This window comes from Xyrauchen texanus, chromosome 45, assembly GCF_025860055.1.
Source record: "Xyrauchen texanus isolate HMW12.3.18 chromosome 45, RBS_HiC_50CHRs, whole genome shotgun sequence".
Classification (NCBI taxonomy): Eukaryota; Metazoa; Chordata; class Actinopteri; order Cypriniformes; family Catostomidae; genus Xyrauchen; species Xyrauchen texanus.
In genome coordinates, this window is record NC_068320.1 from 16,436,756 (window position 1) to 16,508,844 (window position 72,089).

General features: G+C 37.3%; 3 protein-coding genes across 5 annotated transcripts in view; all 3 read left to right on the plus strand.

The window, feature by feature from the left end:
* LOC127637167 (protein kinase C-binding protein NELL2-like) overlaps window positions 1-2,625 on the plus strand; it is a 57,986-nt gene extending 55,361 nt beyond the window's left edge. For all 3 annotated transcript variants that reach the window (XM_052118095.1, XM_052118097.1, XM_052118096.1), the window contains one exon: window positions 1,008-2,625. In XM_052118095.1, the coding sequence (XP_051974055.1) occupies window positions 1,008-1,049 (42 nt within the window). In that variant the 3' untranslated portion in view covers window positions 1,050-2,625. The remainder of the gene's footprint in view (window positions 1-1,007) is intronic.
* Window positions 2,626-28,979: 26,354 nt separating this feature from the next.
* Window positions 28,980-40,802, plus strand: twf1b (twinfilin actin-binding protein 1b). Its single transcript, XM_052118618.1, has 9 exons — window positions 28,980-29,080; window positions 29,798-29,875; window positions 32,173-32,351; window positions 33,161-33,256; window positions 33,329-33,433; window positions 36,701-36,826; window positions 37,069-37,219; window positions 37,413-37,534; window positions 39,156-40,802. The coding sequence occupies exons 1-9, from the start codon at window positions 29,056-29,058 to the stop codon at window positions 39,321-39,323; spliced, it is 1,050 nt and encodes a 349-aa protein (XP_051974578.1). The 5' UTR covers window positions 28,980-29,055; the 3' UTR covers window positions 39,324-40,802.
* A 3,726-nt stretch (window positions 40,803-44,528) lies between these two features.
* On the plus strand, window positions 44,529-49,223 carry pus7l (pseudouridine synthase 7 like). Its single transcript, XM_052118846.1, has 9 exons — window positions 44,529-44,548; window positions 44,827-45,610; window positions 45,692-45,851; window positions 46,575-46,770; window positions 46,864-46,962; window positions 47,048-47,129; window positions 47,394-47,686; window positions 48,261-48,314; window positions 48,468-49,223. The coding sequence occupies exons 2-9, from the start codon at window positions 44,836-44,838 to the stop codon at window positions 48,789-48,791; spliced, it is 1,983 nt and encodes a 660-aa protein (XP_051974806.1). The 5' UTR covers window positions 44,529-44,548; window positions 44,827-44,835; the 3' UTR covers window positions 48,792-49,223.
* Window positions 49,224-72,089: the final 22,866 nt, after the last annotated feature.

The window sequence follows — 72,089 nt, forward strand, 5'->3', positions numbered from 1 at the left end:
TCTGACACATTACAATTCACAGAGACAGAGTACATTGAGTATTTATTATTGCATATTTGAGTATTTATTATTGTATATTTGAGTATTTACTTTAATGACATAGTCAGGACTGGGGGACAAAATGTAACCATAATAATAATTTATTTAATAATCAACCATTATAATAAAAAAAAATATAGATTCACAAAATATTTTAATAAATATTAGCAGATTTCAGGTTTCATGGACATCTGGGGAATATATATTTTAATATACATACTAAAAATACCAAAACCATACCAAACCAGTCAAGGACAATGGCTTTGTTTATGTGCCCAGAAGCAGCTTTGATTTATTGAATTGGTGCATATAAAAGGTATTCATGAAAAAAAAAAGAAATGTCGAAAACAAAATAAAGTGTGTCATTTTTCAATGTCAAAATACTTTCTCCTATCCTAGCCATTGGTAAGTTAATTATCCCGAAAAGTGTGGCTTTTTCTAAATATTGCTCTGTTTGTATGAGCATCCTGACCAGACCAGCACAGCAACATTGCCTCTACCAATGGTGTAATTTGGAGGCAGGATTATCCATTTGACCAATGGAAGACCGTTTGTTGATAGTGGCAAAGAAATTACTAATTTCAGCTTTAACAAAAACATTTATAGATAGTTAAGAAACATGGGCAGCTTGCTGAGTATTGGCAAAGCCAATTGTCCTGGATGCAGTGAGATTGGTGATTCTGAAGCTTCAATAAGCAATGAACAGAGATGAAAGCTGTAGAAGAGAATCTTCAGATAATTCATCTACTTATTAAAGCACACACTCTATGGCTAGCCAAGGTCATCTACACTATGTGAGAGGGTGTATTGATGTGTATTCAATGCTTGACACAAACATTCACACTGTACAGAAATAGCTTGAATACAGGATGTGAGTGTATGAGTAGCTACTGTACCTTTCTTTTTTGGCTAATGTCTGAATTTATCTATTCCTTCTCTATTTTCCTCTCTTTTTTATCTGCTTACAGAATGGTCACATCTGTTGCTCTGTGGATCCTCTGTGCCTCTAGTTCTATTCAAATCCAAAAATGGCTGATCTGCTCTCTCTACACCGCAAAACCAAAACATATTCTTAATGAGTATATTTGTCTTGTTTTCCAGTAAAATATCTAAGAGGTAAAATTGCATAAGATACTTAGACTTGTTTTCAGATATTTTAACATGAATATTAGTACATTTTCCTATAATAATGTTCACATCAAAATCTTAAATTCAAAATATGTCAGTGCTACAAGACAAAATGATAGTTCACCCAAAAATGAAAAATCTCTCATCATTTACTCACTTTCATGCCATCCCAGATGTGTATGACTTTCTTTATGCTGCTGAACACAAACAAAGATTTTTAGAAAATATTTCAGCTCTGTTGGTCCATACAGTGCAAGTAAAATGTGCCCAGATCTTTGAAGGTCCAAAATGCACATACAGGCTGCATGAAGGTAATCCATAATACTCCAGTGTTTAAATCTTTATCTTCAGAAGCGATATGATAGGTGTGAGTGAAAAAAAGGTAAATATTTAAGTATTTTTTACTATAAATCTCTACTTTCACTTTTACATTCTTCGTCTTTTGTTTTTGGTGATTCACATTCTTTGTGCATATCACCACCTACTGGGCAGGGAGGATAATTTATTGTAAAAAAGGACTTAAATATTGATCTGTTTCTCATCCACACCTATCTTATCGCTTCTGAAGATTTGGATTTAAACACTGGAGTCATATGGATTACTTTTATGCTGCCTTTATGTGCTTTTTGGACCATAAAAGTTCTGGCCACCATTCACTTGAATTGTTTTGACCTACAGTGCTGACGTATTCTTCTAAAACTCTTGGAAATAAATATTCCCTGAAAAAGTTTTACATATCAGGCAAATAAATAAAATACAAAGATACTCATGAAAGATATGATTTTTTGCAAAACATTTCTTTCTCTTTCTTTCATCTCCCAAGTCTACTCATTCTTTCTCTTTCTCTGCTCCCTGTACAGTTTCATCCCCTCAGAAGAACATTTTATACTAAATCTTCATGTGTTCTATAACATAAACAATATACAGATGACTTAGTCCCTAAAGCACTCTTTTCAGCCACATAACAAAAGATAAAGAAGCAACCACCTGATGACAGCATCATTTCAGCTTTGAGCAATGTTGCAAATTCGCTTGGCGTATTTGATGATTTGTGTTTAATTGTCAATTATCAACAAATTTATTGGAAATCATGATGCATTATTAGGTCAAATTTAGCAAATCTCATTCAGTTATGACAGTGATTTTGCTTAATGGGTTCAGAAGACTGCAGACTTGGTAAGAACCCTTAAACTTCATTTGTAAATGACCAAAAGGCAGACGGGCATTACCAGAGGCAGTGTTTAATTCTTTCTGTATTTATGGTTGTTTAAGCTCCCTTACAGTGAAATGAATATCTTGATGTTGTGAATTGTTTATTTAATGTGTTTGTTTCTCATGTTGTTTAAAATATTTCTTTACTTTAATGTTTTAAGTTGCACCTTATGTAAAAATGATGTATTGTTTTCTTCGATGGCTTGGTACACTATTGTGTCATGGTGAAATAAAAGGTTTCCACTGAAAAACAACAAGATGTATTGGTGTCTTTTGTATTATTTTAACACTCTGAAGAAAGTTTGAATGTTAATAACTTTTTAAGCTACTGTAAGTTTGGAAGTTTTGCATTAACCATGTTCTGTTGAATTTGCTGTCCCATATAGAGCCATCCCATAGAGCCCAATGATATATGTGGGGGAAAAATAATTATAATCATAGTCAATTCTAAATCAATATTTTATTTTCTGTGCATATTCTTTTATTTCTGAAAACATGAAGGATATCTGATGCAGATTTAATACATCAACCTGATAAGTCATTGTAAAGGGTGATGTGTGTCATTTTTCAATGCTGAAATGTATTTGCCTCTGCCAGCTTAATGTAAAAAGATAACTTGGGTAAATACAGGTAAAGAAAGTACACATTTAACCTTTAAGTTTATTTGAGATTTTTGTATCCTTGCTGGTCATTTACATCCTTCTTTCCTCTTTAATGCCACTGGGCCTGTCTTTCAACCATTCTAGTGGCTGGTGACATGCAGGCTGAGCTTGTGTTGATTTCATTTCCTGTAATCCTGTGCAATTATACTTGGTTTAAATGGTTGGTCGATGTTCTGTGTACTTGCCTCTATAGCCTCTCCCATTAAACACACACACACACACACACACACACACACACACACACTTTTCTCATTGCAGAAGATTACTGCAGTGTGATGTCTCCCATTTCCATGATTTTACTGATCCGACAGATTACTGAACATACAGCAGATTTGATGACACAGTGTCAACCGCCGGCCCTGTGAGGGCTTTGCCACATGCCAACCTTTCTCTGACCTATAGTGTAAGTGTCTTTATAGATGATAAATGATAATATGTGTGTGTCTCTATGTGTTGTTACATGATGAAATGCTTTACAAATTTAAAAACACACCAAAATGTTTAATTGCTGCCTTACATTTTTAAGTAAAATCTAAATGTTGCTAAATTTACAGCCTACATTGAAGTCCTGTTAAAGCTCTAAAAATTCACAAAACGTTTTGAAGTGGCAGAAAATATTGTGAAAAGTTAAATGGATGGGAACAAAGATGTTACTATAATATAATGAAAACATTAACTACAATATAATTCGAGTAGTTATTTATGGAATTAGCATTAATTATTGATTCTGTGTTCATTTTTCTCGTTCTCCCCACTCTCCCTGTCTCACCAAGTGCTTGTTTTTTAATCTCTAGCCCATTTCAGCACAGTGTGTAATATTGCTGAAGTGGTGAATGTGTATCCTGCCAAAACTCTCTGGCAATGTCTCTTTCCACGTGCTGTTGGTCACTTTTGGCTCTATATGTGTCTGCTTGTTCTGGTTAACACAGAGCCTAGAGTCTGAGTATTGCTTCCTCATGCCTGTGAAGAGGAGGGGCGTTGAAGTGACCCGGCATGTTGCCTGGTTATCCAGCTGGCTCTGAAAAGCCCATAGCAAAGAGCAGCACTACGTTTCAGCGGAAATATCAGCACCACGGAGAGCTCCTTTGGGGCTCTCTCTTACGTCAGCACCTTCGTGCAGAAATACTGCCAGGAAATCTGACTCTAGAAAGAGGAGATAGCTTCTATATAATGTTGCAATGGCAGCTATGCCTCTGACACAGTTTTATTTCATGCATTGACATATTTCCTATTTGCATAGGAAGTTTGGGCGTGACATATAGATGGGCTCGTCCCTTTTTACATCGCAGTCATGAACAATGATTTGCTATAATAGTCGATTGCAGGAGATATTATGAGGAGGGTCATTCTCATTCTAGGAAGCATCTGATTGGACAAAAATGTGTAGAGTGCGAGATGAGTCATAAATAGATTTTGGTCCATTTTACCACAAGAGAAAGACTGTCAGTTTTATATTTGAATATCTGCTAATAAGTTACTAGCGTATAGATTACCTCAAAACCTTTTAAAGAACTTGGTAAAAGATGTTATGGCATTTGATATTGAGTGCTGTTTTGCATTTTATAATATAGTAATTGTTTTTGACAGGGGAGATGTTCAATACTGTCACAGAAGGATGTTATATTTTGACCAGCCACATTCATTTCAGCACGACAGCACTTTAGAGAGCAGCAGACACATTAAAAATCTCTGATCCTGGAGAAGAAAAGGAATCATGTTACCTTTGATCTTTTCTGAATGAAGGAAGGCACTGTGTGAAATCTCTGTCTCTTTCACTCACTCTTCTTTGCTTTCTCCCCCTCCTTTTTTTCAGTCCTACCTTTTCAGCTCACTTCAAAGCCAAATGAAATAATGCGCATTAGCGATAGAGACCCATAGCGACATTATCTCTGCCATATTACTATTATACCCCTATAGAAGGAACTACAAGGATGCATTGTCATTGTACAAAGGGAAACATATACTTTTTTATATCACTTATGAAGGGGCGGCTGTGGCTCAGATGGTAGAGCGGGTCGTCCACTAATCGCAGGGTTGGCTATTCCCGGCCTACATGACTCCACATGCCGAAGTGTCCTTGGGCAAGACACTGAACCCCAAGTTGCTCCCAATGGCAGGCTAGTGCCTTGCATGGCAGCTCTGCCGCCATTGGTGTGTGAATGTGAATGTGTGTGTGAATGGGTGTAAAGCACTTTGGTAACCTCTAAGGTTAAAAAGAGCACTATATAAGTGCAGACCATTTAAAGAGATAGTTCAGCCAAAATGGAAAAAACTGTCATCATTTACCCTCTTCCAAATCCATATGACTTTATTTATTTTTTAATCTTTATTGTTTTTCATACAATAAAAGTGAAAAGTGACAAAGTCTGTCGATTCTGCCTTGCATCTCTTTTTGTGCTTCACAGAAGAAAGTAAGTCAAACAGGTGAGTAAATGATGACAGAGTTTATCTCAAACTACATCATCAGCATTCCACTAGTAGATGAAAGTCATTTTGAACCAGCCAGAAGACAGAGAAGTCATTATGAAGGCTGAGAACTTTGAATTTGATAGGATTTTACTCACATAAAACCACCTAAGCACTCTAAGTGCGAAATTCATGACTACAGGAGTATTGCTGAAGGAGGTTTCATTATACTGTGTTAAAATTCTGCGACCAGAGCTTCCCTTTGATGTCTACCCCATGAAGCCTGTTGGTGCTGTAATAAACACTCTTGAATTGCATGAACATTTTCAGCTGGCCCTTATTTATTTTTTTCCTTAACAACGCTTTGCAATACACTCAAAGGACTTAATACAGATGTTAACCGCAGCGCTTGTTGCTATGAAATGAAATTCTTTCATTCCTGTTGTACACTACTTTTCACATGTCAGTTAAAAACAGATTTATTTTCAATTTATGGCTGGAATAATTTAGGCCTATTCATTCATAGTTTTGTATTTATTGGAAAAGGATGGTTTCAAATGATAGGATAATAATGGGTGATGGTGCAGGGGTGAGATTCTAACAAACCCCTAATGGATGTGCCTCTGCATATTTTGACTCCCAATTGTGATTATTAAGAATAATTTTTGCCTCGGGCCTGAGTGTCGCCATGAGGATGTAATGGGGTAGTGGAGTAGTCAGCTGCTTGGATGTCCCATGGTTTATCTCTTCATACTGATTACTAAGCTGAGTTAAGTGCTGAACTACACACTGATATACTTCCCTCTAATGAACAGACACATATACAGAGGGGCTATGTAGACCAGACTGATCTATTGCTATAATGCTGTGATTGTCCTAGATTATTTTGGGAAATAATGGAAAATATAAACAGGGTCAGGGAGCACAAACAAGGATGATTGTTAATATTTTTATGATTACAGAAAACATTGCACTGAGCTCATTCATAAAAATATGCCATCTTCAATCTAATGATAGATCTGCGATGTTTCTGAAATAAGACTTTGTATGTTCTCATTCATCATCATTTTCAGCAATAACGTATCACTTATTGAGTGCTACCGAAATATTTCGTTTTTCTATTACAAGCTTGATGCAGCTATCAACTTTGAAACTTTATTGAAGATTTTTTGCATTGATTCATTTAGCAGATGCTTTTATCCAAAGTGACTCACTAATGAGGAATACATACCAATGAAAAAAAAAAAATTAGGGTGAAGTAAATAATAGCAAAAAAGTACAAAAAAAAGGCAGGTCAAAAAAATATTTTAACCAGGGGACTTTTGTGAGACCATGTGATTTATTTAAGAAGGCAACTTTGTAATTGTGTTTCAAGTCTGAAGAAAAGCAATATATTTGAAACATCACTGTTTGTCTATTAAAGATCCGGTTTCTGGGAGCAGTTCAGGTGTGCATTTCCTTTTTTTCGAATTGTTTTTTTTTTAGTAAATGTAGCAGAAAAGATCAAGTAGTTCATACATTGAATAAGTTAAAGTGTGAACTTGAAAATATTAAGTAAATTCTACTCTTTGTTCTCATTTCAAACATTTAAAAATTAATGCTCTAGCTTAAGTACAAATTATTTATGATTGTTTGTTAGCTTTACAAAGCGTAATCATGTATCAGTCTGTGGCAGGGCGGAGGGCGGGGCCGGGTCGTGATCATGCACCCGGTCCCTTATCAGGCTAATCAAGCCTCCGAGAGGGATAAAGGCCGACTACGGAGGATTGTGCGGGAGAGAGATATAGTTTACAGGCATGTCCGTCATGTGTGTTTGTGTTTGTTTCAGTTTTATTATTAAAATATTATTTATATTGACAAGCCGGTTCTCGCCTCCTCCTTTCCATTGACTGCTTTACACAGTCCTAAAGTAAAAAAACTTGTTATATTTACAGTATTGTCACAGAAACCCAGACTCGATGATGGTGTTGAACCAAAAGACAGGTGTTTATTGACACACAACACAAACGGTGAAAACAGGTGAGTGGTAAATAAGCAGATCTGTGCAGATGTGATGAACAGAAACCTTATGATGGTTCGTGTTGATGCAGGTAGTGATAATACTTTGAGTGACAAACACACAGGAGAAGGTAGACGTAGGAGAGGAGGCTTAGAGAGATCATTGGATTTATGGTGGAGAGGAAACGAGGAGAGATCGCAGGTACGTGAGTCTGTATTCTGAGTTGAGACCCAACAACGAGTAAATGGAGAATTGGAGGCAGGTGCAGGTGATCAGTATTCAGGAGAGAGGGAGGGTTGTGTGTATGTGGCATGGGGGTCAGGTGGATCCGTGACAAGTGTTTGCTCATTTGAGTAAATTTCACAGGTAAATTAAATAAATACATTTGATGTAACTTTTTGAAGCTTGCCTTCCCAGCATGCACCGGGCTTGGATAATAAATTAATTGCATGGTTTCTGTTTGCAAGTTTATTTACACCGTCCTTATAGTTGATTTTTTTGTTACATTTAGGAACTTCTTATTTTGTAAAGTCTGAAGTTAATTTCTTACAAAAAATGACACGTTTATGATTAAAAAATGTTTTTGTCGATTGTTGCCTTCATCATGTTTTGTACACCAAGTGCACTATAGGCTTTTCAGAGCCAGCTGGATAAGTACATTAAGAAAAGTACATTTAAAAGTATGGCTTAATTCAGTGCTACATTGCTTAAGTAAAATGTACTTGAGTATTACCAAGTAAACTTTACTTGAGAATTTATAATTAAAGCCACCTAGAATTGTGTCTAGTCTTTACTTGAAAATATGGTTTGTTAAATTTACTATCAGTTTGTGCATTTAGGACAACTGAAAGTTATTCTTGACTTTCAAACAAAATATCAATATCTTTAAAGAATAGGATTTTTTGCAGACAAAAGTCCAGCAAAGAAAAAAAATAATTTGAAGTGTAAAAAATTGCTTCATCTTAATAACTGAGACCTTAGCTGGAACATGTATGGTGGAACAGCGTGTCAGGTTTTGTTGAGATTTGGCAAGATCACCTAATGTGGAATAATTCATGACAAAAATGTTATATTGTCCAGGTAATGGAAACTCAGACTGGTAAATCTCAGTCTGCTGACATGCAAAGACTGCAAAATTGGTAGCATTGATTGCTTTGCTCGGTTTAAAACGTCAGTCATTTTAGTGAAATCTTAACACTTTATTAATATACCGAAACTACAACATAAGTGTTTTAAGAGGAAAATTGTCATTTTACAATTTTCCTCTTAAATGTGTAGATACAGAAGTTGGGTTAATATGTGTATGATTTGCACATTTTCTTGATCATTTTAGTTAAACTAGTCTCTGTTTAGTTTGAGTGCGGTGTCCTGTTGGAAGACGGATGTAATATGGAAGTATTCCATGCAAAATCTGTCCAATCATTATTGAAAGTAAAATACACTAATTATTACTGACAGTTTAGAGAAGGAGACTGTCAAACTACAGACATAAATGACTGTAGAGGCTGTCTAATATGATAAAAAAATGTATGTCTGTCTGCCATAGTACAGTTCAGGACTCCCGGGACAAGAGTCCAATCAAGAAAAGATGGATTTCCAGTAATAACATTGTAAAAATCTTTCAAATAAAACTCTCATATGGGATTAAATGGTTTTATTTGATTAGTTGGAAGGCTAATACATCAGTGTATAGTTTGCAGTCTTTAAACTAAATCTTTAGAGTCAAGAAAGTAACACAAATTCGTAGCATTACATTAGAATGCTAGTACTTGCTGGAGTCATGCTTTTTTTTTTCAGCAAAAGTGAGGTATTGTGCTCTAAGCCTTCTAATTTACCTGTAAATCTGTATTATCTCATTTTAATATAAATAAACTGTCCCTCAAAACATGTTCTAAACAGCAATGAAAACCATAAGCTTAAGCATGCCATTAACTCTGCCCAGCATTTTTCATCTGTTAAAATGCCAATAAACTCTGAGAACAAAGGCTATCCAGCAGCAAATGTTTATTTTCCCCCCAAGGACAAAATGGAGTCGGAGAGTGTGTGAAAGAGAAGCAAGTGAATTTTCTCACAAAAGGACCACTTTTGAATAATTTGTGCTTAAAAAGCCTTCTTGTAATATCAGCAGGATTCAGCACTCTGTCCTGCCCTTACATGCATTCTGTCTCTGCCCAGTGAATGCTAATGCAGGTTTTTACACAGAGCTGTCAGCTCTCTCTCTCTCTCTCTCTCTCTCTCTCTCTCTCTCTCTCTCTCTCTCTCTCTCTCTCTCTCTCTCTCTCTCTCTCTCTCTCTCTCTCTCTCTCTCTCTCTCTCTCCTGCCTGCTATCAGCTGTAAGTCTGCAGTGTAAGGTCTTGACAGATGGCTGATCTCTCTTTCTCCTTTTCTGTTGAAGGAAGCAGAAAGGGTGTTTTAAAAGGACACTCTCAGAACGCTTTCAAACTCAACACATCTCAGGCTTATTATTATCTTCCCAGCCCATCTCCCCCTTCTTTATCTCACACCCATTTTCCCTCCTCTCCTTCCACTTCCCCTCAGCTTCTTCTCCCTGACCTTAAAGCCTCTCATTCACTTCATTCTTTCTCCATCTTCTATTTACTTTGATCTGATATCTCTGATTGGCATTTTGCTTTCCTTTGTGGGACTGCAACACTCTGACATCAATTGTCCATTCAATCACTTCAAGGGCTATTAATAAAGCTACTTTATGTACAGTATGTTACTGATCACATGACCAGCCAAATATTAGTCGCTTTATCTATTTATTCTGTTTAATGCAATTAGTGCATTTTTATAAAGGCATCTATATCTTAGAGCTTCTGTTCATGTGTGATGCTGCATCTGTGGCACTTGGTGTCATCGTAACATAACCATGAATATTACTGAGTGAATGTTTAAGCTGGGATAGGAGAAAGTATTTCAAGAGCTACAGGAAAATGTGTTGCCTAATGTTCCAGGATTGTGACCTACAGTTTTTACTGACAGATGGCTGCTTAGAAAGAACTGATCCAGCCGCAATCCTTTGTGTTCCAAAACAGTCCCATTTAACCTAAATTGTTTTGTGAACACAAGGGTTGGTCTTTTTTTCTGCAGTCTTTACATGACTGACAGTAGAAGCAGCTTTTTGAGGGGAAAGAAGGATGCTTATCAAGAGAAAAAAAAAAGCAAATGAGTGGGAGAAAGTGTCGGAGAGTGGACGTGTGATTGAGTGAGAGCCAATCAACATGGCTAAGTGTGAACACAGAACAAGAAATTCACCCCACTCATGCAGTCATGTTGGACATTATTCATGTCTATTATGTAATGACTGTTTGTCCAAACACAAAGTGGTCCATCATCTTAGTGATTTTAATCATAACTAGTCCTCTGACAAAATATGCTTCCATAATACATTGTTTGTGTGTGTGTGTGTGTGTGTGTGTGTGTGTGTGTGTGTGTGTGTGTGTGTGTGTGTGTGTATATATATATATCAAGCAAAAAAAGAAAGGTCCTCTCACTTTCAACTGCTTTTATTTTCAGCAAACTTAACATGTGTAAATAATTCTATGAACATAAAAAGATTCAACAACTAAGAGAAATTGAATAATGTGTCCCTGAATGGGGTGGGGGGGGGGGGGTGTTCAAAATCAAAAGTAACAGTCAGTATCTGATGTGGCCACCAGCTGTATAAAGTACAGCAGTGCATCTCCCTCATGGACTGCACCAGATTTGCCCGTTCTTGCAGTGAGATGTTACCCCACTCTTCCACCAATTACTTGCAAGTTCCCAGACATTTCTGGGGGGAATGGCCCTAGCCCTCACCCTCTGATCAAACAGCTCCCAGACGTGTTCAATGGGATTGAGATCCGGGCTCCTCGCTGGCCATGGCAGAACACTGACATTCCTGTCTTGCAGGAAATCATGCACAGGACGAGCAGTATGTGCTGGTGGCATTGTCATACTGGAGGGTCATTTTAGAATGATCCTGCAGGAAGGGTACCACATGAGGGAGGTGGATGTATTCCCTGTAACACACAGTGTTGAGATTGCTTGCAATGACAACAAGCTCAGTCCGATGATACTGTGACACAACGCCCCAGACCATGGCAGACTCTCCACCTTCAAATCGATCTCACTCCAGAGTACAGGCCTCGGTGTAATGCTCATTCCTTCGACGATAAACATGAGTACGACCACCCTGATTCACCCCTGGTGAGACAAAACCGCGACTCGTCAGTGAAGAGCACTTTTTGCCAGTCCTGTCTTATACCATGGAGGTGGGTTTTATACCGCGGAGGAGGGGTTTTATAGATATAAATGGTGATGACACTGCAAAAATGTAACACCCACAAAGCAGAAATAAGACGGCATTTAACGCAGCTCAGAAATGGTCAAAGCACAAAATCGAGTAGAGCATACATTTGAGGGCTCGACAATAAGCATTGTCATGTGCTTGACTTGTCTGGAGATATAAATGGACATTTAAGTTACATTCTCAAGTAACATATTTTTGTAAAATTATGACAGATGCCCAACCTACTAGTGTACCTATGCAGTCAACACAATTCTCTGCAACAGAAATGTAAACTGCACTGGAAAGGGGAGGAGGCTTTTGTCATATAATAATTATTTTGTTACATATGGTAGTCAAATAAAGGAAAGTCTCCATCGCCATCATTAACAGCAGGGATGCTCACACTTCTATGGAATGAGATCTACTTTTTCATCATGTTATTGCAGCAAGATCTACCATGCACAATAAAGTCTATACATTATCACAATACCAACATTTCAGTAATCGTTAGTGACATTTAATGATATGTTAATTCTGGAAGAACATTTTCAAGTTATTAAGTAATTATTCAAGACTAGTAAACAGTCATTAATAAAATAACAGTAAAAAAATAGCAATGAATGGATCAGCAGGGAAGAACAGGACCAAAACGCAGAGTAGAAAAATAAGGGGATTTATTTTAAATAAAACAAAGGCAAAATCCAGCATGAACTCCCACAAGGGGGAAAAAACAAACATAAACTACTCCGTAGGGAAAAAGACAATCCAGGCTGGGGGACATAGGGGAACAAACAAGATGAACTGGCACTGGACAGCACACGTGAGGAGGCTAAAATAGGGAGAGAAATCAAATGGGTCAACAGGGGACAGTTGAGGCAAATAAACCCGGGCGTGAAACGAGAGCGTAGTGCGAGGCACACCCATGTTTGTGAGAGACAGACATAACTATTGACACGAGTGCATGCTGCCAAGATGACATAAGCGTGATGCACCCATGTCAATAATAGACAGAACATGAAGCATGAGTGTCAGGATCCTGACACAGACCGTAACCGAACCAGACAGGAAGTCAGGATCCAGACACCATGCTCCGGACATGTAACAAGACAGACCGAAGAGTGCATGACAGGGAATACAGCCGAAACCTTGCGCTCACACAAAGACAGACAGCGAAACACAAGATAGACATGGGACGATGATGCACAGTGCAAAACACAAAGTTAGAGAAGTGTACAAATATTTTCGGTTCACTATGAAACTGTGGCGGGACAAATTAGAGTCTAGGTAATTAATTGGAAACACTGCGAAAGTAACACGTTTTATTCCTGAATGTTTCTGCTGTGCTTGAGTCAACAGTTAAATATATTAGGATGCAGTGTGTTGGATGTGCATTATGTGTAAACCCTGAAATGTAGCTTTATAATGTTGGGGGTTTCAAATATGTCTGTATTCAAGGGACTGCACGATGTTATCCAATAATAATAGTGTCCGTTTGTGTTGATATTTTAAGGAGGCGCTTAGGCTAAAACCGAGCATTTCAGACAGAGGGCCAGAGAGTAGACATGTTGGAAAATGATCATATATTACTAAACTATGTTTTGGTGAACATTACTTTACTAACTGTTATGAAGGCAGACGAGGGGTGAGGATCTAAGTGCGGTTTTATTGAAAAATTATGAAGACAAACAAGACTGGAACAAATAAAATGTCCACGATGGGAAAACAAAACAAAATCACGAAAAGAACACAGGCTGGAGAAACATCCACGGAGGGCAAAGATAACATTCAAACATCTACATTCACCGACCGACCATGACTGGAGAACAAACAGGGTTTAAATACACAAACACAATGATGACTAAACGACATGCAGGTGCGAACAATGAAGTGCATGGGCAGTGATGAGGGCAGGGAATTATGGGAAGTGTAGTTAATGACAGTTGACAAGTGAAACACGGGGCAGACAACAGGGGATCATGACACTAACATTATCAATGGACCTCAGGGAAGATAATACATAAAAAAGAGCATGCCGTGAACCCTCTAAAGACCCCTTTAAGTTTTCATGTCTGTCTTTTGAATTGCTCACATCAATTACATCAGCTAGGGTCATAAGCGGGGTCCCTTATAAAGTTAAAAGTTCCTATAAGGTTTGTATGTCTTTGATTTGAAAATCTCACAAACATGTTAGCAATGATCTGACTGTTGTCATTCTTACAATTTGATTAATTACATTGGCTTTGCAAAGCACACGTAAACCACGTACACACTACAACATTTCGGGAGTGACAGACGCATTTATAAACGGGAGTGATTCCCCTAAATTTTCATTCCATGTGTGTATGGTACAGGACTGACTCCAGCAATTGAGATGATTGACAAGTGATAACCATAGCAACGCTACAGCGTCTCGTGCCTGTGAAACATGAATGCCCCTTGTTTAACGCGTTTTGTTTTCGCTGTTTTTGAGCAAAGAGATTATCCACCACAGATGTATTATTACCTAAAAACATTTCTTTAGCGGTTTTGTTAAATGCTTGTCTAAACGGCTGTTTATCAGTATGACAGCAGGACTGATAAGAGAAACTACACATGAGAGAGACAGACAGCAATAAATGAATCCCTCTGTTTGTGTAATTTGCACCAGGAGAAGACAGACACATTTCACACGTGCCATTAATCACGCCATTAACAACTTGTTGTTCAGTTCGGTTTTGTGCGGAAAATGCGGTCGTCACTACCTGAATTTTTCAGGAGTTAATTTGGTTGTAGAGGATGTTTGTCACTCCCATATTTTATCGAACTGTGTGTGTACAGAACAGGATTAAGCATTAAAAGGTGAACTGACAACCAAATTTAGCTTCAGTGTGTACTTGGCCATACTGTCTACAAAGTTGTTGTTTTTGTTTTTTAAATCCCTAAACTAAGACCATTATTGTTGACACTAACTCCTCCTAGAGCTACATCCACCAAACCAGGTAAAGATCTTCAGACTGGTCTGGAATAGTGTGCTATGTATTTTCTAACTGAACAGACTTACTGTTTTTGCAGAGCGTATGATCAAAAAAAATAAATACAAAAATCCAACAGACTTACATTGATGGAATGTTCAAACGGGTCATGGAATGCTCGTTAATTCAAACTTCCAACTTTCAAAAAATTCAAATGCAAACAAACCCATAAAGGCCTTTATTCTACTTTAAGTTATGCTAATGGAGTGTCTTTTTCACTGTATTAAAGTGAACCCTATTATTCCACTCCAATACATAAACCCTAACCATAGCACATATTTCAGCACTCATTATTACCCTGTACTGTTACTCAGTTACAGTTGGATAACATCTAAATCAGTTGTTAAATTAAAGAATGCATGCTGCTGTTATAATAATGTCTCATTGATCAGATCTACCAAGTAGGTGGGCTTGTGTTCATTGTAAATGGGCCACACTGAGAGTCTGCTCTCTACTCTTGGTGATAGCGACCAGAGAATCTGGGTCACTTTCTTTCCCTTTAGTGCAACTCAACTAGAGCATCTTGAAAGTATAGATGGATGAAAAGCCAAAGCTCCAGAGAATGCAATGCACTTGATGTATGTCTGTGTGCATGTACATTTGTCTGTGTATAGTACAGTTTGAGTTTGCATGCACTGAAGAAGGTTAAAGGTCTGAATATGCATCAGACTATGTACCTGCTTTCACTCTGGTTAATTATTTTTGAGGTCATTTACATAATTATATAAATTGTTGGTGAACTATTTCTTTAAGAAACTCATTCTTCCCTGTCTCTTTCATGCTAACATATTACCACTTTCCATTTCAAAGATACTGCAAAGATATTGCATATATTATTACCACTCATTCCCCTCAAATACTCCATATTAGCCATAACAAAGAGCTAAATTATCGACTTGAGATTCAAATTCACTCTTATCTGTTTCTCAACGGCTTATTTTATTCCATATCACAAATGTCAAATATCTGACTCCTGCCCACACATATCTCCTCTCGCTGGTCCAGCACTGCCTGCTTCTCATAGATTGAAACAGTTTTTTCTTTTTATTCCTATATCTCTGTTCCTCATAATCACAAATTGAAGCAGGAAATAAAGGGAGGAAGGGGGAAAGAGGGAGAAGAGAAAATGAAAAGCACCTCTCTGTTGGACCGCCTGCATATTCCCTTTTGTTAAATGGTTTTTGGCTGACTCCCTGCAGGAAATATCCTCCTCTCCACTTGCTTTCTACACAGCTCATTAGAGCTGAAGATCCCTATCGTCCGTCAAAACCCACTTTAGCCGGAGAGCCTCTCGAATCCTGTGCCCTGTCCACCCCCAGAGAGAAGTGGCCACCTGTGTGTTATCGCACAAGTTCAGGTGTTTGTTATAACACGATTGCAATTTAATATTAGTATTTATTGCTGAAAATTCATTGTTGGATCCAATAAATCAAAGTGCATATTGCAGAATAGGTGAGGATGCTTTTCTGTACCACTATGAAGACTATGTTTGTGTGTGTTTAGTCATACTCACACAATATCAGTGCCCACAGAACTCTGCAGAATTCATAAAGTTCATTTGTTAACAATTTTGACCAATTTGATTATGCTTCCTGCTACCTATAATCATGTAGTTAATTTTACAGTATTTTAATTCTTCACCCAAATCAGCCCAAAATGTGAAAAAGTTAGGTCAAATTTTGTCTAGTCCTGGTCATGCGATCAAATTTAAATGAGGCTTACCAAGGCTTGCTTAGCCAGGTTTTGAATGTCTGCATAAAGTCTGGTTAACTTCCAGTTTATTTTGACCAAGGGCAACCCAGACAGGGAAAGATGGCTGTCATTTAACCTGGAGCGACCCCGCGTCCACATGCATGGACATTATATTTTGCATTTTCTATACGCAACGCATAATTAAAATGTATTTAAACCAAATTAATACTGTTCACAACACTCTAAACTATCATTTAAGTGTCAAATTTCTGGCGCACAGAGTCACGTGACACAACAACATGGTGTTGATTTCTGTGATGCGCTTCTACGGGTGCAGAGCCAACAATTGTGCCTGTGGTAAGAAACAACTTTCCGTTTTTTCAATGAGACCTGTATGGGTGTAAAGAGTAGCATTTCTGGTTTTGTTTGTATGCCGCTTTTAAAAAAAAACTTTTTCACACAAGCTAATAAACATGATGTCCACATATGTGGATTTTGCAACATTATTCCCTCAAAAGTTGAAAAAACATGTTAGTTATTTTGAATAACTAACTGTTATCTGTGGGTAATTTTGCTTGATGCTAATTTAAATTTTGTTACAAAGTTTCTGTTCATTAACACTAGTAAATACATTCCTATATTTACTGTGCATTATCACATTGAGAATCAATTGGTTCATCCAAAAGCTGAAAAATGTTGCTTTCAGAGGCTTTATATGGAGTTAGGTTGAAAATAAGGTGCATTTTTAACTGTTCTGAGACCAGTGCAGATAAACAGCACAATGGAAGTTAAGTAATTCACTAATAGGGAACAAGGGAGCATCCTATATCTCTCTATGCATTCAATCCAAACTTCCAATCAAAAGATCAGTTTCAGGATGCAGATGATGTTTGAACCACTCAACATGTTTGGCAGACATGGAACAATGGTAATCAGTAAATAGATTCAGAATTTATAATGTATAATTTTATATTAACATGGTTGCTGTGATTGGATGATGCTGGCCATTACTTTGAAACAGAAATAATTATGCTAATTTCATATGTCATGTCTGTTTCACTCTCAAATTTCACTACTTAGTCCCGCTGTCCACATATGTGGACATCCATTTTTAGGAAAACTATTTGCAATAGAATTATTATTTTTTTTTTGCTTGTTTATTAGGTGCTACTAATTACAGATCAAAAAGGAATGGAAAAATGCACACAGCAATCACGCTCAGGTCCCAAGAAAGCATGGTTTGTTCTGTTTACATGCCATTTAGGAGAAGGTCATTCTGAAATCAGTCATACATCACAGTCTCATGACAACTCGTAATAATCAGTACAAAATGGCAAAGTCATAAGGCATGGTATGACTTGGCTCATACGAACTGGTACAACTTATTTCCATAGAGACCAACCAATCAACAAACATGATTTCATATTGAAACAATTCTGGAAACAAAACATTTTAGCTACTGAATGAGCACTGTGCCACTGTGTGTCCGACTGTTTGTACTGTGTTTTATTTTATTTTATTCTAAACTGTTTCAATTATTCTTATTTTTTTATTCTTATTTTAATCTCTTCTATGTAAAGCACTTTGAATTACCATTGTGTATGAAATGTGCTATATAAATAAACTTGCCTTGCCTTGCCTAAAATTTGTACGATTTAGAATGAGCCAACTTTTATTATTTCTAATGATTTCCCATTCTCGTACTATAACTATTACTAATCATGAGACCAGGTTGCAATGATGCCTCAATAACTGACCACTGTGGAATTGTTTTAAAATAATTTAAGTTTTGGTTCACAAACGACTGTATAAATCACTGAAAACTTTAGCTGTAAATGTACATAGACTTTGGGATCAAATTATTTGTTAATTTAATAGTAATAAGTGTGGGTTTTTGACAGACATAACTCCTAAAACAAATATATATCTGCATTTGATAATGTAGTTAACTGTCCTTAACTCTTCCTGCCATATGACTTCAAAATTATGATTATTCAGTCAATCAATTTAACATTTGTTTCTGTTCTGCGGTTTTATTCATGTATGCTAAAATTTGTAACAGGCAGAATGTAGACCAGCTGTCAGAGACATGGCGCCCATAAAACTGGGGTCTCGTCCTATTAGTATGGGCTAATCTTTGAACCCCTTCTGAAACTCATTAGTCATGTTAGTTCAGTAGTGCTAATTAAGGGTTTGTGCAGGTTGCAGCATTTGTGAAATACAAACTGAATCTCCCTGCTGGGCTTTTCCTAGTCTCTGACTACCATCAGAGCAACTCATACTCACACTGTCACATTGGATAACTTTCCACACTCATGAATATACGCAAAAAACTCAGAAACACATTCTGCATACCTGTGGTGTGCATCTGTTCAACGGCACACACCTAGAGAGAGCCCACGCAGTACTGAAGTCGTACGGCCGTCAAAGACACATACACACACAAGTGGGGGTCTCCAAAACAGAAATGGATTAATTCTTAGAAAAAGATGTAAGATTTAACTTTTTATTTATTTCAAAGATACTTTAGAAAGCTTTGCTCAGACTCATAACAAAACAAGCAAAGGAAAAGGGTAACACTTTACAATAAGGGTCCAATTGTTAACATTAGTTAACATGAAGTAACAATGAATGTATTTTTTTACAGTATTTATTCATCTTTGTTAATGTTAGTTAATAGAAATGAAATGAATCATTGTTAGTTCATAGTACATTAACTAATGTTTACAAATGTATTAATTGTTTTAATTAACATTAACTAAGATTAATAAATGCTGTAAAAGTAATGGTCATTGATAGTTTGTGCTAAATAATGTTGTTAAGTACTGTTAATATATGGTTTATTGTAAAGTGTTACAAGAAAAAAGTTAAAAGTCCAATCAGACCTGACACCTGACACCTGTCTGTGTTTGAGATTTCATACAGGGTTGTTATGGATTTCTTGAATTTTTAATTTAGTTTTTATTTCTATTTTATTTTAATTGTTTTATTTTGTTTCAGTTTAGTTTTACTTTATATATATATATATAGCAGCACGTCTGGTCTTTAATGGACCAAAGAGAGCACATGTTACACAACTCTTTGTCTCTCTTCACTGGCTGCCGGTTGATGCACATATCAAATTCAAGGCTCTGATTCTGGCATACAGAACAGTCACTGGGTCTGCTCCAACATACCTAAAATAATTTCTGCAGAGCTACACACCCACTAGAAGCCTGCGGTCGGCTAAGGAATATCGCCTTGTTGTACCGACACAAAGAGGCACCAAAACACTTTCTCAGACTTTCAGGTTCATCGTATCATGTTGGTGGAATGACTTTCCCAACTCCATCCGTGACGCAGACTCATTCTCTGTCTTAAAAAAAACGACTTAAAACGCATGTTTTCCAAGAACACTTAACTAGTAACTAACAAAAAAAATAAAAAATATTTGCATTTCTATATGTTTTGAATACTATTCTGATGCTTGTAAATCTTTGTAATATGGCACTTTTGTATCACTGTCTTCTTAAGGTTATTCGCTTATGTTTTCCTCTTTTGTAAATTGCTTGGATGAAAGCGGTTGCCAAATTAATAAATGTAAATGTAAATATATATATAGTTTTAGTCAATTAATGCTGCCAAAATTAATGCCTAAACTAAAATCATTCAGATATGTTTAACACCATTACATTTCTCAAGTCCATCACTATCTGGTGGCATTTTCATGTTTAATGTAGCTTCAGTTTTTCCAATTATGTCTTTAGCCATGCATATTAAATTAACTGCATCTATAATTATTTGTGTATCCAATAATTATTAGCGTAGCTCACTTTAAACCTACTGAATGTCCTGTTGGACTCAGGTGTTCCGGATCCACTTATGGATGGATATACCAGCTGCCCCTCTGGAACCCCACAAGGCATCATTACCATACTAAAGCAATGAGAGACTAGCGGATTCAGCCATTCTGCCTCTACTGAGAGACCATGAACAGCGTGATGATCCCTGGAACCATTTGTCATTAAATTACTGTCTGCACCTGGACACTCCAATAATCAGCCCCCTAAAGCTGAAAAGTGGCTTATCCAAGAGGACAAATCTCAAATAAGGTCATATTTCCTCCTGGGAGCCTTATGTGTTCTGTTACTTATATTGATTTTGTGGCCAAGGAAATAAGTATCTGCAGAGATGCTAATATACCAGCCTTTATTCACCTGTACAACATTCATTTCTCACACAAAATGTTTGGTACAACTGATACAATTTTACAACTGTGGTGTTTTATTCTGCCCTGAAAAACTGTCCACTGGAGTATCAACTTCCTAAAAGTACTTTGTGTCAACTACCCATATCAAGTATATTATGTTCAAATATTTTCCTAATTCATTACGTTTATGAAAGGCCTTCAACCAGTCACGAGCAGCAATCAACTTTAAACATTAAACAGCTCCTCATCCCTGCATCCTTCCTGTGAGAGGTACAATCTTAATATTCCCTTCAGGAAAGCAGCGGACAGCCCTGGACTAGCTTGTAGAAATGTCATTAGCAAGCTGTGGGGGTCACGTTCCCAACCCTCAAATCATTTTCCAGCAGGTTGCTCTCCTACCCACAACAGCAGCATGAGAAGTTGTCCGTTCAGATGCTGCCATGCATCACTCTGATAGCCAGACCCCCTGGGCTCTTCATTAAGCTTTCATTTCCAGACTGATTGTGTGTGAGGGTCTGGGTTTGAAAACGCAATAGGCCATATTCAGCGGGCTCAAAAACAAGCTAAGCTGATTGGATGAGATGTGAGCGGTAGTGTAGGAAGTGTAGGATTCACGGCATCGGCTGAGACAGAAGAATCATGGCCATAAACTAAGAGATACAGATATTTACCTAAAATAGTTAAATGATAGATAAACGTGCTTGCTAAGGCAAGAATCTCTATTACAATTGCTCATTAATAGTATTAGAGGTTTTGAATTAAACTTAAATGCTGTAAGCGATTTCAGCCGATTTCAGCTTTATTGAGAACAGAAATGGTTAGTAAAATACAGTAGTAAAATAGCGCCCTCGACTGACAACTTTTATGAACAACATGGCATAAAAATTCATTATGCCTTAATAATTCACTGCGACTACAATACTATGAGAATGCGCAAAATGATTGACAGGCAGAAAGCGTCATTATCCACAGACCATGGACATTTTTGTTTGCTGTTTACAGAGATTAATGTTGTCATAGAGACCAGTGAGATCACTCACAACACTTATTTCGGTAATATCTTTCAGGGAGTAGGAACATTTTTTGCTCACCTTTCTGTGAATAAAATCACGTGGGCTCTTTCGATTTGGGTCACTAAGTAACCTTCTAGTAACCAACCAAAATACCTAGCAATGCCCTAGCAAATACCCAGAACACTCTTGTGCTATGGCACAGGCCTCTCACATTTTCTTCAGAATATGAGAAAAGTTACTGTAAATCCAGTATTAGTATAACATTAGACTAAGAAAGCAACATGTTTGATCCCCATTCATACTGAGTTTTAAGAAAGAGTGAATGGAGTCAACAGGAGGGAAGATAGTGTGAAAAAGATAATGAAAGGGAGGAGAGGATGGGAGAACTAAACTAGCAGCACGCAGTAATCCGGCTAAGCAGCTGTTTCTAATAGCCCTCTCAGTGTAAGACATTTACTGCCTCAAAATCACACTCACAATAGATCATTCTAAACAAATCCCTCTGCACCACTTGCCGACACACACACACACACACACACACACGCACACGCTGCGCTGCACCAGTGCTTGATAAATGGCAGTGCGTAAGCTGAGGTGATGTTAATTGAATCTGTGAGAGCTATTCATGCTGAGAGAAGCATTTTAGCTGTTTGACTTGAATTTCCACGGTCAAATACATTTCTGTAGAATTAAGCCAGCCCATTACTATTAAAAGAAATACGTCCTGATAATGAGATACTACTAGATTTGTAAATTTTTTAATGTGGTGCTTGCCTGTACAAAAGTCCTCACCATGATACTAGAGTGTTGTGGGTGGTTGCCAAGGTGTTACTATGTGGCTGCTAAGGTTTTCAGCTTTTTTTTGGCACATTGCTATGAGATTGCTAGGGTGTTGTAGGTGGTTGCTTTCAGTCCCAGGTAAGAAGAGCCCACCCACATGTCTCTATGATACATATTCTGGTCACTTGATATGGCTTGAATCCCACTTTTAATGTAAGTCTATATAGTTTAGTTTGCCTGTTTTATTGTCTACTAGGCAAAAACTGTAAGTTCAATCACTTTAAAATGTGTCCTCTCCTCAACATGCTGCTCAATTTAAGGTAGAACTCATGTTTGTAGCACAAAAAGTGCCAACTGGTTGGTTAGAATCACAAACCCCTAATCATGAGCAGTTGCAATAGTGACGCTTGCTTTTGCAAGCATATTAGAATATAGATTCAATATAATTAGATATGCTAATTTCTTTTGATGTGAAGATTCACACCTTTGAAGTCAACAACAAAAGATATGGGAAGCGTTTTCTCCTTTTTAAAAACCTATTTATTTCATTATCCTAACTATGCACGATTATATGATTCCTTTCATTTTATTATTTGCATTTAGCAGTGTTTTCTTTTTTGTTTTTTGTCGGCTCTCCAAAACAGACCAAGACAAATTTTGGGTCATAACCCACCAGTTGAAAAACACTACACACAGAGCATGAAAGGGAAGCAAGAAGTTTATTCCACTGAAAGAGAGAGGCAAATAACAGGTGACGTGTCTTAATAGAGAGTTATGCCAGAATCTAATTCCCTGCTTCCCACTACACCCAGTTCTTCACAAATGGAACAATGAACAGAAGAGAGTGATGATCTTCAAGAAAGAAATCATGGATGATACTATCCTTTCCTCTTTTTTTCCTCTCTCTTTCTCTCTCTCTCTCTCTCTCTCTCTCTCTCTCTCTCTCTCTACACATGGTTTCCATTTGGTATAGAGATTACTGTGCTATTGCTACAATTAATTAAATTAATTTACACAATAATTGCAATAAATGTCAAAGAGCTCTCTCTCTTCCTGGTGCTGAAGATGTCCATCCCCCTCCTGTGACTGATGTCTCTGGCACCTGTCGTGACCTGAGTAATGGGGTGATTACAAAAGCACACACCCTGCCCCCATTCTCTGTTAGTATTAATGGAATACTCTGGGTTCAGTACAAGCTCAGTCGACAGCATTTGTAGCATGATTTTTATATTTGACAGTAGGAAGTGGAAGTGAATGGGAGCAGTCCATGAACGTTAAAATAAACTTTGTTTCAAAACTACTGCCTAATGTTATAAAATTGCTTTCTAACCTTTTCTGTGTAAAGATATATTCAGTGTTACAACTTTGTTGCCATGACGGCGTAACACTGTTTCACAAAAACCTGTTCACACATATACTGTTTAAGTCTCGTCACTATACTTTTGAAACAGTGTGTACTGGCCCCATTCACTTCTATTGTAAGTCCCTTACTTTAATTATATATATATATATATATATATATATATATATATATATATATATATATATATATATATATATATATATATATATCATTAATGAGAGACAATTGAAATTAAATTCTGTGGTAATCAACCTCAAGCCAAACTTATAAACAGACAAAACTGAGTTTGGCTAATATGCTAAAGCTAGTGGCAACACTTTGGGTGCGTTTGAAACGTCACTTTCATCAGCTGAAAAACTGTGAATTTTCCATGCAGTAAAAATACATTAGTGTTTCATTTGTGACTACACTTTGAAAATTCATACACTACATTGCTGACTGCATAGTGTATATTGTAAGTGTATAGTGTGTTATCTTTACATTAGCAGGCTAATCGGCTTGCTTGCAACTTTAAGCAAACTAAAATTAACCAAAGGAATATTTCAATTGATCAGTTGTTGCATTGATATCTTATGATAGCATAATTAAAATTAGGAAATTTTTATGGTTAGAAATACAGTTTGTTGACCAAACAGGTCTATTTTAGATAGCTATCCATTAGCATTTCCATTCATCTGGTTGTACAAAATGCTGTGGATTGAGCTTAACATTTACTGAAGCCAGAACATTTCTTTAAAGCTGCAGAAATGTTATAATTTATGCACCACTGATGTCACCAAATGGCATTGTTATCATAATGAAAGTTTCCAACAGATGTCCTGAAACCTGCCCTGTCTGCCATTGGACAAACAAACAGATAGTCCTGCCCTGAATTCATGCCATTGGATGAGCCAATGTTATTGTCGTGGTGGTATGGATTCTCAAACATAGGGTGTGTTCCATTCAGAAGTGATCATCCCTATGCCCTATGCCCTATTCCCTTTGATGATTTTACCATCCACTGTTAGAGCTTTGGAGGGCTAAAAGGTGTGGGGCTAAAAAATCATGCTTATTCGGAACTCACTTTTTAAGTAACTTTTATTGGAAATTCCGTTCGAAGCGATCTTACGTCTTGAATTTCATGAATGTTTTCCCTTCAAAGTGCCCTTCAGAGGGTGATTTGTCCCATTTGGAACATAGGCTTAGTTTTGATAGTACCACAGGTCCACAGTGTTTACACTTTTGAGGGAAATACAACCTACCTTCGCTTACTTGTAGATGATTCTGAATATTACGATAATCTTGAAGAGAATGTCACCAAAATTGTGCCTTTTGGTTTTAGACTGGTTATTTTTCAATAGCATCAGCAGTGTAGGGGAGGGACAGGAAGGGAGTAGGGGGTCTTTCTGTGTATGTTCAAATGTATAACGGAAAATGGACAGAATCAAACACAAGAGTTTGTGGTTCATTTTGAGTTTGAGTAGAGATAGTGTTGGGGCTGCATTTTCCAGCACAGATAGTCTGCACAAAGTCACGACTCTTGTGGCCTGTGTGTCCAATTCTCCATAATGCTTCAATAGATGGGTGCAGACTAGACTTGATAATCTGGCGGTGACTCATTCAACAACAAGCAATTCTGTTCAGGAATGTTTGGAATCTCATATCTTTGAAGAAAGCTAAAAAAAAATCTAATAAAATGTGTTGAATCTTCTACATGGCTTATGGTTGGAGGAAAAGTAACTGTACTGACTCCAGACTCATCTTTACCTGGTGTTTTCCTGGGATGATATCATGACTCGGAAATTAACCTCTGATGGTGCAAGATATTTCACTGTTGAGAAGCACCTGATAATACCTCACTTAACACACTTTAGCAGATCAACAAGTCACTAAGAAATAATATCTGATTTTGTAGGTCTTTATATTAAATGCATCAAACATACTTTCTTTCTCATTCTAAACATAAACCCTTTTCATGTTGCACTGGATGTCTTGCAGCATCTATAAATCTGTTACTGCCTCTGAAGGTCATGAAATTTTAAGCACCAAAAGTTGGTAATGTCCATCTGGGTATGAGCTATAACCCAGTCAGGCGGTGCCAAAGCCACTACACTGTGAGGGTGGTGACGGATGGAGGCAAGTGCGCTTTCAACAGTGATAAAATGAGAAAGCATTCATCCATTTTATGACTCTGCTTTGCCTGTGCATGTTCTTGGGAATCTTTCATACACAAGCATAACCTCTGATTGGGGTTTAATCCTATTTTTGTTTTGAGAATCCTGAGGCATTCAAACTAACCTGCTGTGAATTTCCTACAGTAATGCTGTATTTTAATAAATGCCCTTGGAACATGAGAGCTTAATAGTATGAGCCATCATAGTCCATGTTAGGTTAATAGTGAGCAAACAGTATGCATCATTACAGAAGCTGTTTATAAGCATATGCATAATTATGTACACTAATATCATATTCAGAAACAGAAATATATTTTCTGGCTCTATCTCTTCACTACCTTTCTCTATCTCCCTCCCACACGAACAAACAAAAACATAAGCCTACACATTTTCCTTCTCATAGCCACACACTCAACAAAGAGGCAACTTGAGTTATGGCCTCCATATGTTTCCTGATGGTCTTTTCAATTTTGGACATACACCTGATGGCAGCGTTGGATAGGTCTATTTATTTTCCAATTAAAGGAAGGCCAGACAATATTGCCCACCTTTTGTTTGGGCAGGGGCGTTATATGTGTACTTGCCTGAGCTTTGTGTATGTGTGTCTCGTGACAGCTTGATAACTTTATCTTGTGCATTTAAATCAAACATTCTGTTTGTTTAGTGCCATTTTGTTTCAGAGATGTTTTCAATCATAATAAAGATTCACTCCCTCTGTCAAGCACATGAAATTAGACAGTAAACCTGACTTCCACAATACGAAACTCAGAAATCTAGTACTAGTACTGCATCACTGTCTCTTGCGGTATTAGGCTGCTTTGCTAGATTTACATTTCATATTAGTCAAAAACACACAAAAGTGAGGGATGACTAGCTCATAGAACTGGTAGGATAATGGCGCCTCCTAGAGGTTAGGGGATGCAAGCATTGGGTAAATTGCTAATGATTCGTGCTCATTGGGCTGTTTGGGCTTGTAATGTTATTAGTCATGTTGTATACTGTCCCAGTTTATATTGTGAAAATGCTAATCAAAACCTCTCTGGTTATAAATATTACTCAAGAATGTGGCTATAATGCGCTCTGCATTTCATAGCTGTGAGATGTGACTTCTCTGTCCTTTGTGTGCTTTACCTAAACTGATAAACAGGAGCTGCACAATCCACAATGACAATCACCTGCCCTCCCAACCCATATTAATATACATTAATTATGTTTTCTATCGATCTTATGAAAATATATGGTTGTTTTATCAGGTCAGACTAATAGATAAAAAAAAATTGGGATGTTAATATTCTCATTATTCATTATTATTCTCTTATTTAATAGCATATTTTTGCTGAGTTTTTATATATATATATATATATTAAGAAAAACAAATATGGGTAACACTTTATAATGAGGTTCAATTTGTTATCATTTGTTAACAACATTAGTTAACATGAACTTACAATAAACAAACTTTATTAATAAATGTTAATTTCAACATATAGTAATATTTTTTTAATCAAAAATTGGATATGTTAACATTAGTTTATGCACTATGAACTAGCATGGTAAGCATTAACACATATAATAAATATTGTAAAACATATATTTCCTATTTTTATTGACTATTGTTAATGAATGGAATCTAAATATTTTCAGTGTTTCAAATGAATAAATGTTTGAGTATTAATATAAATGTCTTCTATAACTAGAATACGTTTTTGCATGTCGAAGTTTTGCAGAGGATCTTGATTAAGGCCTTTGGCACCAGGGTGTGTGTGTGGTCCAGTAACCTATAATTCACAAAAATGCTTTAATCTGCTTTTACCATGGGTTGATGTTTCATGGCTCTATAGTGCCACCCTCCTCCTGAGTCTGTGGTTAATTTAACACACCCACACATACAGCAATTTACAGTAACCAACACTAGAGTCTGGCAGTATATATTTATATAGGATGTCTGTACAATGCTGGAATCACAGCCACACCCTGCATTTGAGTAATTCCAGGACTGCCAAGGTCTATTAAAAAAGCTAATGACAAAGTGCCCTGGTTTATGCTACTGGTTTAAAGTGCCCCTGCATGCTACTAAATGAATAAATGGGACCATAGATAGTATCAATGCATAATACAAATACCATTTTATATATATATATATATAGACACACAACTAAAAGTAGTATAATGCATTACATTTTAAATTATTTTAATCAGATTACAGTTACTGAATTTAAATTAATTTAATAGATTTAAAGTATTAAATGATTATGCATATTTTAAATAAATATATAAATAAATAAATTATGTAGAAGACCTTTAGCGAGTCATTGTGAAGGAGAAATGTGTTATACTGAGTGTATGACTTGTGTGTAACAATGAACACGTAAGAAATATAGACATGATTTTGAGTTTTCTGAGAATGAAAAGTGTTTTAGAATGAAACTTAAAAGTAAAGTTATTAGTAATGTGATTACTTTTTCAATTAAGTAATTATTAAAGCAATAGGATTACAATTTTAGAGAAATAATTATTAATTTGAAGTGGATGACTATTTAAATACTTTACCCAACACTATATAATAGCCTACATGTTGTTGTCCCTAAAGCTAAAGCAAGGTTGGAAACACATTCAAACTTTTTTTATTATTTTATTTGTATAAACAAAGAACAGTAAGCACTGCAGTGAAATACAAATATATATATATATATATATATATATATATATATATATATATATATATATATATATATATACACACACACAAGACATAAGTGGGCATATTTAGCTACAGTTACTGATAAAATAAGAGTTCAATGTTATATTCAACGTGTCTGTCGTTAAAAGAAAAATAAAGCAATATAATTAATAATGTGTTGTTTACTATAGTGTATAAAAACAAATAAATAGAAAATAGAACATGGTGAAAAGGCCTTCGAAACTAGTTATTCTTAGCTTTAGTTACCTATCAACTCAAAGAGTCAGAGAAATACGCAAACGCCACTTTGCATAACTCTGGTGACACGCGATGGGCGGGACCACGTAATTACGTCACATGAAAGGCATCTCAAATGACTGTAGTTCATTCTCGGACTTCCGTGTTCTTTCACTACTACCATCAACCAACCGGCCGACGCAGAGGAACAAGCAGAATGTCTCATCAAACCGGCATCCAGGGTAAAATCTTTTATGATTTTTTTTATAAACGATTCAGATAAGCCGAACGAATCTTATTGCATCGATGTCACGCACATTTCTGTATTTGACGATTGTTTATAAACAGAAAAAAACCTGTTGTTGTCGTCGCTATAGACGATAAATACCTTATAGAGTTTTATTGGAAGCTCGCAATATACAAACTAGAACCAGACACTAAATCTGTGTCAAGTATGCTTTGCCTTCTTTGTTCAAATATGGTCATGCAAAAATTGGCAGTGTGTCTTTTATCATCAGACTGAGGTTCAGGATTGTGCACTCATGAGGAAAGCAGCAGGTCTCAAAGGTCCATTGGTAATAAATGTTTCACCTTTATTCGAAGGTGTTGCTAGGCATTATGCAATGCACATCTATTTGCATTGGGATTTTACTGCAGTGGCATTGTGTTGCCAAGACAACAAAAAGATGCACAAAATCAGTCATGCTTGAGGTTTGATGATACATTCATAATTATGCTCGTGATTTCAGTATAATTTTTCAGAGAACGTTCCCCAGGAATGGACAGAAGTCTCCAAAACTGTTGTCCGCTTCTAATGTCCTAACAATGCCTCTTTAGATTTCACTTTGATCCATCAGCCAAATTTCACTTCACTCATTCAGAGATGGTCAGCTTTGTTTCAGACTAGAATAAATGGTCTCATTGTCTTAAAATTCTCACTCTGTTCTTTCTATTCACAGCTACCGGGGAAGTGAAAGAAATCTTTGCAAGGGCTCGGAATGGTGAATATCGGCTGATCAAAGTAGTGATTGAAAATGGTGAGAACAGTTTTACATACAGTGCCCTAAGAAAGTGTTTGAACACCTAAAGTCACACTTAGAAATGTCTGAATGGCATTTAATAAGATACAACACATCAAAACAATCAAACTAATGATGCTAGACTGTTCTCAGAACTAGCTTCAGTTTTTTTTAGTCAAAGTCATTTTTAGTGGCTGTATTAAGTTAGGTCCATTTTGAACAATATATCTGTTGTGTAATAATCTGAAATTTTACAAACTTCTTTTCGTCAAACTTCTTTTCAAACTTCTTACTTTAAAATAAATGCCAAAACTATCCTTCGTTCTTTTTTTATATATTGTTTAAATGTATAAATTCTAGGGGTGCACCGATATGGAAAATCTTTGGCCAATAACGCTTTTCACAAAAAATTAGAGGCCGGTACAGATATCTATATTTTGTCACTTTTAGGTTCAGATCACATTTTTACTTTGAATTATGCTTTAAAATTTTACAAAGAGGTACAAAAGCTTTTTTACTGTTCTAATACAAATTTCACTGAACATGAATTGGATCTGTTGAACACAGGCCAAAATTTTAAAGAGAGCCACACTGAAAGATAAAAAGATACAAAATATGATAACATGATGATTGATATGAAAGACATTTATTTTGTACTTTTTTGAACTTTTGTTTTCTGGTTCAGAACAACAGAACTCACAATTTTCATGTATGTACTGTATATAAAAGAACATTACAAATTCAAACAATTAATATGTTGGGAAACCGATGGAGTGCGTACTCCAGGTAGGGAATGAAGTTTTGCCCCAAGTGAAGGAGTTCAAGTACCTCGGGGTCTTGTTCTCGAGTGAGGGGACAATGGAGCGGGAGGTTGGCCGGAGAATCGGGGCAGCGGGCGGTATTGCACTCCGCTCTATCGCACCGTTGTCACGAAAAGAGAGCTGAGCCGAAAGGCAAAGCTCTCGATCTACTGGTCAATTTTTGTTCCTACCCTCACCTATGGTCATGAAGGTTGGGTCATGACCGAAAGAACTAGGTCGCGAGTACAAGCGGCCGAAATGTGCTTCCTCAGAAGGGTGGCGGGCTTCTCCCTTAGAGATAGGGTGAGGAGCTCAGTCATCCGTGAGGAGCTCGGAGTAGAGCCGCTGCTCCTTTGCGTTGAAAGGAGTCAGTTGAGGTGGTTTGGGCATCTGGTAAGGATGCCCCCTGGCCGCCTCCCTAGGGAGGTGTTTCAGGCACGTCCAGCTGGGAGGAGGCCTCGGGGAAGACCCAGGACTAGGTGGAGAGATTACATCTCCACACTGGCCTGGGAACGCATCGGGGTCCCCCAGTCAGAATTGGTTAATGTGGCTCGGGATAGGGAAGTTTGGGGCCCCCTGCTGGAGCAGCTGCCCCCGCGACCCGACTTCGGATAAGCGGTTGAAGATGGATGGATGGATGGATGGATGGATGGATGGATAATATGTTGGGCAATTCCATGTAAATGTCAACCACATCATGGAAAAATAAAAAGTTTTAATCAAAGGATAAAAACACTTTTTTATATTCTGTATTTTAGTGGTATAATGGATCATGGATTATTAGGTCCAGACCGCTAGAGGGTGCCGCTTGTTCACACAGCGCTGAATACTGGCTGTATTTTAAAACGCAGCATTTTAAGGTTTAGAAAATATGAAATTGTAATTTCAAACTTAATTCAATCAATCATGCAGCATAAAAGGATATCATACCGATATCTAAAGAAGTCAAAGTCTGCTTGTTGTAAAGTGTATAAGTAAGTGCCATTTTCAACTCTGCCACATCTGTTTATGCCGTTTTTTCCACATTGGCATGAAAACGAGAAAGATTAAAAATTGAATATTACATGTTGTTAGGAGTGCCAACCCTTCAACATATTGTGGGTTTTATTATTTCTGGATTGTGTATTTGAATTCACAGAGATTTACAGTGTGTTATTAATTCATTATAAATAAACCATTGGTTTTTCATATCAGCGTATACATGCTAATAACCAATATGGCGATTGTTTGAATTTGGTCAATAATTGGCTGATAAATATCGGCAGCCGATACATTGGGGCATCCCTACTAAATACTTTTTATGGCCACTGTATATTTACATATGACAGCACAAAACATATTTGGAGCTGAACTAACTATAGTCAGTTAGTTTTGCATTTTTATAGTTTTAGAACAAACATACTGAAAATACTAGATTACGAAGTACATTTGAAAGGTAAGTGAATTGCTAGATTTATTACCCATGTATGGTAACAGGAGAATCACACTTTCTTTTCCTCTGTTGTGTTCCTGTAGAGAAGCTAGTTCTTGGCGGAAGCAAACGTGCTGCCAAGAAATGGGACCAAGAATGGGACAGCTATGTTCTTCCTCTCGTGGAGGATGACATGCCTTCATACCTTCTCTACAGGTTGGACACCACCAATAATCAGGGTTATGAGTGGATCTTTCTGGCCTGGTCTCCAGATCACTCTCCAGTGAGTGTTTTTATACCTATCAGACCTGTCTTACTGTTGTGATGACAGTTTGTTTGAATTTTGTTGTATTTTTGCAGCTCATACTAGGCCAATGGAAATCATGAGACACCACTTGATGCATTTTAATCCATCCACTCCATATATAGTATCACTGGTTTAAAGCTGTTTACTTTAGATTTGGTTGCCCGTTAAGCCTGTCCACATTAATCCAGTCTATAATTATGCTGTAATAAAACAGAATGTGTAGTGCTATATGGATATGTTCATTAAAGACCCTATGAAATACAAATTTTAGTTATTTTGTGTTAGTGTTGAGGTTGAGGTTAGTGTCTACATATTGGTGTACTCCTAATTTTGTTGAAAATTCACTTTATGATTTTGCACTACACAGATTTTTGTCAAATGTTCTCTAAAAATAAATATTTCCCTCCTCCTAAAACCATCCGTGACTGCACGTAGCAATTTATAGTTCATGGCTGTGATGTCATGTAAACCTGTTGGCTATTTAAAAATAAAAGTCCTCCTGTATATCCCGTTCCAATTTCAACAGGAAATACGTTGTGAAGCAATTTCATTGGGTCTTAGATATAGTTACTGTGTTATAATAAGTTATTGTATCTAAAGTGAATCAGGGACAACTGAGATACCTATGTAATGTGATAGTGTTCCAGCTAGGCAAGATTATAGAATGAAACCATAAATTCAGGCAAAATCTTTTTATCTCATCTCGTTTTGTTTTTTCCTCCTGTACATAATTTTTTGTTTTGAAAAGCATGGGTGACCTGAGCTTTTCAAAATTGTCTCTCCAGGTTCGACAAAAGATGTTATATGCTGCTACGAGGGCTACGGTGAAGAAAGAGTTTGGTGGTGGACACATTAAAGAGGAGATTTTTGGCACAGTGAAGGTAGTAAAGAAACCCCCCTCTATGAATGGATCATTGCCATATGTTTCCTTACTAATGCATCTCTCTGCACAGGATGATGTCTCTCTAAATGGCTATAAAAAGTACCTCACCTCCCAAGCAGCACCTCTTCCCCTGACAGCAGCAGAAGAGGAACTGAGGCAAATCAAACTCAGCGAGGTAATGCTGACATCAACAGAAGCACTTCATAGGTGTATGCGTCAGGCAAGCCCTTTATTAAAATAAGGCAAAAACCACATCAGTCCAGCTTTTATGACCTCAGGCAGAAAAACAACAAACAAGGATATAAGAAAACGAACCTACCTTTTTTTCTTGCCAAAACAACCTTCATTGTTTGTGAATTGAACAGCACATGTGTGTATATTTATATATACAGTATGTACTGTATTTAAGCAATATCACACAAGCATGAGTGCTGTATGGCCCTGCATCAGCACGGCTGTGATTCGGCCGCAGCTGAAGGTAATCACAGCCTTGCTGATGTAGGGCCATACAGCATGATTGTGAGTGTGATATTGCTTATACACAACAGTTCAAAGAACAAGTAATTAAAACAAGGTTGGAAAACTAAGGACTGTCACAAATAAACGCATTAGTGCATGGAACTAATTTATTACGCCACGGATTACGATCTGCCATTGCTAGTCCCAAAGATGCACCTAAACCTAATTCGAAAACATCACTTTAGAGCTAGTAATGGCAGCTTGGGCTGTTTCTAACAAGTTATTGGAGAAACGAGGTGTTTGCGTGTGTTTCTTTGAGAGAAAGGGGGAGTGAGAGCGATTGAGATTACCTGTGTCTGTTGCGCCTTTCAAGCAGATGAACAGTAAAGATATAGCTGTTTAACTTTATTCCTCATCTTTAATGTTAGTCAACTTGCTGAAGATCATTTAGGCTAAAAAATAGCCGTCAGCGCGGGGTCTTCCCTGAGTATTTCGTGGTAGCCAGTTTGTTTCTCTCCTCCGCCATGTTGAATGTTGTTTATATCTGAATTCTGCTCCCAATGCAGAAACTCCAGTAGTTAAGCACCTTATAGCCCGTCTGGTGTGATCCCACAGAAGAGCTACTGTAGCACAAATTGCTGAAAAACTTAATTCTGTCCATGATAGAAAAGTGTCAGAACACGCAGTGTATCGCAGCTTGCTGCGTACAGGGCTGCATAGCCGCAGACAAGTCAGAGTGCCCATGCTGTCCCCTGTCCACTGCCGAAAGTGCCTACAATGGGCACGTGAATGTCAGAACTGGACCATGGAGCAAAGGAAGAAGGTTGCCTGGTCTGATGAATCACATTTTCTTTTAGGTCATGTGGACGGCTGGGTGCGTGTGCATCGTTTACCTGGGGAAGCGATGGCAGCAGGATGCACAATGGGGAGAAGGCAGTCCGGCGGAGGCAGTGTGATGCTCTGTTCTGCTGAGAAAATTTGGGTACTGGCATTCATGTGGATGTTACTTTGACACGTACCACCTACCTAAAGATTGTTGCAGACCACGTACACCCCTTCAGTATTCCCTGATGGCATTGCCCTCTTTCAGAAGGATAATGCGCACTGCCACGCTGTAAAAATTGTTCAGGAATGGTTTGAAGAACATGACAAAGAGTTGGATCCAATTGAGCATATATGGGATGTGCTGGAGAAACAAGTCCTATCCATGGAGGCCCCACCTCACGACTTAAATGATCTGCTGCTAACGTCTTGGTGCCAGATACCACAGGACACCTTCAGAGGTCTTGTGGAGTCCATGTTCGATGGGTCAGAGCTGATTTACGGGCACGAGGGGGACATACACTATATTAGGCAGGTGGTTTTTATGTTGTGGCTGATCGGTACATATATACACACACACATACATCCATACACACATGCAGAAATGGTATTTGGTCAGTGACACTCCTAAATAGCCATGCTGGAAACACTGAATTAAGAACAAAATAACAGATTTGTTCAGCTGTTTAGTCAATCAAAACTATGGATCCGTTCAAGCGGAGGCTACTCTTTGGTAGCCATTAGGCCAGGATAGTTTAGTGCAGTACATTGATTTTGCATTGTGAATTAAAAGAGTTTACTACCCATGCCACATTTATGCATTTTTCATGCCATTATTTTGTTTGATAGGCAAAATGCTTAAATATACTGTACTACCATATCAAAACTATTATGTATGTCTATGGCCTCACAGATAACCATGCACATTTCCCCTTTGCCCACTTTAAGTCAAATCCTGCATTATTAACATGATTTGTGGTAGTAAAACTTATGCTAAAAAATAAACGTAATGTAACGTAGCATCTAACATACACTGGCTAAAAATAGAGTAGCTCAGTCCCAGAAAGCTCATATGCAAGCTCTCATTTGAACTCATTCCTGGAACCAATTGAAAAAAGATGCTGCTGGCACTGTATATGGATTGCCAAACCTTAAACCATAAAAGGATATGCTGCGACACTTAAATGGCTCATTGGCTGTTTTAAAATGACAGGCTGCTGAACTCGACCAATCAGAGCGCTGGCTGTAACCCCCCAGAGTAGCAGCTGTGGGAGGAAGATTATACTACACTAATCTACATGTATGAGAGGACAGGAAAGCAGCTTTGTGACGTTTTGTCATTATTAATTTGCTGAAAGAGAGATTGCATGTATTGAGCGGTTCAAATCCAGGATGAAATGAAACAGGAGGTTCATTCAGTGTGGGCCACACAGACTGTGGAGTGCCAGTGCAAGGCCTCTCATCTTCAACGTCATCATCTTTTGTTATAAGATGCATTTATTTATGGCAAAAGTAACCAATAGACTTATTATGAGATTAAATAGATCATAATGTTCACTTTATTACAAGTAGTCACAGAGTTACAAATGGCCATCATGGCAATTGTTACTCTTGAAAAATAAATGATTAACCCTCTTTAGCTCAAATAAGTGCATACCTCAGAATAATGATTTATTATTGTTTCTAACTAAATATTCATGTTAATAGATTCTTAATGTTAGTTACGTATTTTAAAGATTACATTTTGCTATTTCTTTTTTTTTTTTGTTACAGTTGCCCACTACCTCATAGCCATGATAACATTTTGTATGGTAGTAAGCAGTGACAGCTTGTCCATCTTTTATACATGTTAAATTTTAACCAAGTGCCTAGAGGTGACTGTTAACTAACAACATGGAAATTGGTTTGAAGGCATCAATACTGCAGAAGTAAAATACTAAAAGTATTGGAATATTGAAAAAATATTAAACTGTTAGTCATATAACATGCCCTCAAATATGAGCAAAATGTTTCTTACAGTGCAGCCATACTGTTTATAAATTAAAACCTCAATGATTGAATTGCACAGCCATTCCTAATTGATCATTTAACTGCCTCTGTGACTGCATTAGTGACCACAGGTCAGTGCATAATGTTTGTGTGTGTAAATGTGTGTTTTCAGCTGCAGACAGACATCCATGTTGACACAAAACAGCAGACTCTCCAAGGTGTGGCTTTCCCCATGCAGAGAGAAGCTATTCAGGCCCTGGAGCAGTTCAAAGAGAAGAGGATTAACTATGTTCAACTGGTACATCAGGCCTTTTCTCTACACACACCACTCCAAGCAGCTCCATACTATAGCATCTTATCCATCCTTTTCATGCTTTGCTTTCTGTAACTCTCAGACAAACCCGATATCGCAATAGATCCATGTTTATTTAAGAACCTGTTTGGTTGAACCCTAACCATACAGTACCAAATACAAATACCTTTAGTAGTTCTGAATAAATGTTCAAAGAGAGTTATTGATTGTGTCCATTCCCTGAACAGGAAATTGATTTTCCTAAAGAATCCTTCAAGTTGTCCAGCACAACCCCTACAGAATTGAGAGACCTGCCGAAAAGGATTCCTAAAGATGCAGCGAGATTTCACTTTTTCCTCTACAAACACTCCCATGAAGGAGACTACCTTGAGTCCACAGGTAGGAGATGCATATTAGATGTTCAATTTAATTAATTCTATTTTGTTTTTTTCATGTTATTAGGCTCTGTTTCATATTTATACAGGCTGTAACCCATGAAGAAGCATCAGTGTATATTGCTGTTTTAGTGTCTAAACCGTCTAAAATGTTGTGATGGGTTTATAAATGTGTGTGTATGCTTGTGTTTCTGCAGTGTTCATCTACTCTATGCCTGGTTATAATTGCAGCATCAAAGAGAGAATGCTGTACTCAAGCTGCAAGAACCCTCTCATAGACACAGTGGAGAAAAACTTGGGCATTGAAATAGCTAAGAAGGTAAACCTATATAATTGGCTGGGTTTCCATTCACCTGTTTTATGACAAGAATACGAGCATAAACTATGAAGGAGTATAGATAGGAATTAAAAAAGTATGAAAAAGTACAAAAAGTCTGACTTTGCTTCAACAATCCATGTTGAATATAATCAATCGCAACACATAGCATAGCATCTGAAATGTTGCTCTGGTTTTTCTGAAATGCCAGACATAAAGCCTATCATCAAAACAATTGGCTACTATTACCTCCCAGAACTGACACGCTTTTGCTTCCAGGCATCTGCCGTTGAACACTAGCAAAAAATTAAGTTTGTCGGTGCACTCTAAACCGCAAGTAATTAAATACATTTTATAAAGAACCACAGTGGCTTTAACTTCCAGTTTCATTTAAATTTGCATCAGTTTCCACAGAAGCTAATTGTATAATTTTACAATTTGTTTATGGATATATACTACCATTCAAAAGTTTGGACACACCTGCGCATTCTGTATTATTACTATTGTCCACATTTTAGGATAAAAGTAGTCAACAAAGCTATTGAATAACTGAAATTAAAGTATGGGAATTTTATAGTGACCAAACAAATTAAGTTCATGAGAAATATAAATTCAATCAAATGTGTCCATTCATCTGACTGGTAGTGTATACTGTATATTTGATACCATATTATGTGATTGTTGAGTAGGCATACTTTGCATATATTCACAAATTTAGGCGGATTTATACTTCTTCGTCAAACCTAGGTTGTAGTCTCCATGTAGTGGCCAATGCTTGGTTTGCTTTTATAGTCCTGCGTTGGTGTGTTTGTCATTCTGTGAGTACAGATCCAAAATGCTAATGTATGGAGAGAAAGCATATTTATGAAATAATTATACATAATTATACATTTCAGACAAAAACAAAAGCAAAGTTATTTGTGGATCCAAAAGTATTTATTAAATTATTGTAGCATTACAATTAGTTGGTATGTTGTATTATGGTACATATTATTTATTATTCACTTTGCCTGCCAAAATAAATCAGTCATACACTTTATGCTTGCTCTTGAGTTGATTCTTATAAGCTTATAAGCTAGCAATATAACATTCTAACAGGTATTTTTTAATTTGCTGACCAATTAAAAGTGTTCTGTTTTCATAACTTATGAAATATTATTGTTATACTGTACACCATACTGTCAAACATATGGTCAAATCATACGTATCAAGTTCAAGGCTCTGATGCTGGCACACAGTACAGTCACTGGATCTGCTCCAACTTACCTAAACTTATTCCTGTACAGCTACATTTCCCACCAGAAGCCTGCCGTTTGCAAATAAGTCTTGTTGTACCAACACTAAGAGGCACCAAATCACTTTCTCTGACTTTTTGCTTCAATGTACCTCGTTGGTGCAAGACCTTCCCAACTCTGTCCGTGAAGCAGACTCCCTCTCTTTCATAAAAAAATGGCTAAAGACACATCTTTTCCATGAGCACTTCACCATACATTATAATTACAGCTGCGTTAACGCTATACGTTGTTACATTTTTTGAGAGATGCACGTCAGGAAGTATAAATGGGCCATTAGGGTTAACATTATTAAATCAATTCATCAATTTCTCATGTAATTCTCTTTTTAGTTGGAGATTGACAATGGCGATGAACTGACTAGTGATTACATGTACGAAGAGGTCCATCCCAAGCAGCATGCACACAAGCAAGCCTTTGCCAAACCCAAGGGGCCAACTGGGAAGAAGGGTGGTCGTAGAATCACACGGGCGCCAGGGGATGGCGTTGATGATGATTAAACCTCTTCCACCACCAACCTACTCCAAGACAGTGGTACACTCCGTCCTTGAACCGAATCCCCAGTTTTACCTAGAGTCAAGTAGACCACAACCCTGTAGACTGATCTATGCACAAAGTAAAACACTAAGCCTGTGAAATGACATATTGTAGCTTGCAATATGAAGTTTGCGGTACACGAGAATGTATTTACAAAGCTTTCATTTGCATTCAAGGATGCCATCTGTGATGTTCCTGGAGACAGTTTTAACACTATTACACTGTTTACCTGCATATTGTAGATTGACTTGTTTATTTAGCTCAGAAGACTATGATACACAGTGCAATATTGTTGAAATAGACACTCCATTTAGTGCTTGTTTTTCAGATATAGATATCGATTGCTCAAAAAGATGATTTTCAAGAAAAACCTTTGGTTTCCCATAAATGGATATCTAGTCTAGCCCATGTATAAATCGCACTTTTGATGGTAGCTTTACAGTTAAATAAAATTTTAGCTGAGGACTAGGGTTAATATTTGTCTGACAGATTAGCTTCAGAACAGGGTAGTTTATGCCAAGATTAGGCTTGATTTATATTTGGAAAACAAGCCCTGAAAGTTAAACAGTCCATGGTTGGTCTTAACTAGAGTCCATAAATCCATGAATGACTGAACAACCCTGATCAGGAAGGTCAGAAGTTCAGCTATGTTTTATGAGTTGCAAGCATTATAAATTAACTTTCTGATTGAATAGGTCATAAAACAGTTTGGCGTTCCTATTGAAAATCAGGCCGCCTTAAAGAGTGACCAAATAAGTCACATTAGGACAAAGTTAATCAGTATTTTGACAGCCTCAGAAGCATTTTGATGAAGGATTTGCCAATAGTAACGCGCTGAAAATGTTCCAATACCTTTATACCTATTTTAAAACGTGTATTAAGTCTTAAAAGTTGTGATTTTTAATGTAGGAATGTTTAATTATAGAGAGATGAATATAGAGTTTGTAGAGGAACCAGTCATAACACACAAATCAGAAACAGCGATGCTCTCTGCACCTTAGCTACTTTTCACGTTCCTCTAGTGAAGACTAAACCTGCAGAGATACTATTTTTCTAAGCCTGTACAGTTGTATGTCCAGATAATGTTGTTGTCTAACATCTTGGAATGAGTGTCCATGGTTTCAAGTGTTTATGGCCATCTTTTCTGTTTCAGCAAATGTTTTTGGCCTCCATTTCATGGCATTCACAACCGCATTAATGTATACAGTGCATGAAGGTTACTTAGCATCTAATTTGGGATGCCATTGAAGCCACTTATAAGGGAAGGGATTACATGTCCCAGAGTTCCATCTACTGATTCACAACAGGCAAACCACTAATAACATGTCTTCTATGTGAGGGTAAATGAAGTCTTGAATGGAATCATTATAGTTCAAAGTCATTAATGTCTTTTTCTATGCATTGTGTAAGAAAGGGGGAGAGAAAAAAATAAAATATTTGAAGATACCTTTAACTTTGGAGTCATCCTGTCATTTTTTTCCTGTTTTAGAATTTGAGTGCTATAATTACAGATTGCTATAGGGGCATTTTTTCCCAAAAGCTCAACTTGTGTTCAGTGATCTGTATCTTATATAAACCTTATTCAGAGTATTTAATTTTTGACAGTAATGAAATTGATGCTGTGAGAGATAGATTTGCAGTCTCTTTGAAGACATGTGCTGTATAGAGGTCCTAGAACTAATTTTTTCAAGTGTGTTTTGTCTATTGACATTTTTGGAAAGATGTATTTTCAATGTTTTGTCAGCTGAATGCCAATTTAGACATCTGTACAGCCCATTGAAGAGACTGTAAATCTATTCCTGACAGCCTTGTTTTAATTCCTGTCAAAAATAAAATATGGTGCTACTCTGATTAAGTAAAAAATTGTGGGCAATACTGAAATGATTAAAAGCGTTTTTGTAGCAAAGACTTTAAAAGAGCCCATATTATGCTCAATGTTTTAATATTCAAAAAACACATTATTTTTCAAATACTTCACATTTCTGCTAAACCTATTTTCATCCTCTTGCTCAAACTCTCTGATTTAGGTCCTGTCTCTTTAAAGCCCCCCTTTCTGATATTTCTTGAGATTGACCATTTTGTTACACAGTTTTAGGTAAAAGCCGGCCCACAGCTGAATAGTAAACTCATGCCAAATCAATAACATTACATTGCAAGTTAGCTGAGCATTACCATGGATTGTAGACATAAAATGACTGTAAAAATAAATCCATCTCCACACTTGAATGAACGTTATGCACTCACCTAAAGGATTATTAGGAACACCTGTTCAATTTCTCATTAATGCAATGATCTAATCAACCAATCACATGGCAGTTGCTTCAATGCATTTAGGGGTGTGGTCCTGGTCAAGACAATCTCCTGAACTCCAAACTGAATGTCAGAATGGGAAAGAAAGGTAATTTAAGCAATTTTGAGCGTGGCATGGTTGCTGGTGCCAGACGGGCCGGTCTGAGTATTTCACAATTTGCTCAGTTACTGGGATTTTCACACACAACCATTTCTAGGGTTTACAAAGAATGGTGTGAAAAGGGAAAAACATCCAGTATGCGGCAGTCCTGTGGGCTGAAAATGCCTTGTTGATGCTAGAGGTCAGAGGAGAATGGGTCGACTGATTCAAGCTGATAGAAGAGCAACTTTGCCTGAAATAACCACTCGTTACAACCGAGGTATGCAGCAAAGCATTTGTGAAGCCACAACACGCACAACCTTGAGGTGGATGGGCTACAACAGCAGAAGACCCCACCGAGTACCACTCATCTCCACTACAAATAGGAAAAAGAGGCTACAATTTGCAAGAGCTCACCAAAATTGGACAGTTGAAGACTGGAAAAATGTTGCCTGGTCTGATGAGTCTTAATTTCTGTTGAGACATTCAGATGGTAGAGTCCGAATTTGGCGTAAACAGAATGAGAACATGGATCCATCATGCCTTGTTACCACTGTGCAGGCTGGTGGTGGTGGTGTAATGGTGTGGGATGTTTTCTTGGCAGACTTTAGGCCCCTTAGTAACAATTGGGCATCGTTTAAATGCCACGGCCTACCTGAGCATTGTTTCTGACCATGTCCATCCCTTTATGGCCACCATGTACCCATCCTCTGATGGCTACTTCCAGCCGGATAATGCACCATGTCACAAAGCTTGAATCATTTCAAATTGGTTTCTTGAACATGACTATGAGTTCACTGTACTAAAATGGCCCCCACAGTCACCAGATCTCAACCCAATAGAGCATCTTTGGGATGTGGTGGAACGGGAGCTTCGTGCCCTGGATGTGCATCCCACAAATCTCCATCAACTGCAAGATGCTATCCTATCAATATGGGCCAACACTTCTAAAGAATGCTTTCAGCACCTTGTTGAATCAATGCCACGTAGAATTAAGGCAGTTCTGAAGGCGGTCAAACACAGTATTAGTATGGTGTTCCTAATAATCCTTTAGGTGAGTTATTTATAAAGCACTTTATACAATGAACAGGTGACACTCCTCAACCACCACCAGTGTGCAGCATCCACCTGGATGATGCAACGGCAGGCATAGTGCACCAGTACACTCACCACATACCAGCTATTGATGTTGAGGAGAGATGGGGATTATTAGCCATGATTGATAAGGGCCAATGGGATAATTTGGCCAGAACACCAGGGTTACACCTACATTTTTTTTTTTTTTTTAAATGACCACAGAGAATCATAACCTTGGTTTAACATCTCATCTAAAGGACAGAGGCTTTTTACAGTATAATGTCCCCATCACTATACTGGGGCATCAGGATCTACTACACAGGGAGTGTGCACCCCCTGCTGGACTCCTTATCCCTCTTCCAGTAGCAACCTAAGTTTTCCCATCCAGGTACTAGCCAGGCTCAGCCCTGCTTAACTTCTGTAGAAAACCAGTCTTGAGCTATAGGGTGATATGGCTGCTGGAACACTTAAGAACTATTTAGGATAGTAAGAACAACAAACAATCTGCATAATTCTACACAATTATAGGTAAAAGTGGGTCTGCAGCTAATTAGCAAAACAATTTCAACACAGTAACATTAGCTAGCAGATTAGCAGATGCCTAAAGCTGTGCACTGGGTGTAAACCATAGCTACAACACAAAACACTTTTTAACTCTTGGTAGTTAAATCCACAAATAATCAAGCATACTTACAGATTGTGATCCTGAAGCACCAGATTGTCCCAACAAAGTGGGAACTGCACAATCTTTCAGGAGTAACCATCTTGAAAATCCACCATTGGTTGTGGTTGTCTGCTAAATAAAAAGTAGTGTTGTCGATATGGCGACAATGCTAACCCAACTCATCCTGGCCTCGACTATATCTATGTTTGATTGAGGGCGGGCATTATGCTAATGTGTTGCATAGTGACATAGATACTTTACGGAAGAAATGGCTGGACTACAAACCAGAAGTTTCCTGTAGTTCTTGAGTGGTGTTGTCTGTGGGAGAGAATATCCTTTTGCGTGGAGTTTGTGCTTTGTAACTTTGCAGACTTTTACATGCACAAACAGCAATATGTCACACTAAAAGAAAGGTAAAATCCCAAAAAGCACAATAGGGCCTCTTTAAGGCACATGCCTAAACTTTCAGAAATAAACCTACTTTGACAAATATTTACTAGAGTAAAAAGTGTGTCTTGTGAACATTTAAAACTATGTCTTCCAATGTTCTGGAAATATATTCTAAAACTTCCCCTAATAATAGGCTATTCCAGTGGTTCTCAGCCTTTTTCACTTCAAGGCCCCACATTGTCCAAGTCAATATTCAAAAGCCCATGTGTACTGTAGACTAAGATATTTCCTTTGGTACTTCTGCTTTAATGATGACAAGGTAACCTTGTCAACAGATTAAAGTAATTAATATCAATACATTTTGTGATTCCAGAAGTTTCTGCATGTTCTAAACATCTGTTGTTTAAGGGAGTTGTTGAATTAAGAACGTACAATGAACAATTGTATTTTTTTTTTATTAACATTAACCAATATTAATACATGCTGTAGTACAATATTGTTCATTGTTAGTTCATAATTCATAACGCATGTTCTAATGTTACAAACGTAACTTTATTGTAAAGCATTGACTACACACATCCACACTTGGCGTTTTATGTGCTGCGGTACCTTTAAGAGACCATAGAAATGTATCACGTGTTGCGGAAAGACAACATAACCGCACGCGGGTGAGTATCCGCAGTATTTCGTTCTACTTTTTAGCGATTTCTATTATGACGTAACCTCGCTAAACGCGGCTTTTTCAATCCCATTCTTGTGTGAAATTATTTGAATATAAATGTGTTGAAATATATAACACATTTTGTAGTTTGTTAGTTCATATCTTGTCACCAATTCTTAGCATTTTCGTTTAATTTTCTATCACGTCTTTATACAAGCAAATAAAACATTTAAAGGATGATAAAATTGCTCAAGTGACTTCATGACTAAGTGTGTTTTCATGTAGGTTTTCAAAATGGAGAGAGATTGTCTTCCGTGCTTTATATCAGACCATGAAGGTTTCCATGGAACTATTAAAAACTCCCCTAAAGACTTTGTGGTTATTGAGATTGACGACCATGGACAACCTGTGAACAGTTCACATATTCAGAAAGAACTCACAAAAAAACCCTCTCAAGCAAATCAAACTACAATTAAAGGAATTGTTAAATCAAAACAATCTACATCAGATGATGCATACCCTTTAAATCAGGATTGCTTTGATCTGAGTATAATTCTGGGTCCAGCTGTGAACAAAGAATTGGAACAATTCACTAACAGAATGAAAATGGGAGCCAGTCCGAGTGAACACGATGAGCTGGAAAACATGGAAATGTCTTTGGGTACTTTCCTTGATAAGCACCAGAGAGCTGTTGTCCACAGAGCAGTAAGACACAACTTCCCCTTCTTGCAGACTGTGACCAACCAATCAGAGATTCGAGTCAGAGAAGACCCAGACTTCAAGGAGCTCTCAAAGTTGGCCTCTGAAGAAGAGGCGGAGGAGTTCATCAGGTTCATTGATTCCAAAGTGCCTGGCACTGTGTTCACCTTCCTGCCTGATGACAGCAAGGAGCACCGGACTTCAGTTCACCATTTTGTCAGCAGGCGGTTTGGGAAGCTAGTGGAAACCAAGAGCTTCAGCGACCAGCAGAAGACTTCCATTACAGTAAGACTCAGGGACAGAAGCAAGCAACCCAAGAAGAGGACAATAACAGATTGTCAAGCGGAAGAAGAGGTGACATTATACACTGGTGAGTAACATCACATAACCAACATCCCTTATTATGACATAAAACTTTCAGTGCAGCAATAGTTGTTCTGCATGTCCTCAGCTTTCACACTGTGCAAGGAGAACTTGGAGACTTTGGAGGCAATCAGCTACATGGCTGCAGTCCTTGGGGTGCTTCCGTCTGATTTTACCTACGCAGGAATCAAAGACAAACGAGCCATCACCTACCAGGCCATGGTGGTGAAAAAGATCTCTCCTAAGCAGTAAATACACAATACACCCTTACCAAAACCTACTAGACAAAGAAATAAGCCCATTTAGCTGAGTAGGTCACCTAAAATGAGAATTCTTTCATCATTTACTCACCCTCATGCGCAGAACACAAACATAGATTTTTAGAAGAATATCTCAGCTCTGTAGGTCCTTGCAATGCAAGTGAATGATGATCAGAACTTGCATTTCTGGTGTCCCGCATTCAGATGTAGTGTAACCACACTTTGTTTTTTTCCACAGTCATTGAAAACCTAAACATTTTAGGTAATTGTTAACATTTTATCTTTCATGCCATGAAAACTAATGGAAAATTCAGAATGATCAAATATCAAAATTGCTAGTTATTTTTAGTAGTCCAGAAATTGCTATTTCTGAGTGTAGTCTCATTCAAATGTGGGTTGTAGCACCAACAACTGGAAATATCATAATGTTTTGAGTTTTGATTAAATGTAAACTATTCCCTAGGCTAGATAACTATAAGAAAAAAAATCTGAATCTAGGAATCAACAGCAAACAACTGGAAAAGTAATTAATAAGTCATGCAATTAATTGATCAAAAATATGGGGGGAACCCTGCCATTATTTCTGCTTTCTCTCTCTAGCCCTTTTTTTTTTAAACCTAAATAAAGGTTCTGTTTCTGTTCTTGTTGACCAAGTTCGACTCCACTTTTAGATGTATAAAATATGTATAATATATATATATATATTGGCAGGTTGATGGAGAAAGTCTCAGAGTTTGAGAGAAGGGGAATGCAGCTCTCTCATATCCGCCCTGTGTCTGAGTCTCTCAAACTTGGCAGACTCCTGGGAAATCACTTTGATCTTGTCATAAGAGACCTGAAGTGTCATGAGAAATGCAGAGTCACAAATCTAAACAAGCTTGTAAAAGAGGCAGTGGAAAATGTGAAGGTAAATATGTGTGTAAATTCACTGAACAAACTAATGTGGGGAAAATACTGCAAAAAAATATTCTTTTTTTTTAAATTATTATTCTTTTTGCAGAACAAAGGCTTTGTGAACTATTACGGGCCCCAGCGGTTTGGTAGTGGATTGTGTGTCCAAGCAGACCAAATAGGACTAGCACTCTTGAAAGAGGAAATGGTACTTACTTAATGTATATAATGTCTGTACATGGATCACTGAACGCCTAAAACTCTAAAAACTACAAAGTGTGTGTTTCACACAGGAGACTTCTGTTAAGCTGTTCTTCACCCCAGAAGATGGCGATGACCTCCAAAACAAGGCAAAGCGTCACTTTCTTCTCACAGGTTTGTGTTGGACATTCTCAGATGTTTAAGTTTGTGCCTGAAGGTCCTTATGCTTCACAACAGTTTTTTGTTCCCCAAGTTGCTATTTGTAGCTACTGACAAGTAGATGTTTAAAGGTATAGTTCACCCTAAAATGCTAATTCTGTCTTCATTTACACGTCCTCGTGTTATTTCAAACACGTATGACTTTCCTTCTTCCTTGGATCACAAACGTAGTTATTTAGGGTCTAACAGCCTTCATGATGTTTACACCTCTCTCTTCAGGGAATGCCAAGGAGACCCTGGCACTGATGCCAGCTTACAAAGCCCGAGAGCGGCTGATGCTGCGTGCACTCCACCGGTACGGGAGCGAACAGGAGGGCTGCACACGTGGCTGGCTCAGTTTACCCCACAGCATGAGGCTCTTCTACCTCCATTCTTACTGTAGTAGAGTGTGGAATGAAGCAGCCGCATACCGGCTCCAAAAACTGGACTTCAAGCCGGTCCAGGGAGATTTGGTGTGGGGTGGATGTGAAAAGGGGCTTGAAGACGTCACAGAGGAACTGAAGGCTCCACAGGTTAGGAACCAGTGTGTTACTATCTATTAATTCTGTGAAAACCCAGTATACTTTTCAAATGCCTGATTGGCCAACCTACTCTTTTGGTGTTTTGTGATGACACAACAATGTTTTTCATTATTCTTTGAGTAGTTTGAGAATCTGTGTTTTCCATAAAATTGTGTATATTATGATATCATTGAAGACTGAGGGTGTACCTTGAAAGAAATAATAAGTTAAATCAATGTTAAAATTAATAAATAATTACATTTTGAAATATTGACTAAATGTAAAGGACATTTTTGTCAAAAGACAGAAATTATGACTAATATATATATATATATAACTTTCTTTAATCAAAATAAATGATATTTAAAAAAAATTAACACTACCTACTTCTTACAGAGCTTGACTTTCTTTAGATCACTTGATCTAATCAAAGCATATTAAGCATCTTAATCAAAGGCAAGGCTCTTCTGTTCTGCACTATTAAGTCACCTGGTCATTCTGAAGCAATGGTGGCTATATATATTTGGTTGGGAATTGTTCAGTACTAGACCTAACCTAACCTACAGTTTTTTTTAATCTTCTGTAGGTTCACGTTGTGACCTATGAGGAAGAAAAGGATAATGTTTTCTCATTAAACGAGGTACTATGTTCAAATATCTCCTTTTCTCTAACTATCTCTGTTAACCCCTCCTCTCCTATCTCTTCCACTAAGACTATTCCTAGCATTGTCTCACATCTTTTTTTATCTAACACCATTTTATGCACCCTTGTGTTTCTGCTGGCTCTGTTGTAGGTCATTCTTCCGATGCCAGGAAATACTGTGAAGTACCCAGAAAACCTTTTGGGCCAGTGGTATTTAAACAGATTGGCTCAGGACGGCTTGGGGATGTGCCGTTTCAGAGTGACTCCTCTAAAACTCAATGTCCCAGGATGTTATCGCCCCCTGCTCGCAAAGCCACAGAGCATCTCTTACAGCTTGCAGACTGCAGAGGAGCTAGAGACTACGAGCCAGAAATTAAAGTCTGGGGCACCCATTCTAACATTAGCTTTTGACTTGAATGCATCCTGTTATGCTACTGTGTGTCTCAGAGAGATTATGAAGTGTGATGTTTCATAGTTAGACGTTGACAAGATGTTTACATACAAAATAAAGAGGTTGTTTGGCAACCGTCAGAGTACTGCATCAGGAGTAGGAGGTCCAGTGTTTGATCCTCTTCCGAGCTAGAATTTTTGCTTTATTATCTTCATCAATTTGTGGGATAAAGCTCAAAGGAGAACCTCCTTTCGTGTGCATGCTCCATTGGCTGTAAATGAACCATGGGGTGCAGAGTTCAATCCTGGTGAATATACACAAACACCCAAGTGCTGAGTGGTTTCTCCCCCCACCTTTCCAGAGAATTGACCAAAAGGATTATGTTTCAGGTGGAGAAGTGTTTGATTTTAAGTAATTTTAAAGATGAACCAACTAGTCAGAAAACAAACACATCCTTGCATTTGCTGGGACCAAACCTATGCTCCTTCCATCACAATGCCTTTGTCTTCCAGACAGAGCTACCAGTTTCACACGTTTACATTTTTGTTTTGTGGGTGTCCTTGTCTGTGAAGATGAACCAACTATTCTTAAAACAAGAGCACCAATGTATTTGCAGGGTTCAAACCAGGGCCCTTTACATCACAATGCCATTACTTTCCACACTGAGCTACCAGTTTTGTGCATTGATATTGGTTCTGTGGGCACCCATGTCTGAAGTATTTGTAAAGATGCCAAATAGTTAAAAAACAAACACACCCTTGCATTTGCTAGGATCGACAATATGCTCCTTCTGTCACAATGCCCTTGCCTTCTAAACTGAGCTACCAGGTTTCCACAGCAACACAGGTTCTGTGGGCATCCTTTTCTGAAGTAATAATGAAGATGGACCACCTAGTCCAAAGACAACAGTACCCTTGCTTGGATCAAACAAGTACTCCTTCCTTCACAATGCTGTTACCTTCCACACTGAGCTACTAAGTTCACACATTGACATGAATTCTGTGGGCCTCCTCGTCTGAAGTAATTTTAAAGATTAACCAACTAGTTTGAAAACAATAGCTTCCTTTCCAGGATCAAACGGCACTCCTTCCGTCACAATGCCGTTGCTATCCATATTGAGATACCAGTTTCTGTGAGCCTCCTTGTCTAAAGCAATTCTGAAGATGAACTAACTAGTCTGAAAACAAGATTAACTCTGCTCCTGTAGGATTTCATGTACAATGGTCACAATGCCATTGCCTTCCACACTGAGCTACCAGGTACACATGTTGACACATGTTCTGTGGGCCTCCTTGTCTGAAGTAATTGCAAAGGTGAAAAAACTAGTCTGAAAATAAGTGCAACCTTGCTTGGATCAAACCAGCTCTCCTTGCTTTACAATGCAATTACCATCCACACTGAACTACCAAGTTTGCATGTTGACTTGGGTTCTGTGGGCCTTGTCTGAAGTAATTTTGAAGGTGAACCAACTACTCTGAAAACAGGGGCACCCTTGCAGTGATCAAACCACTTCTCCTTTCTCTCTATGCCATTGCGTTCCATACCGATTTCAGGCCTCATTGTCTGAAATAATTTTTAAGATAAACCAATTAGTCTGAAAACAAGATCAATGCTGCTCCTGTTGGGTTTCAAAACCATGTTCCATACTGTCACAAGGCTGTTGCCTGCTATACTTGGCTACCATGTTCACACAGTGGTATGAGTTCGGTGGGTCTTTTTGTCTCAAGTAAATCTGCAGATGAACCAACCAGTCTGATAGCTTTGGCCTTTGCATGCAAGGCAGCACCCCAGGCTAGAAGCATGGACCTCAGGTTTTGGTTTCCATGCTGTTACCTTAAAGCCATTGGAGCATGAAAGGCAGTTTGTCTGGCATATTCATCACTTGAAATGGTCAAGCATGGCATAGAACATAACTTAAGTCACTAACTTACTAAATGCAACAATATTAAAGAATAACCTCTTGCATCAAAGAAGGGATTTAAACCTAGAACTCCAAGGCTTCAAATGCTCTACCTACTAATATTAGACAGCATATTTTTTAAAACATCTACCTCTACCAAACCAGACTTACAGTTTATCTCCTGAACCCCCTGAGCTTGGAGTGCGCTGTAGTGTTTTGTGGGGTGATGCCTTGTTAGGTTTGATTAAAGAAATGTACAAATTGTGGGATTCAAATGAAGATATTCATGAACAGAAGCTTATCTCCTGAACCACGGAGCTTGGAACAGTTTGCTGCATATTTTGGTAAGGTGCGTTTTGTCACAAATGAAGAAAGAAACTTTAGAATTGTCAAATTAAAAACCAATACTTTCAGGGATGAAAGGTTAAAGTTTATTTCTTGAGCCACTGAGTTTGTAATGTTTTTCAGCATGTCCTTGGGGGTTGGGGGAGTTGTTCTTATGATGAAAGAAACTACATTTCTTGATCATTATTTCATGGGTACATTTGTATTAACTTCTTTTGTATATTATTTAAAAGGTCAAATAAAATAAATGATACATTTATTCCAGATTGAACCTGCATTTGCAAGATCCTGCAGGATGCCCACTAACGGCATTCCTTCAGATTTATTATCTACGTTTACTGAGTAAATGTTACAGAGGATTCATAGCCATCAGCCCTCGATTATTTATTTTTTAAAGAAAACTAGTCTAGTAAACCACAGTATAGGTTCTAGATGAGCTTGTCAGTCATAAACCACAACTGATTCCCACAGGCTTCATCAACTCATTATAAACTGTATATGAGGACTGGAGAGAGCTGCCCAAGAGCTGTGCATTAGTTATGAGAATAAGGATTTTGCAGAGGGAAAACAAGAATATTAAGCATTCTGTAATAAGTAGTTTGAAATATTGTCCTAAATAATCTGTGGCACAAAGCAGGAAAAATAATATTCCAGCCTATTTATTTGCAAGCCACAAATCAAGATATATTAACCTGAAATAAAAGTACTGTACAAAATGTCTGAACAATCATGCAAACTATTATTGATTGAAAAATGACCAGATTACATACCTATTTATTTGTTTAGTTACAATAGCTGTCCAACATTATTGTACAGGAAAAAGAGAGGCCAAGTTTCCAGAATTGCAATACATCATATCTACCATGTAGTGGCAGCATATAGTCAGGTAACAAATGTATTTTAGACACTGAAGTAATTTGCATTATTTTTACCATTTTCTTAATGGCAGTCATGCCCTGAATGTATGAACTTTCTTACCTCGAAAATTCCTAAAACACGTTTCACATTTGGAACAAAGCCACATATAATCTTACAAAACACTGAAATAAGTACTTAAGCACAAGTAACAATCATGAAATTACACATTTTACTATCAAGGATGCTGCGGGAAAGACAACAATCCTAAAAACAGTGTTGCATTAAACTGTTCTGTGAATGAAAGATATTTAAAAGAAAATATCTTACAACTAACTATTTTGCTCAGATTTAACCTGGAGTCGTCGTTAGATATAAGGCCTGCCTGTGCTCACAGTTCTGTGGTCAGTCTGGCTGTGACTTTTGTAGAGGGAAGTTTATAAAAACACAGGCCCTCATTCATATGTAACGTAAACACCCTCATGGCCTCTTTAACCCCCTTTAAATGAGCGCTTGCTCTGTCTCTCCCTCATCTAGATTTCTCTATCAGTTTAGCTTTCTGTCTCTCATTCCTAATCTTTGTTAGTCATCAGCTGAAGACACTTAGAATCTTAGTAGGCCTCAACATTAACGTTAACTACCTTTAAATTACAGTATCAAACTCCAAAGGACAGCATAAAAGGACTTATGATTATGTGGCTGGTTCATCATGTTCCTTTCCCAGTCATCTAAGGTTATAGCATTCAGGCATATTGTGCTTTCATCAGTTCAATCTCAACACCAAATCCACAAAAGCGATTCATGTATTTCTGGCGTCTGAGAAAGCAGGGTTCTTTTTTGCCCCGAAGGATCGGCTATGGCGGTCACTGTTTAAATCTGTCAGAATGGGGTATGTTGTTTATGCCCCCATGTCAGCTGCGGTAAGCAACTGATGAGTAAGCGCAGTCTTCATTTGGATCTGGATGTTAAATTGTTTGGAGCTGAAAAACAATGCTCTCTGTTTTCTTTTCACAAGAATGTGGTTGTTGATATTGAGACCACAGTGTCTTCTCCTCTGCTCTTCCTCCTCTCTGGCTTTATGAGATTTGTGAAACTTGGCTGAAAAAGAAAACTTAAAGTTAAATCTTAATTGAAAAGATTCTGAACACAGAATTTCATGAAAAAATGTTGTGGTCATATTTCACCCCAAAATCAAAAGGAAAAAAAGTCCTATTTGTTTTTTGCATATTATTTTCATAACAATTTTGCATTACTGTAATAACCCAAAAATCTGTAAAATACTGTAAAACCAAGTAATGAAAACCATCCTTTTTTATTATTTTATTAAATAAAATAATATATAAAAAAGCATGAAATAAATGTTGTACAACAAATACTAGATATGTACTATAATAGTAAAAAATAAATATAATACTAGACATTCCTAAAATATATACACCGATCAGGAACAACATTAAAACCACCTGCCTAATATTGTGTAGGTCCCCCACATGCTGCCAAAACAGCACCAACCCATATCTCAGAATAGCATTCTGAGATGATATTCTTCTCACTACAATTGTACAGAGTGGTTATCCGAGTGGTTTTTTGTTTTGTTTTTGGCACCATTCTGTGTAAATTCTAGAAACTGTTGTGCGTGAAAATCCCATGAGATCAGCAGTTCCAGAAATACTCAAACCAACCCGTCTGCCACCAACTATCATGCCATGGTCCAAATCACTGAGATCACATTTTCCCCATTCTGATGGTTGATGTGAACATTTAAGCTGCGTTCACTCTGCCAGCGACACTCAGTGACAAAACAACCTCATCTCATTCATTTTCAATGAGAGCTGGCAACTTCCGGCAACACGAGCGATGGCGACCGTTTGTGGGCGTGTCCAGCGACGCAACAAAGTTGAGAAATGTTTAACTTTATGCAAATGAAGAGTGACTTTCAGGAGCCAATACGAGAAAAGGTAGAGTTCACATGATCCTAATATTTTAATAATAATATTAATTGTAAAGAAACAGTGCTGTTCAGACTTTCCATACACACCACTAGCGATCTAACCACCAGACACTGGTGACATGCAGCAAACGCAGCTTTACTGAAGCTCCTGACCTGTATCTGCTTGATTTTAAGCACTGCTGCCACATGATTGGCTAATTAAATAATCGCATGAATGATTGTTGGTGCCAGATGGGCTGGTTTGAGTATTCCTGTAACTGCTGATCTCCTGTGATTGTCATGCACAACAGTCTCTAGAATTTACTCTGAATTTTGCCAAAAACAAAAAACATCCAGTGAGCGGCAGTTCTGTAGACAGAAACATCTTGTTGTTGCGAGGTCAACAGAGAATTGCCAGACTTGCTCAAACTGACAAAGTCAACAGTAACTCAGATACATCTAGGCAAGTGGCTTTAATGTTGTGGCTGATCTGTGTAATTCTATACAATATAAATACTATATTTTCCCCATTACAATTAAGAGGTTTTATTTTGCTTAAAAACATTTTCTTCTGTGTTTTATTTGATTATTTTGTAATATATTAAATATCAACAATATACAATCTAAATACAACAAAGTTGTCCCCATTACATTAATAAAATGAAATATTATTATTATTATTTGTTTATTTATTTATGTGTGTGTAAATCAATTTTCTTATCCCTTTTTGATGTGAAATATTTACCGGACATTTTGTGAGATTCACCTCTACATCCCAGTGTACTAAATTCTCTCATGAAAGTGGTACACGTTTTGTGTCACTCGGCAGGGCAAAAATATTGATTTGTGGAAACCACTTGCTAAATGATCAAAGCAGAGTGCAACTGGGCCAACTGAAATAAACATGCCATCAATTCAGCTCATGAGTTTGCAGTGATGCAGTTTTTTTCATTAAATTACTACACTCTCTTGACACTATTTTCACGTATCATCTACAATCATCAGATTTTTTCATGTTTGGCATACGAAAGTGCAAAGGTAGTTTCCAATGGGATTTTTTTCTGGATGTTTGAAATTAAAAGCTCTTGTAAAAACGATTGTGTGCTCTGCTATGATGAAGAGTTATTTGGTTGTCATAGTGAGAAAAAGCTCGTTATTTTTAATGGTTCTAAACTCAGTGCTGCAGAGCCTTAAGCAAATACACTGACAAACTGCAACCTCAGCAAAGCACACTGTGTGTGGGGCAAGTTATAAGTGTGAACATACTATACACATTCGCACATACTGTACCTGAACACATGACCTTCAACAGTCTGCCCTCTTGTGGTAAAGGTCAGCAATCAAACACGTTTTAATAAAATACTGAGAGAATTTCATGCATCTCTGTAGTTTAGCCTTAGCCCTAAAGATAAAACAACTTCACTTTTAATATCTTATAAAATCATAAGTTGCTGTAAGTGGGCTAGTCTGGCGGAAGTTCTAAAATGGCTAAAATTGCTTAACTATACCTTTAACACTGAGGTATCAGGATGATAATTCTCAACTAGCCCAGACCTTATTAAAAACTCAATTTGAACTAAGGTGCTGTAAGGTGCTATTTTTTTCATGGAAAGGTATGCAAATAAAACAACTCCCTGAAAGATATTAATGATATAAGTGTCGTGAGATATCTCACTGGTCTCTGTGACAGCTCGGGACTGTCATGAGAAAAATGAGCTGGCTACAATCTCTGACACTTTCAGCCTGTGCTTTCTCATAGTATTGTAGCTGCAGTGAATTATTGAGGCTCAATGCCATTTTATGCCATGCTGTTCATAACAGTTGTCAGTTGAGGGCGCTATTTTGCTGCTGTTGTTTTTGACAAACATTTCTGCTCGTGTCAGTCTCAATAAAGCTAATTTAGTATCTTTGGAGTGCAGGATTTTGGAAAGAGGGTGGCATGGTTAATGTGTATAGTGAAATTCCAGAACAGCAAAAAAATAAATAAAAATAAAATAAAAATTGCTTGCAGCACCTTTAATAACATGCTTTAAACTTCCTCCATGAAATATTTTACATTAGCTATTTCTGTTTGGGGTCTCGGAGACCTTTGATAGAAACACAACTAAATGCAAACACCTTTTTACATGCTAAAGACCCCAGCACACTCACAGAGAATTTCTTCTTTATTCTTTGATCAGTGCCAAAAAGAAGATCGAAACAGAAGAGCAACGACATACTGAATGCAAATATTCAGACGTAGGCCCCTACACGAGATCAGAACAAGAAATGTTTTTACCCACTCTATGAAGTTTTAAGAAAATGCATAATTTGTCTTGTTAACATTCTGAATTTATGGTGCTAATACACAAAACAGTATTGTTTGCCATAATATCCACAAGATACACCCTGTTTTTGTCATTTTTAATGATGGGCAGAACACAGACAAAAGAATGATGATAAGAAAGGCATTTCTTACTCTGGGCAGATGTGTGAATGGCTTTTGGCTGCAAATGAGTGAATAGGCACTTTAAGAATTTAAGTAGATTTGATTCCTTTTAGACTAATTAAACAAAACAAAAATTGCATGACATGCTCTTGAATAATGTCTCTATGCAAACGATTGTACCAATGTAGGTAAATTTGCATCAGCTCGCTAATAACTCTGCACACCACTGTGTTCATGTTAATCATGACTGATCTTAACTAACTAAACACAGTGATATGAAATTAGATGCTGGCCTCAAAGTAGGTGGAGCTCCAGGTCACACCTACAGATGATGTGGACTAATGGCACTTAGAAGGTGCTTAGCAGCTGGTAAGAAGTTCTCCTAAAAGTTTGCCCCAAAGAGCTGTTATGAACCACCTGAACAAACTCAAACACCTTTTTGGCCAAATTCTGTTCTAAATGAAGTCACACCCATTGTTCTTCGATTTCATTTGAAAGATAGCTGAGTCTTTAGATGGTCTGATTTTTCTACTCACTGAAGCAGCACACTTCTGCCAATAATCTAATCTTTTATACTACCTCTCTAGTGTGTGTTTTTGCTGGCGTCAAGTTGACTCCAAATTAAAGCTGTTACTAAATTGAATAAGTCACATTTCAAGTCTGTGCCTACTCTGTGATAAAAGCCTCAGGTTCAACCCTCAATAATATCCATCCAATGGATTTAGATTTGGTCAGAGAAACATATTAAATGAAAATGAGGGGGGAAAAAACAATTTACTGTAATTGTAGGTTAAAATCCTGTAATTATTTTACACTGTAATCATTGGGGTCTCTGGCACTGCAAACATAAATACCATAAAGTCAGTCTCAACAGGGGTTAGAGAATCCAGGACCGGTGGAGTAAAGGAACAGCTGGATGGAGACTTTAACAGGATCAGGGAATAATAAATGTCTCTCAGTTCAACTCTACAACCATCAGTCCTTAGAAGACACTTCCATCCATCACTGACAATGAAAAGTTGCCCAGACAGACCTACAGTCTCAGACTTGCTTTCATAACCCTCTTCCCTTCTCCATCTCTCATCAAACAAACTATGTTTTGATAGCGCCACAGGCCCACTGTGTTCTCATTATTTAAATAAATCAAACAACCAACCAATGAAATGGATTGCCTATTGCTTAGATAGGAGAAAGTATTTAGATGTAAAAAAAAAAATGACACCCTTCAGATTTAAACTCATGCATAAAATCGTGCTCATATACAGGCCTAAATCTGTGCACAAACACTGCTCTAAAACAGGTTGTTCAGCAGCAGTTGATGACATACATCAACCTAAGCAAACCCTCCTGGATCAGCCTGACAGGCGCTTAGAAGGATCTGACCTGATGTCCTTTCAGCAGGAGAATCCTGTTGTTGCTGTGACATGTCTCTCATGCTCCTGTTCTTAGGAAAAGTGGGCAGAAGAGATATCAGAGTACATTGTGCAAACTTTAAAAAATACTTTACGTTACTTAAATATTCCACAGAGGTAAAAGTCATTAGAAGACATGAGTTGTCTTTGATTTCAATCGCTCACTTCGATTACATCAACAAGGGGCAGACTGTATTTTTTTTACAGTTCAACTCAAACCGTGTTCTCAGTATGTTTTGTTCTCTCTTCTTGCGTGTGTTCAGTTTGGACCCTTAATGGAATTAATTAAAGAAAAACACATTACTGAATATGGTAACATTACTGAACACTACTAAAAAGGATTTCGTAAAGAGGTTGTGTGGCCCTATGAAAGTAATTCATAGCATAAAACATGTTTAAAAGCAGGAAAACTGAAAACCGCTTATTAAAATATTGTTCTGGATGACTTGATTTGCTGACAACTGCAAGATAAAAGCAAAATGATGTGCAGGCTATCTCTCAAGTACATTCACATCACATTCTCTGCCACAGAGATTATAGATTTAAGTACAAAACAAGACAGAGAGAGTGGAAAAACGCATATCTACACTACACACGAAGAAAGCAGTTTCATTATAGATGTATCAGCTGATAAGATTAGTCCTTTCTGTGACTGGGCCCTCTTACCACTAAAGAGAAGGCTCATATAGTGCTATTGTTGAGCCATTATCAGTTTTACGCTGCAGTTCTCCTCTGAGCGGCTGCGGTCAATGTACCTCTATCATCCTTTTGTTGCTGCCTTTTTGATTCTCACGGAGCAGGTAAAAAATAATACAAATGCATAGCTCTACTGGGTGTTCCAGAGAGAAGAAAAAAAGCACAAACAAGTGTACTGAAACCAATATCCATCAGGGATCATCCTGAATGTTTTTTTTTATTATTTCTCCAGGTCAATGTCACTTTTATGACATTTTATGATAAGAAGGTTGTTTTTACACAAAAAACATTTCCCCTTTTTCACCCAATTTGGAATGCCTAATTCCCAATGTGCTTTTAAGTCTTCGTGGTCAGGTAGTGACTCACCTCAATCTGGGTGGCAGAGGACGAATCCAAGCTGCCTCTGCATCTGAGACCATCAACCCTCACATCTTATCACGTGGCTTGTTGAGCGCGTTGACACGGAGACTTAACCTGTGTGGAGGCTTCACTCCACGCAGAACTCACCACACGCCCCACTAAGAACGAACCACGAGGAGGTTACCCCATGTGTCTCTACCATCCTTAGCAACTGGGCCAATTTGGTTGTTTAGGAGACCTGGCTGGAGTCACTCAGCACGCCCTGGGATTTGAAATAGCACACTACATGGGTGGTAGCCAGCTTCTTTTACCACAGAGCTACCCAGGCCCCCTACGGGTCTCTTCTTAATTTGGGTCTTTTGGGATTGCGTTCGTACCAACTGCAAACCTTACTGCAGTTTACATGATATGCACCCAAGACCACCTTTTCAAGAAGACCAGTTTCACTGGTGCACATTCAGTTTCGCAAAACCATTTTCACACCAACAAAACAAATTAAATTCTGACATCAAATGGCATTGAGTCTGCATCAAAATCTATAGTGTGAAAGCAGCCTATAAGGGGCTGAATGTGTTCTTGCGGTAAAGAAATAAAGTGTAGATGTAATTCAAAGCATAGAGAAGAATGCAGGTGTTTCGAGAAGTTCTTTTAACATGATGTGGCACTTTTGCACAAAACACTGGAAAAAAAAAAAAACAAGCCACAGCGGTCAAAGACAGCCATCCAGTGCATGTTAACATAGATAAACAAAGACCAACAGCTCTGACAGCCCTTAACTCTCTCAAACAAGACAGGGAACCATGTTAATATCCTCAACACCACAAAACCCACACATGACGAAAAAAGCAATAAAAGGTTAAATGGCATTTGATGTGTGGAGACAGAGACAATGATACACATTATCGCTGGCGCTGGAACTGTCTCCATCTCTGAATTGGATCAGGTGCTAACAGGTTGACATGAGGGTAATTTAAAGCTTGTCTGGTCTAATTGAAGAGCAGTCATATATACCAAATTTATAGACTACAATTCATAGCCAAATGATAACTTATACTCGTCTGCTGAACTGTAAGACTGTTTGGCTTGGCTCTTTGCCTGAATTAAAGGAGGTTTGGAAGAAAAGGGGAAAAAAAAATGCAACACTGAACCACTGACATGAAATCTTCATCCGTAAGGCCAGTGGGTCTTATGAGGTCAAGGCCAAAAATGAGATCCCACGATAAGAACTCATGGGTAGAGGCCAGATATCTATCAACATACAGTAAGACAGCATATTAATGCCCTTTATTGAGAACTGACAAGTACACACATTTCAAAAGCTTTCTGATCTTTTTGTGAGCTGTGATTTTATGAGGTACGTAGCACAACAATTACACCTCTGGGAGCACAAATGAACAAACCAGAACAAATGTCTAAACATCCTTAAAAGAATATTCCAGGCTCAATACAAGTTAAGCTGAATTGACAGCATTTGAGGTATAATGTTACTTACAACAAAAAATTATTTAGATGCGTCCCTCATTTTCTTAAAAAAAAAAAATAAAATTACAATTACAATGGAAGTAACCTTGAGTTTTGCTTTTTTTTTTTAAAGAAAAAGAGGGACGAGATGAAATAATGTTTTGTGGTAATCAACATTATGCCATGAATACTGCTGGAATAGTATTTTAAATCAAGAGAAATTTACTTGAAGAAAAAGTGCACAAGATATTAATGGCCCTATTTTAAGCATGCAAGTGCTAAGCACAGCACAATGCCTTAACTCATAAGCACAAAGTAAATGGGTATGGCCATGAAGTGTTGGTATTTTCATTCAAGCATGCGCTAAGTGTAGGCGCAAGTGGGTTTGGCGAAATCAAGCACAGAAGGAACTAATCGGGTCAACGGAGGTTCTTCTCCGGCACAGTATCAATCTTATTATACAGTCCATTCCCTGTCTTGCACCGGCCACTTTTGCAGTGACTTAAACATAACAATAAAAATAATAATCATTGAAAAATCTAAACCATGACTTCTAGAAAATGTAACACAAATCTCAAATGTTTTTGATTCAACAAACAGCTTCAACAGCAATCGTCAAGGACATTATTTGATGTTCTGTACTTTCAGAATTTGGACATGAACTTTATAATCACCTGATGGTGAAATCTCCAAACTGCAAATGCAGGAACTGAATTTGGACTTTGCGCTCAGTTAAGAGGTGGTAGTCTTAGTGCTTTTGCAGCCCTTCATTTACGTACAATACACCCTCAGTTTGCGCACCTACTGTACACCCACAGTAGCGCAAACACTCCCACCAATGGCAATTTGCGCTGGCACGAAAATTGCTCTCTCAAGGAAATTGGATAATATGTTGTGCACGGTAGTAGCACGTTGCACTGTGCTTTGGGTAGCCTACTCATGAAAATAGAGCCCAGAGACTTGTTTTCAGAGAATACTAAATCTTGAATTAATTATCATTCAAACAAAATTTTGTGAGGTTTAAGAAAAAACTATTTGACAATGGGGTACGAAAAATTAGCAATTCAAGATATATTCTCTGAAAAGAAGGGTAAAAAGGGTTTGAGACGTACAAGACATTGAGACATACAGCATGTAAACTGACATATTGTTTTCTTTAATTCAACAACTCCCTTAAACAACAGATGTTTAGAACATGCAAAAACTTCTGGAATCACAAAATGTATTGATATTAATTACTTTAATCTGTAGACAAGGTGACCTTGTCATCATTAGAGCAGAAGTACCAAAGGAAATATCTTAGTCTACAGTACACATGGGCTTTTGAATATTGACTTGGTCAATATGGGGCCTTGAAGTGAAAAAGGCTGAGAACCACTGGAATAGCCTATTATTAAGGGAAAGTTTTAGAATATCTTTCCAGAAAGTTAGAAGATATCACTTTAAATGTTCACAAGACACACTTTTTACTCCAGTAAATATTTGTCAAAGTAGGTTTATTTCTGAAAGTCAATTTATGTTTTTGGGATATGCCTTAAAGTCTTCTCTACAAAAGCAGTTTTAAACATTTCGTTATTGCCCAAGAAATGTAACTTATTCAGAGTAGCACCATATTAGATTTTTGACAGGAATTAAAATGAGGCTATGAGTCTCTTCAATGGGCTGTACAGATGTCTAAATTGGCATTCAGCTGACAAAACATTGAAAATACATCTTCATCTCATTATCTTCTGAAGTTAATTAATCTTGTTTTAAGGATGTGTAGTTATTTGTACTGGAAAACAAGATGAAAATAATAACTAAGAAAAATGTTCAGTATAAATACTGTATGCTGTTAAAACTGTCATGTCAAACTGACAGGGTATGTGTTTTTCGTCTCTTACGGTTACCAAAATCCCAACCCCCCCTCTCAGCTTGGTCTAATCTCAAAAGCGGTTGGAGTTTTCTTTTTTGCTTGAATGATTATCTTCATCTCTGAATCTCCTGCTTGGCCGCCATGGCGACCGTCCGAACAGAATTTTTTTTTATAATAGGCTTCTATAAGTACATTTAACTAAAAAGGTAATTTAATCTCGGCTTGGGGCCTACCACAATGCAGCTCTTAGTAGAGATTGTTATCTTCTGGGATGTGGACGGACCTCAAATTCTTATTGAGCTGTTTTATAGGGGGAAACCTTTTTAACTGATGAGACACTGACAGACAAGGACAGAGCGCTGTGGTCCTTTCACATTCTTCACTACAGACATATAAACACTGTGAAACAGTACATCATTTTAGCAATGACATAACTACATGTGACAAGATGGGAATCTGGCTGACTTCTGTAGCCTACATTAGAGCCCTACTTTTACAGTTTCTACTGTTTCTACACAAACAAAAGAGAAAGCAAATGTTGGGATGGGAACGTGGTCATGTGTCTGTCAGTGGAGAGGAAGTGGTAAGAGCATTCAACTGGAGATTACTGACTCTAAACACCTGCATTTCCTTTCAGTGGTGGCGGAGACAGGTTTTAAAAGGCCAGTGGAACGCCAGACCGGGGAGAAAGACCGAGTCACACACACACACACACACACGCACACACACTCTGGAGCTGAACACTGAAAAGCTGTTTATATTTGTGCATCTATTGAATTTATGTTGACTGTTATCATTGAAGCTGATGTGTGTAAACCGAAGGTCTTGCTGGAAAGCATACTTTGAGTTAAACTGAGAATAAAAATAACACTCAAATGGACTGCGACACCGGCTCCTGCTTTCTCCTTGCCTCCAACACTCAGATAATCTACAGTAAAGTTTTTATTTTTTTATTATAATGGCAATACCATGTTTTTTGGGCATGTCCCATTGGTAGTACTATGTATTTTTTATTTTTTTAAGTACCATGTAAATACCACGGTATATGTGGTCTAAAACCACATTGGAAATCTGGGATTAAAAATCATGAAAGCATAATTTTGACCCAATTTTGAAAAAATTTAAACAAAGAAAAGCTCTTATTCATGCATAAATTAAGAATTTTTAGAAGAAAATCTCAGCTCTGTAGACTCCAGTGGTTTAATCCACGTTTTCTGAAGCAATCCAATCGATTTTGGGTGAGAACAGACCAAAATATACTCGATCATGATTTTAGACTCAATTACACCTAGTGCTTGAATCATGTGCAGAGTGCTAGATGGCACTAGGAAGTGTCTTCAAGAATACCAAGAATACTGCTGATGTCAAGATTTATAGTGAAAAAGGAGTTCAATTTTGGTCTGTTCAATTGGATACAAAATCAATTGGATCACTTTAGCAGACATGAATTAAACCACTGGTCTTATATATATTACTTTTATGCTGCCTTTATGTGCTTTTCAGAGTATAACATTTTTGGTCACTATTCACTTGCATTGTATGGACCTACAGAGCCATTCTTCTAAAAATATGTGTGTTCTGCAGAAGAAAGAAAGTCACATATCTGGGATTGGATGAGGGTGAGTAAATGATTAAATAGATTAAATTTTTGTGTGAACGATTCCTTTAATTAGAAAAATGCTAAATAGAAGCTTTTTCACTTGCAAACGTTCAAGGATCCTTACGGGCTTGACATTATATATATATATATATATACACACATATACATAGTCAATGAATAATGTAGACTAAAAATGTGACAAGATCTGTTTGAATAAATGAATGTTATATTTATATAGTGCTCTTTTGACACTACACTCAATGTGCTTTACATACTGCACAAGGGCATCTCCTCCCCCACCACCAGTATGTATGCATGTACCACTGTTTATATGATTGAGTTAGATTTAATTGTCTAGAAGCTTAAGCATTTATAATAACAATCTTTTTATATTTTTAATATTATCTGTCATGTCTCACGTTGTCACAAAGCACAGTCTCTCTCCTAAATTACATCGTGACCATTATCTCCTTTCTGCGTTAGGCCAAACGCAGCAGGCTTTAGTTCAATACAAAGCCTTATGACCTATATCCGCCCTGGATCAATGCATTGACTCTTTATGCACTGACAAAAGCAGAGGGGCACAGGGGCTGAGAATAGATCAAATGGCCCACATTGCCTCACCGTCACTTGGTTGTTTTGCAGGACTGCACGGTGTCCTGACGCACGTGCATCTGCTCACACGCTCAGCAACACAATCAGCCTGCGATCTCATGACCAAGGGCCGTGTTTGAAGCAGCACTGTAGCTGCTCACACAACGATGAGATCTCTATGAGAAAAGGTTGAAATGGGTCCCTGAGGAGAACAGCTGAGGAAGGGGAATGCTTTTTACAAGATACACGGATACACTTGAAATGTGAAAAAGACAGTGGTTATCCGCAGAAGAGATGCAATTTTTGTTGCTTAGAAGAACAAAGAAAGCATAATTTACTCACCCTTATGCCTTTTCAAAACAATAGAACTTACTTTCTTATGTGGAACACAAAAGTAGATGTTTTGCTGAATGTTCATGCTGCTCTTTCCCAAAAAGGACAATAAAACCATAAAAGTGGTCCATCCAATAATATTGTGAGAATGTTCCAAGTCTTCTGAAGACATACGATAGCTTTGTGTGAGGACCAAAATTTTTATTTTACTAAAAATTATTAAAATGCATCAAGATGGATTGTGTAAGGTTTAACCTCACTGAAATCGAACGTCTTTGGTTCAAGGATGTATCATAAACTAATTCAAATTCTGAATATGCTACATTGCAATTTGAAAGCAAATGGAAAGATTATTTGTGAATAACCACATAAGATTTGTTAGAGAATAAGGACTTCAATTTTGGTCTGATTTTCACCCAAAGGTGTTGTATTGCTTCAGAATATACGGATTAAGCCATTTGAGTCACATGGATCACTTTTATACAGCCTTCATGTCATTTTTGGAGCTCAAACGTTTTGGACCCCACTGACTTCCAATGTATGGGAAAAAGTCATAAGAGTCTGAGACAGAATGAAGGTGAGAAAATGATTATAGAATATAATTTTTTTTAGGTGAACTATTCCAATATTTTGTTCTCTTTCTTACTCAGAGCTATTTTATGACTTCAGATGAACTTGGAAAAAAGTGCAAAAGTTGTCTGGACTACTTTCATGATGCTTTTTAATTTTTTTTGTCACTTGACAGCCCTGTCGCCATATGCTTTCATTGTACGGAAAAAAGCAACATTAACAATCTTTTGAATTCCACAGAAGAAAGTAAGTCATATGGGTTTTGAACAACATGAGTGTGAGAAATCGATGGCAGAATTTTCATTTTTGGGTGAATTGTTCTTTATTTCTTTTTAATTGCAGGGTAATAATAGACAGTAATCATCGTGTAATGAGGCCACATAATGCGTCATACAAATTTCCTCTCAGAAATACAAACAGACAGGGCCTTAAAACCTAAGTGCTTCAGTGCTATTCTGCCCTCCTGTTTATAATCTGTGGCTGGACTGAAGGTTGTATGCATTACACCAGAGACCCAAAATTAAAGCCATGCCTTCCAAATCAGTTTGTGAACAAAAAGAAACCAGGTGATCAACAGCACATGCATCAGTGAAAAGTGACTACACTGTGTTTTCCACATCAGTAACTTTTCATTTGAGTAAGTTTTACCATCAATTTAAAATCTACATTGGGAGAGTTGCTTAATTAGATCGTCATTTATCATGCAAGCAAGCCTGTGTTTAATTTAGTTAAGGGAGATTTAATCATTATGTTGAGATGACTGCCATTAAGAAGTACATAGACAGGGTAATTTAAAAAGGCTTACAGGAGTTATGTAAGGTTAACTATTGCGGGGGGGGTTTACTTTGCTACAGTGAGGTTTTTACGTTCATTTTTTTGTTTTATTTCCCTTCTGAAAATACCAGCTTAGCCAGCATGCAATTCCTAAGCTTGTCTAGCGTGGCTATGCTGGTTTGGTGCTTAGTGACCAGCAGGTTTGTTTTCTGCAAATGCTATGTAATGAAGAAACACATGCTGTTTGAAGGGATAGTTTACCAAAAAAGTCATCATTTATTAAACCTAATGTTGTTCCAAACCTGTATGACTTTCATTCGTGAATCACACAAGAAGATGCTATAGGAAGTGTGTAGCATCATTCAGCATTCACGTTAATTGTATCTTTTTTCCATATGAATGAATGGTGACTAAGGCTGTTATCCTGGTGATCAGATTTTTTCAGCAGGGTTTTGAAGTTGTTTCAAAAACATTTTCATACTAAACTGGCGTGAAGGTGATGAGAATGGATGGAAAGACAGACAGATTAAATTAGTATAGAATGCAAAATATAAGCATTTTCACTAGTGGTCTCAGACTTTTGGATCCCTATAATTGACTACATAAGAGCAATACACACTCCCTATATATTTCACTACAGCAGATATCCATGCATATTCTCAGATGCTCTTCCTAAACAATCTAGTTGACTTTTATTACTGTTGTTGCAACAGCAGCCATATATCAGTGACTGGAGGAAGCACATGCCACAACAGCATAATAATTTGTCCAGTGCTAAGCCAAATGATAATGGCAGCATGTTTCTCATTTCTGGTCTCTGAGAACACGCAGCTACATTTGTGATCAGAGCCCAAACTACATTCACACGATTCGTTTTGGCTCTAGGCTTCCATTCTAAGTCAGATGCAAATCGAGGGTCAGTTATTTAGAGACGCATTAAAGGGAATCTGTCTTTAATTAAACAGACCATCAAAGCTTTGCGGTGGTGTACCTGAGTTATGTTCCCGGAATGCTCTCTGGCATGTTTTTTTGAACTTATTAACATCACAGACACTGTACTGAACTCCCTCCAGTCATAGTCTGTCTGTCTTTCTGAGTTTTAAATGGATAGTTCACCCCAAAATTAAAATTCTATCATTGTTAAATCACCCTCAAGTTGTTCCACAGCCTCAGTCACCATTCACTTCTGTTGCATCTTCTTTGTAATTCCATATAATAGAAGTCAACAGTGACTGCGGCTAACATTTTTCTTTTATTGTGTTCCAAGGAGGAAAGAGACCTACAGCCCCCATAATAATTGTTACAATGCCTCGTAATATATTATGATGAATTACATTGCATGTGTAGGCCTTTGAGTAGATGTCTCATCCCCTTATAATGTCTCTGGCTCTGACACGTCTGGCTCCTGCATCTTCCCTAGAATTGCATTAGAGGAAATTTTATTTTGCTCTATTTATCATGCACAAACACTGCTCTCTGGTTCCTCAGGTACAAACAAATACAGTTTGGAAGCTGTCAGCTTTGCATGAAAACTGTAGATATGATCAATGCCAATTAAAGCAGATAAGGTGATGTGCCTGTCCTAAAGGAACAGATTGACATTAACTGGCTCCATTACATGTCTGTACAGCATAAGCCAATCACTTCAATGCATCCATGGTAACTATTTTAATACAATCTAAAAGTATTAAATAGATTTCAAAGATTATTATTTTATTTTTTTTACATTGAAATATCAATGTGCAAAAGTGTGGCAGCTTTTTGATGCCGGTAACAACCTTCTAAAGATAAAATTACATTGAAATATAACTAATAATAGACATATTCATATATTAAATATGATATTTTAACATATTAAAGTCATATAATAACTGTTAAAAATAGTATATTAAAATATATTTTTAATATAATACAAAATACAATAAAAATAAAAAAAAGTTACTAGTTGAATATTAAAGGGTCAAGACATACTCTTTAATAATTGTATTATCTTCCCTGAGGCAAACTGATAATGTTAGTAAAGTTTTGCACCAAAACAGTCAAAATAAGTAATATATGATAATTTTCCACCTTGTCTCTGGCCCTCTGTCTGAAACGCTCGGTTTGGTCTAAGTGCCTCCTTAGAACTTGAACATAAACACCCACTTTTTTAATTGTCTAACATCGTGCAACACCTCAAATACAGCCGTATTTGAAACCCAATCTGAAGAGAATATACAACAAGCTCCACAACATAATAAAACTTAATTTCAGGGTGTACACATAATGCATATCCAACAGATTGAATCTGAACATATTATACTGTTCACTTACTGTAAACCCAACAGCACCATAAACTATCATTCAGTCATGACAATTGAAATATTCATGAATGAAACCGTTTTGCGATCAGGTACAAGTGTTTTTAAATGTCCCATTCTTCAATAAAAGTTATTTTGCAAAGCTTTAATTGTATTACGACTGGTTCACATCATGTAGTCCATTCTGATATAAGACAAAAAAACAAATACAATACACGCTGATATGAGCTGAAAAATTACATAGTCCAAAGCACAATGAAGATGCACACACAAAGAATAATCATGCACTGAACCCAGGAAAGCATCAAAACGATCAAAGACATCCATCTTATGCATGATTACATACACCTACAAATTCAAATGGCGCAGATGGCCGAAACTTTTTTTTTTGGAGAATTTTGTACTCAAAACAGCAAGATGAATGAAACAGAATGGGGTCTCCTTTTCAGAGTTGTAACTTGACACTGTCTATTAAAAGTGGTGCAAGATACATAATGGTCAAAGATGTCTATCTAGTCCATGTTTATCTACAAAAATAAGTCAAAATAGTCCAGATGTGTCCCCTTTGGTGTTCAGGAATAGAAAGGCCACACTATGCCTGTTTGTCCTGCTCTCTTTCGGTGTATGAACTGAGCCTGTGTGCGGGGCCAAGGAGACGTATAGTAGGCACTGATGATGTTGCTGTGGAGGAGGTCATTAATGGGCACCCTAATGATGTAGGGAAATTGCAGAAGTGGAGAACGAGGCATTTTTGAAGCTTGGTTTCAATAAATGCTTTAAATCCATTGGGGATTAATTTACAGTATGATTTTATAGTAGAATGACCTTTAATATGTCTAAATATCAAGGAAAATTGTATTCCTCATGACATGACCCCTTTAAGTAGTTGTAACGAGTGAGGCAGCGAAGGCAGACGAGGAGAGCGGATCTATATGCAGCTAAACTTTATTTAAACAGACAAACAAATAAACACAAAGGAAAAACCCTCAATGGGGAAATAAACATAAAACTGGAAACATGGGCAGGGAAAACATACCAGGCTTAACAACATTCAACGATTGACCAAGGGGAGTGAAAACAACCGGGTTAAAATACATGGACATGGGAAAACGGGAGCCAATGAACAAACAGAACTCAAACAAGATGACAAGGTGATAAACAGAAACCAATGGGAAACTAACGAGAGCAGGTGAAAACAATGAACAGCGAACACGAGGGCTAACAAGAAGACTATGGAGCTACAAGGGTGACAAAAGTGAAAACTAAGGAACTACAAAAGTGACAAAAATGACAAACAAAGGGCAACAGTGAGACAAGACAAGGTATACATAACAGTAGTTTACATAACTGGACTTTATTCATGTCAGCATGGCATAATTATATAGATAAGGTAAAACGTCGCCATAGTAGGAATCAGAATTTAAAACTGCTGCCGTTGTACTCTCAAACACTATATTTCACCCAAATCAACAATTCAGCACTTAAAAAATAGAAAAAGAAACACAACTGTTGTACTTGTTTTAAATCAGTCGTAAGATATAAATAGTTAAACAGAGCAACCAAACTCGCACAAAAAAAAAAGGGAAATGAAGCCACAAATGCCTTGAAGAAAAGTGATCCATAATAAAACTAAAAAAACTATTTGAAACTTGAAACTCGACTGTTCACGGTGGAGATAAGCTAGAGGCCTTGAAACGGTTGTTTGATTGACATATTTATGAGCATACAGCTGATGGGCAAGTTTATAGTGCATAAACCAATGAAATTATTTTCACATTTTCTTATGTTCAAGCCTTGTGCTAAAATGCTTTATTTTTTTCACATTAATCTACACTCCATACCCCATAATGACAAAGCAAAAAGCACATTTTTGATAACTTCACAAATGTATTAAAAATAAAAAAAACTGAAATATAACATTGACAAGTATTCAGACCCTTTGCTAAAACACTTGAAATTTAGCTCAGGTGATTCCCATTTCTCTGTATCATCTTTAAAATGTTTCTACACTTTAATTGGAGTCCACTAGTGAGTTTCTAATGAAAATATTTTTTTACTCTTACTCTGTTACAATGGAGGATGTTACTCTCGTTATATTACTGATTTTAATTCAATAAGTGTTAATAACTTGTAATTAATTGAGAGATGTTTTAAAATGGCTTTTACAGCTCCGGAAATTTGCAGCGGCGCTCTTTTAATCACTGCAGCAACAGCAGTGAGCACTCAAAACAAACACTTTACTTCACACAGTGAAAATGAAGTTACATTTATGTGATGCCTTCATTTAACATCAAAACAAGTGGAAATTTCAGAATACAGAATTACAGATTGAACAAAGAAAACACGTTGTGGTGATAATGATAGCACAGGCTTGTTTGTTATGGTAATGAGAAGAGTCAGCATGATTCTGTGCCTACAGGCTCTTTTGACCTCATTTTTAACTATACATTTTCTTATGTCAGTGCTGCAATACATCTGTGCACATAAACAAACGGTCTACAATGGACCCGAGCAATGTCACATTGCAACACCATGCAGACTCATTCATTGTAAACAGTCACTGAATACAATGGGATCCATTTGTATTTGTTGCATTGTGCCCTCGTCTGATGTAGACCAAATGTAATTTTGCTCTGCTGATTGTGTGCTTGATAATTCAGGACGAGCATACATATGCATTTTAAGCACACATACAATGCGTTTTTCTTAAAGTAAAAGAGAACAAGCTCTGACCTGAAATAAGCCAATGCGTGCTTCTAAACACAGAGATAAGTTGCAACTTCACTTTTTATTGCATAAATGAGCTAAATTATTTTGTCAGTGTATATATATATACTGTAAGCTACAGAATATACTGAACTAAGAATCCATTCAGGACTTTAAAAAGTTGTGAAATAGCAACATTAGGTGTTCATTATGAATTATCTTGCTTTGATTCATAACTAAGAACATACAATATTATACATAATAATATTGAGCCTGTGAGACATTTAGTTTCTTTCTGTAATAATTCCTAGTCATTTTTCTTCTAATTTTCACACCCGATCTGTCAAGCATCCTTAAAGTGATAGTTCACCCATAAATTAATATTCTGTCATCATTTAGACTAACTCTCGTTGTTCCAAACATTTGTGTCTTCGCTTCTCTGGCACCAAAAACAAGGTGTTTGGCAGAATGTTAGGGACTGATATTCTCAGTCACCATTCACTTTCAAAAATTACAAAATTAAAGTGAAAGGTGACTAACGTCTCCTTAATTTTGTTAATTGTGTCCAAGTCATACTGGTTTAGAAAATGAGGGTGAATAAAGTGTATTATCATTTTCATTTTAAACTATCACTGTAACAGTGGGTATAAATCATGACATGATTCATGCAGACAAGGTGTTAAAATTAATAATCAGATCTTCACAATGTAACTAGTTACTTTCTCCCTGAGTTATACAGATTTGAATTTGATACTTTCTTTTCCTCAAGTAATTATTACCATAAGTATTTTTTACTTCTACTTGATTAATACATTTTTAAAATACTTTTACATGAGTACAGGTTTTGGCTACTCTACACACCTCTGCTTGTCTATATAAGGTTTCACAGATGAAAATTCATAAAGCAAAAACCAAGACATGAGGTCAAAAGACTGCTTGCAGATCTCAGAGACAGGATTGTGTACAGATCTGGGGAAATCTACAAGCACAGCTCATCACCTGGGCAAAACCATCCCAACGGTGAAGCATGGTGGTGGAAGCATCATGCTGTTGGGGTGTTGTTCTGTGGTAGGGACTGCGGGACTGGTCAGGGTTGAAGGAAAGCTGAACACAGCAAAATACAGAAATATCTTCAATGACAAACTGGTCTAGAGTGCTCAGGACATCAGAATGGGCCCAAGGTTCACCTTCCAAAAGGACAATGACCCTTAGCACACAGCCAAGACAATGCAGGAGTGACTTTGGGACAATTCTGTGAATGTC

What these genes read in the sequence shown, in the direction of transcription:
- twf1b (XM_052118618.1), top strand. Translation starts at nt 29,056, where the DNA reads ATGTCTCATCAAACCGGCATCCAGG. An exon ending in GGCAAATCAAACTCAGCGAG is followed by an intron (nt 33,434 to 36,700) that starts GTAATGCTGACA and finishes GTGTGTTTTCAG; the next exon opens with CTGCAGACAGACATCCATGT. An exon ending in GGATTAACTATGTTCAACTG is followed by an intron (nt 36,827 to 37,068) that starts GTACATCAGGCC and finishes TTCCCTGAACAG; the next exon opens with GAAATTGATTTTCCTAAAGA.
- pus7l (XM_052118846.1), top strand. Translation starts at nt 44,836, where the DNA reads ATGGAGAGAGATTGTCTTCCGTGCTTTATATCAGACCATGAAGGTTTC. An exon ending in AGAGGTGACATTATACACTG is followed by an intron (nt 45,611 to 45,691) that starts GTGAGTAACATC and finishes GCATGTCCTCAG; the next exon opens with CTTTCACACTGTGCAAGGAG. An exon ending in AGGAACTGAAGGCTCCACAG is followed by an intron (nt 47,687 to 48,260) that starts GTTAGGAACCAG and finishes AATCTTCTGTAG; the next exon opens with GTTCACGTTGTGACCTATGA.